Raw genomic sequence first — 66,931 nt, 5'->3', positions numbered from 1 at the left:
GGACCGCTCACAGCAGCCCTGCCGTTTGCAGGGGACAAGCTGAAGACAGGCTCCCTTTCTGCCCGGACCCCGGTCACGGCCTCAGAGGGAACCTCAGTCCCCAGGGCCGCCCCCCACCCTGGCTCCTGGTCCGGGGTGCTGCTGAGGATGGATGGGGTCAAATGTACATGGCAGACATCGTCAATGAATGCTGTTTTCAGAATCTCTCCTCCAGCGAGGGAATAGCACGTTCGTGTCACCATGGCAACGAGCATGTCTGCCTTTTCTGCAGCCTCCGAGAAGAGGCACGAGTCGTCGCCACACACCCTGGAGAAACAAGGCATGCGGCGCTGCGTGAGGCCGCGCGGGGAGAGGCAGCGGTCCCGGGGCCTCCCCCTCCCCACCCCCACAGTGCAGCAGGACATTCGAATGCAGTCGGTCCATCACAGTGAGAGCCCCCCGGAGGAAGATGCGTCGGCATAGCTATCGGCTGGTGCCCTTCAATTAAGCACGTGCCTCTCTATCCATGCTCCCGCCGACTGCAGTTCTGTTAGTTCGAGACACAGGTCTCCAGAGAGATCAGCGTCAGCAGCTAAAGGACGTTCTCCGTCGGCTCTAGAGACGACGCTCAGAACTCATTTGTTCCGGGCAGAGGCGTGTCCAGGGTTTTCCACTGGCCTGTCTGGGGGTGTTTCTGCGCGGCTGCCCGGTGATTTCTGCATCACAGCCGTCCTCCCCGGTGTCAGCCCGGGAGGCCGTGCGGGCGCTGCAGCGCCTGCAGGCCCAGGAGCTGCGTGTGTGCGCGGCGGCGGCGGCGACGGGGTCCAGGACGGTGGGGGACCCTGCGGCGTGGCTCCAGTGGGCGTGTCATGGAATTAAATACTGGAGGCAGTGTCCTGCGTTGTTCTTGTCGTTCTTCTGAGGGAACAAAAGGGAAGACGTGGTTCTTGGTTCCGCGAGCCGGCTTCTCCAGCAGGGGGCCAGGACGCTCTGGCTGCACGCAGCCGACAAGGCCCCGGTGGTTCTGGTTCCAGTTCTGGTTCCGGTTCTGGTTCTGGTTCTGGGCAGCGAGGCCGGGTGGGCCCACAGCCCGCCTTCCCTTCCCTCCGGTTAGGCCTCCATCCGTAGCCCAAGGGGCTCCAGCTCACTGACCAGAGCCGCCCCTGTCCCCCCCCCACCCTCAGGATGCCGAGCTATCGCTGGGGATACAGGGCCCTCGGGCGGGCTCGCCAGCCCTTCCCCGAGTGCGTTTGCAACCCGACTTACGACCTTGACCGCAGCCCTCGCGGCCTGTCTAGGGGACGGCGTGGTCCTGGGATGGGGCTCTGTGCTCCGCGGGAGGAGGGACTCTTGCAGGACACGGCCCAGCCATTTTCATCGTTTCGCTCTTGCACGGACGCAGACATGGCCGTCTGCAGCCTCCCAGTCTGCAGGGAGGGGCGAGTGTGAGAGTCCCTGTGGGCTGTGAGGGGACTTCCATGCGGGACCCGGGGGGGGGCAGGGAGGAGGGGCTCCCACCAGGCTGCGGGGGGGGCAGGTAGGCACCCAGGAACAGGGAGCCGCACACGTGTGTGTATGCGTGTGCATGTGTGTGTGTGCATGGGGGGGCACTGAGACACATCTCCACCCCGTCGTCTTCCCCCCGTCAATGCCCAGGCGTATTCTCCACAAGGGAGAGGGTTTTTTATTTAAAAAAATAAGCAAAAGTGTCAAAGCTGCCCAATTAAGAGTGTTAGCGGTGATTTTGTGGGTGAGGGGGAGTTCCTGCACCCACTGTGCCGTACTGCCTTTGCATAGGTGCCGAGGATCCCCGACCCCCCGGGACCTGGCCACCCCAGCCCCCGGGACAGTACGAGGGAGGTGGCTGTCCCTCCGCCCTCGCTGGGCCCCCTGGCTTCCTCTGGGCTCCTGCCCCTCACTGTCCCCCTTCTTCGCTCCGGCCCTGGCAGACGGCTCCGATGTCTGGTCGGGTTTCCTCGGAGATGAGGGCAGAATAGGAGGGAAACTGCCCTTCTGGGCGGGTGGAGAGAGCTTTCGCCTCCAGTCTCAGCGCTCGTGTCCTCTGGGCGAACCTTCAGACCCGAGGAGCGCCCCTGCCAGGTGGGAACACCCCGGGGCTCCCGCTGCACTGCCGGAATCTGCCGCCCCCTGGGATTATTCCAGAAATGGGTTTCCTCTCGAGTCCCGCTGTCAGCTTCTCCCAGGCACATCAGGCGACTTTGGGCGCCTTCCGTGTGACCCAGAGCTGAAGACACTGGGGAGTTCCTGGCCCCGGGGCCGGGAAGCTCCGCTTCGGCACCCCCTGTACCCCCGCCGGTTTCCCTGACAACCCCTCTCCCCAGGGTGGGGGGACCAGGCGAGGTACATCAGCATCCCCTGCTCCCTGCAGATCACCCCCATCTCCACCCACCAGCCCACAAGCCCGTCTGAGTCCCCAGCTTTGACACCCGCCCCCCACTGTCCTCGGGGTGTCAGGAAGCAGAGGAATCTCTCTCCACTTGAGGGATGTCTCCAGGTCCGCAGGGCATTTCCTTCCACTGCCGGGGGGTCTCTGCGTTCTGGCCCCGGAACCCGGGACATGGGTCCCCACTTCTCTACGAGGCTCCCTCTTCGGATCCTTCTGTAACCAAGGGACACAGTTTCCCGCCCTGTGAGCACCAGAGGAGGCTTTCCTGTCCTGACCTGGCGCGCCCCGGACTTGGGCGACGCCCTTTGCTCGTGGAGAAGGGAAGATAAATGTGCTTTTGTCAAGTGCCCTATGCCTGCCTCCATGTCCAACGTGTCCACGAACGCCTTTGGAGGTGGGGGGACGGGTCCCTCAGCCCCTCTCCCCACTGAGAGGACGCGAGGAGTGAACGGAGCCGCTGCCCTGGCCGTCCCCTCCGATGTGCTTGGACTCTGCCATCTCCGAGGAGAGGAAGGCCCAGCTCACCAGTGCTCCACATACCAGGGGGCCTTCCCTTCCTGGCCATTGGGGTCATGTCGCATGTGTTTCTGTGGCTGTGGCAGGGTCGCAGGGACGGCGGGAAGGGGTGGTGGCAGTGGTTCTCCTCTCCCTGCCCAGCCCGACCCTGCTCTGACCCACCCATGCTGAGTCTGGGAGGTCTGGGACAGTAGGCACGCAGTGGGGACTGTCTCGGGAACACCGTGCGAGTCCCCCGCCGCTCAGGGGTGACCTCGGGCCTCCGGCCCCAGGCCCTGGCTCGCTCCATCCCACCTGCCTGAGTTTGCACAGCCTCGGGAGGTCAAGAGATGCCTCCCTTCAAAACACAGGGCAGGCGTGCCGACTTCCCAGCGTGATGCTCTTCCTCGGGAGAGACGGGCCGCCGTGCCTCCCGCCCGCTGGGAGGGATGCGGGCGCCTGGAGCAGGGTGGTTCTTCTTCTGCAGCAGAGACGACAGCGGGGGCCGGCGTGACCCTGCTCCTCTCGGGCTGCCCTCGGGAACCGGGGCCCAGGTGACCCAGGGACAGAAGTGGGCATCCGGCTGGGGAGGGGGGTTGTACACCATCCTTCAGCTCTGACCCAGGAGCTTGGGGCCCTCCCGGCACCTGCGCCAGGCATACATGTGTTGGGCAAAATCGCAGAAGCCCTTTCATAGTTCCTGACATTAATTTGAGCGGTAATCGTGTTTTATTCCTTCTGCATATTTCTTGTATTTTGGCATCAAGATACAAAGAAACGAAACCCACGAACGCCCCCAAGGGCGGGCCTGTTACTGCTTCCAGGACGGCAGGCCACAGCCGGGGCCACCCCCTGGGGCCACAGCCCGGGCCACCCCCTGGGGCCACAGCTGGGTCCACAGCCTGGGACCACCCCCGTGACAATCAGACGTCAGCAGCACCCTCGTTGGCCGTCTCTCTTATTTCCTCTCCCTTTTGTTCTCTTTTTCCCTCCTCATTTTGTGATGTTTTCCCCTCCTCAGTCTTTAATCTGTGTTCTAGTCCCTTGCAAGGGGTCAAACAAACTTTGTGCACGGTGCTGGCCAAATCCCACAGGCGAGTCTTCAAGAGAAGAGCCTTCCGGGTGCAGGGCCGTGTCCTGGAGATGGCCCTGGGTGGGGGGAGGCTGAGGGGAGGGCGGCACGCACAGGTGTGCAGCCCCTGTGCCGGAGGCAGCAGGCATCTCCGCGCCTGGGCTTGCCCCCTCACTCCCTCAGCAGTCACCCGGGTCCTTGAAATAAATGATGTCACTGCTGCCTGCGAAGGACCCACACTCTAATGACACAGCCATGCGGACCCCAGACCCCATGGCAACCGGACAGGCGCGTTAACAGAGGACGCTGTGGAGGGTCCCTCGGACGCCTGGGTGGGCAGGGTTAGCGCTGCCGGCCGCTGGGGCCTGAGCCGGGTCTGGCCGGGCCGCCGACTGGCCTGGCAGAAGGGGGAGGGGGAGGGGTTTAGACAAAGGAAGGAGGGAGTCCCCACAGTTCCTGCTGAGCCTTCTTCTCACCTACCAGGGTCTGCCTCTATGGTAACCCCCCCCCCACCTCTAGTGGCGGGATCTTGACCGCCCCAGGGTCACAGTGCGTGTCCCTGGGGGGATGTGCAGTGTAACCCCGGGAGAGCCCAGCGACCCACCTCCGCAGTGCGCCCTCCAGGCTGGGCAGCCCGTCTGCCGAAAGGGGGTCCCGTTCGTGTCCTCCGCAGGGAGGTCGCGGGGCTGTGAGCACTCAGCACAGCCCTCGGCCCACGGCAGGCATCCAGATGGCCTGGAAAATCATTCACGCACTTCGGTTCCGCCTCCCTGAGGCGAAACGCGTGGCCTTCTGCCCAGGTGTCCCCAGAGCCCTCTGCCCTGGGTGGGAGGAGGGAGCAGAGGTCAGAGGTGTCTCAGAGCCGTTCAGGGAGGCCGGGGGGACGCTCGGTTTCTGACGTGCGTGGCGGGACTCGGAAGGTAGGGCCTCGCCGGGAGGCGGCATCACCAATCCTTCGTCCCTCCCTCCGTCTGAGCCCTGCCCCGCCCACGCCTCCGTCACAGCCTGCGGAAGGAAGGTGAGGGCGATTCGGGGCCTCCGGGGAGACGAGACGATGCGTGACTGTCACCATTCCTTACGTCCGCGAGAGCCAACAGAGTGGGTTTGACAGCCCTGGCCTTGGGCCTCGGCCGCCCCATCCGGGAGCCCGCGGAAGGCAGCTGTGCGGACCCCCGAGCAGCCCCCCGCCACCCGGTGCTCTTCAAAGAAGCCCACGCAGGAAAACACTGCCTGGAAACGGCCGTGTCTTACCGGGTAGAAAAGTGTCTAATCCCTCGTTAGATACCGGCCTGCATAGCCAATGTCACGGAGGCACAAAGCCGTCCCAGGAGTTTGGAAGGATCACAGAGGATTCTATATAGCGTGTTTTTCGGACAGTCAGACACACTTAGGTTTTACAGGGGGGGAATAGGAAAAAAAATTTTCGAAGCAAAAAATGTGGTAAAATATTTAATAACATAAATAGCATACTATTTCATCAATGCCAACATAAAGCTACATTGGGACTACAAGAGGCACCCCCATTTTCCTCCCAACGCGGGGGGAAATGCATCTTATAGTCGGAAAAACACAGGTAAATCGCAGCGCATTCAGCAGCTGAGCCCACAAACCTGTCTATTGGTTTCCATTTTCAACAAGAAAGTGTGTTGTTTTAACACTAACTTCCTTATTTTGCCTCTGCAGAGCTGGCGCGGGGTTAGAGACGGGAGTTGGGAGTGTGAGTGCCGATTGTCTTTCCCCCGGGGTTGTGGGTTCTCGCGTTCTCCTCGCTCTCGCACGGAGCCCGTTTACTGGTTGCCAACACGGAGACAGTCCCAGGGCTGCCCCAGGGCTGAGCCCCGGAGCCGACCAGCAAAGACCCCGGTAGGGGGCCGCACTGCACCCTCCCGTTTCCCGTGAGAGGACGACTCGGGGCGGCGTCCTCGTCCCAGGGACGAGCAGGTGCTCGCAAGTATGTACGGGAGGCACTTGCTGTGTGTGAGCCTTGAACATTCAGATTTAGTGTCTTTTCTTTCCACGACGGTGTTTGACGTGTTTTCAGGAGCTGAAAAACACCACAAGGCTGACACTGAAGAGTAAGTCTTGCCCTGGCCCGCCCCAACTGGGAACTGAGGCCAGCACCTAGGAGTGGACTCTTCCCGGGCTTCCCAGCCTGCGGGTCTGCCCTGCAGGTCTGGGGCTTGCTGGGCTCTGCCGTTGTGTGGGCCAAGTCCTAAAGTCTCTCTGTCCCTCTCTCTCTCTCTGTATATATGATCTCAAAATAGATATTTATATGTAAACAACTACAGCATCTATCTATAACATCTATGAGCACAAATATATATGTATTTATAAACCTCCCGTTGGGTCAGTTTCCCTGGAAAACACCGACTGTGGAATACACCCCGCACCTGCCCGTTTCTGCCCATTGTATGCATGAGGAAGTTGAGGCTCAGGGCTGCTGAGAACCATGGCCAAGGGTACGACGCTCCTGACAAGGGTGGAGCCCAGAAAGTGCAGGCTTTCCGAGCCACAGCGCAACACAGCTTCTTACGTGTGAGTCCCAGAATGAGACCACGAGGGCCTGCACGGCACGCACCCTGTAGCTACTATGAAGTGTCTCTTCTTTTCAGTGGTTCACACGGGACAGTGGGCTTCCACGGTGCGCGAGAACCGTCAATGCGCAAACACCTCACTGTCCAGGAGAAGCACAAACACGCCCGTTCGTGGAGGAGGCGGGTCCCTGCTTGGCTGAGTTGTCCTTTGGGTTAATCTTCTTTGCAGTTTTAATCCCCAGAAAGATCTTGACGTAACCACACACTTTTCATAAACAGTCGACTGCAAGGTTTTTAGGAACATGAGAGGGAACTAAACAGACAAGAATTTAAAACGAAGCTTTGTTGAAGATAAGATGGCCCCCCTCCCTCCCCAAAAGAAACAGAGACAGAGAGACATAAGCGGTGTGTGTGCATGAAGTCAAAGCCGAGAAAAACAAACAGCGCGTTGCACTCCCTGGGCCTCCCGGTGTCCTCGCCGTGGGCTAAAGTCCCATGTTCAGGTCACGGCTTCCCAAGTGGCCTCACCCTGGCGCCTCTCCATAGGAGAAGGTGGCGGTAAATATTCACCCGGATCAATGGTTTCTGGGCAAGCTGCAGACTGCCCCAGTCGGGGCGAGCAAGCCGGTCACCCCGGAGCAAGAGAGAGCTGCTCTCGGGAGACACGTCGCCCCCAAACGCAAGGAGACGACCTCCCTGGCTCTGAAGGACAGTCCTTTCAGAATGCAGAAGCTGGTGCTGGGGATACTGGCCGTGTTCGTCCTTGGATTGAACGGCGGGCCCTGTGCAGGTGAGGGGCTCAGCTCCCCGGGACCCGAGGTGTGTGTGTCCCGGCCCGGGCACCGGGTCTCACCGTGTCCCGTGTGCTTGCGCCTGCAGGTGTCCCCGTGTACGACTACGACCTGCCCTCCCTGCGGCAGGCCCTGAGCGCCTCGGTGGCAGACGTGAACTCCCGGTCCCTGAGCCCGTTCCTGTTCCGGGCGTTCAGAAGCTCCGTGAAAAGGGTGAGTGGGCAGGCCTGCCCTCCATGCCTCTCTCTGCCGCTTTCCGGCTCCTTGGGTCGGTGGGTTGGGGTGCACTTCGGTTTTATCGGTCCCAGTTTAAAGGGATCATAGCTGATCACCTTTCCGGCCGTTTCCGATTCTATCACAAGGCCCCCGGAGCTCTCCGGAAGCCTGCCTGCGCCCTCCGCTGGGCGCGTCCCTCCCGCTGGCCCGGTTCCCGTCCCGGGCCTTCCCGCCGCGAGGCCCACGCCCCCGGGTTCCTCGTGGGACTCTTTAGGAAGAACTGCTCGTTTATTGGGAACGAGGCTGTCTCGGGTTCAGCAGTTCTGCTTCTCATGTTTGTAGGAAGTAAACTCTGGCTTTCGAGCTAAAGCATCCCCCTTCCTTTGTCAATGCCGTAGTGGTCTGTGTCCTGTTCGCACTGGAAACAGGGAAAGAGGAGTCTCCTGGGTGTCCCGTGATGAAGTCTGTGATGGGCAAAGAGGGAGAAGCAGAAATGCCCTCCCAAGGAAGTGAGAAACGTGGACAGCCAGTCGCCTGCCCCCTCCCTGTCCCCAGGGGAGGTCAGCGCCTAGACAGTCCCTGGGCAAAGGGGGCAGGGATGCTCTCCAGTTAGTTCCCGTGAAGCTGGGAGGTGGGCTGGCTTCTGTCAGTCACAGCCCACGTGGGAAGGAGGGGACGTGCTCGTGTCTGTCGTCCCGGCCGGGGGCCACCTTCACTCGCCCTCAGCCTGCCCCCTCTCCAGCTGGGAGGGGCATGTGGCTCCTGTGTCTCCGAGGACAACACATTCCCCTTGACCCTTCCTCTTCAGAAGGTGGCTCGGTGTCCCATTTCCAGAGTCCCAGGAAATCAGTTGAATTGTCCCAGCCGTCTTTTCTGATGGGCCAGAGGTCACGGAGACGGGGGACTAGGGCTCAGCGGGGTGTCCGGCCTGGAACCAGGCTGTCGTGGCCAGAGCGGCGTAGGGGCGGTGAGAGACGTGTGTGGTCAGCCGCCAGGCCGGAGGGGGATTCATTCCGGAAGGGCACCGGGCCAGATCAAGGACCTCGCTCCCCCCCACCCCCACTCCACTGGCTTCTCTCTCTGGCCCACCATGAAACCCGCTGGCGGTGTGGGGTGTGGGGAAAGCAATGTCCTCTCGCCGGACCTGCTTGCGGTTTAGCTGTGCCCACCACAGAGACAGTGAATACTCAGATGAATTAGAACGTGAGGATGAGCCCCGAGAGAGCCAGTTCCGGGCACCATGGGGCTCTGGCCCGGGGAGATGAGCTGGGGAATGCCTTCGCCAGATTAGACCCCGGGCACAATCCGGCGCGTGGCCCACCCCATATAGACCTGAGCCCAGACACACGCACCTGGGCCAATAAACACACTTCCGTGCGTGTGTGTGTGTGTGATCCTTAATGGTATGTAATGGGGAGATGCCCCTCTGTGTCCCGTGTGCCCCCGTCCTCTCTGGGAACCTGCCTGCTCTTGCCTCCCTCTCTGGCCTTTTCCAAGCACCGACATTTGCCAGTCGGGCAGCATTCGGATGCCCCTTCTGTGGAGTCCTCACGTCCCCGCGGACGACTGCGGGAGGACCCCGAGCACTGAAATGCGGAGCTGCGAGTCAGTGTTAGCGAGCAGGCAAATCTGCGCGTGTGGGACCTGCGAGCAACCAGGAGCAGCTAGCTGCAAAGCTCAGTCCTTAGACGCAGCTTTAAGGCCTTGGGGCTGGGACTCGGAGGAGGTGCCGGTGCCAGCGTCCGCCTAGAGCAGCGAATGCCTCTGCCAAAGCACGTTTCCCTCTGGGGCTCGGAACCGGGGCGTGTGGAGCCAGGGCACTCTGAGATGGCCGATAGCTTTTTATTGGTTCAGTTTTATCGGTGGGGGGAGGGGGTGATTCTGTAACGTTCTCTCGCTGTGCGGGGAGAGACACTTCTTACAGTGTGCATTCGGGAGCACGGGCGGCAAACGGACGCTCCGTGGTCGCGCAGGTCAACATGCTGGATGAGGACAGCCTGAGCATGGACATAGAATTCAGCGTCCGAGAGACCACCTGCCGGAGGGGCTCCGGGGAAGACCCCGCCACCTGTGACTTCCAGAGGGGCCACTACGTGGTAAGTGGGCTGGGAAGGGCCCACCCACCGCCGCCCCAGAGACTGACACGAGGAAGAGCCTGGTCTTCTCCCACGACCTGGAGCTGCGTTGGTGGCCCGCTGGGAGCTGGGCCCCTGCCCCGGGTCCGGCCGCACGGGGAGGGAGGCAGGCGCTGTGGTCCTGGGTGGGGGTGGGGCGGCCCAGTGTTGAGGACGTGAGCTCTGGAGTCCGTGGTCCTGAAGGATCCTGACAGGTTATTTAACCCCCGGCCGCCTCAGTTTCCTGTTCTCTAAAATGGGGATAACGAGGGTTCCCAGCAAAGTGAATACGAAGAGGTCAAAAATAACCACAGGCATTTCAAGTTGGCCCTAAAACGATTTCAAAACGCTGACCGCGGGAATCGCGTTACTTTTCGGTTGACGGTCGGACAATACCTCTCTCCCTGACCAGCTGGGGCTGCGCTGGGAATGGACCGCAGCACCAGGGCGTGTTCGGCTCCGTGCCCCCAGGGCCCAGACCACGGCCCCGCACTTCGGCCTCCACCCCGGGCAGCACCGCCAGCCCAATGTTCACTCTCCAAGGCTTTTGCATGGAGACGTGCGCATTCTCGGGGCTTTGCCGCGTTATCCGCGCGCATCAGGGCCGCGGCGAATGGTGTTGAACTTCTGAACGGGAAGCCTTTAGTGTTTTACCGTTTGCTTCCTGAGACTTTTTCTTTAATTTTTTAAAACATATTCTTCTTCTTCTTTTTAAAGATTTTATTTATTTATTTTTAGAGAGGGAGGGGAGGGAGATAGACAGAGAGAGAGAGAAACATCAATGTGCGGTTGCTGGGGGCCATGGCCTGCAACCCAGGCATGTGCCCTGACTGGGAATCGAACCTGCGACACTTTGGTTTGCAGCCCGCACTCAATCCACTGAGCTACGCCAGCCAGGGCTTCCTGAGACTTTTTGCTGTGACTCTGTTTTACGAAGGACCCACACCCAGGGTCACAAGCGCCCGTTTCTAGTGAAATCTGAGGCCGAAGCAGAGTCTTTGGGTCCCCCCCCACCCCCACTTCTTGCTCCCCAAGTGGGAAAGGATTCAGGGCAGCCCCCTCCGTGCTCACGAGGGGGCGTCTGCTCTCCCGGGACTCGGGATGTGCCAAACGCCTCAGAGATGTTTAAGTGTTTCTCTAGTTTCTCCTCAGGCCTTGAGAAACTTTCCTTTTGGAGGCACGAGGGGCCTCTGTGGGTTTGTCCGTGCTGCCTGCCCCGCTGGGTGTAGCCCCGCAGTGTGGCCTGGCCCCTGGCCCTCCGGGGAGCCACGGCGGACCCTGCTCACCGTCTCGCCCTTTCCAGCCGGCAGCCGCCTGCAGGAGCACCGTGCGGATGTCGGCCGGGCAGGTGCAGGACGTGTGGGTGCGCTGCCGCTGGTCCTCCAGCTCCGAGTCGGACAGCAGCGAGGAGGTATGACGGGGGCTGGGCGGCCTCTCCGGGTCCGCGCGGGCCTGGGGAGCACCGCTGTCCCCCAGGCCTGGGCGGGCACCCCCCCACCCTGCTGTTCCCGTGGGTTTGCTCTTTTTTAGCCTACAAGCTCACTTCCAGTATCCCTTACTTCCCTCAGCCTGTTCTCTGTCTGTCTGTCTGTATGTATGTACCCATCGATCCATCCACCTCTATTTCTCTCTCTCTGTGTTCCCCGAGACTTGTGAGCAGGGAGCTCTGGTCGGCGTGAGCGAGTCTGCACAGTCTTAGGTCCCAGGAGGATGCTCCCCGGTCCGTGGTTCAGTGAAACAAAGGGGAGCGTTTCTGTGGGACCCACGTGCAGACCGTCCGCCAGCTCAGCAGCTAGGTCAGGATATGGACGGAGCCTTCAGGTCTGCAGCTTCTTCCCCTCAAGTGAGGGAATAAATGCCAGGAGTAAAGACCACCCGATAGGCTGTGGGCCGAACCAAGGGGGTCGATGGGCACGGATCTGGCTGGTGCCTGGCCCACAGCAGGTGCGTGGGGGGGGTGGCGGGACACGCTTTTCCTTCATTCACACCGACACTGATGAACAGTGATACTGTGAAATTCATAGTCCGTGCCTTTTAAAGTCCTCACCAGAGGATACTTCTTCACTGCTTCTGGAGAGGAAGGGGGAGAGAGAAGCATCGGGGGTTGCCTCCCTAGGTGCCCACCAGACTGGGGATCATATGGGCCCAGACTGGGGGTCAAACCTGCAGCTCAGGCATGGGCCCTGACCAGGAATCAAACCCACGACCTTTTGGTTATGGGATGACGTTCCAACCAACATTGGCCAAGGGTACATAAATTTCTTTCTTTTTTTAGATTTTATTTATTTATTTTTAGAGAGGGAAGGGATGGAGATAGAAAGAAACATCAATGTGCAGTTGCTGGGGGTCATGGCCTGCAACCCAGGCATGTACCCTGACTGGGAATCAAACCTGCGACACTTTGGTTGGCAGCCCGCGCTCAATCCACTGAGCTACGCCAGCCAGGGCCAAATTTCTGACTTGAAATACATTGCACACTTATTTGTCTGTTCACTGACAGCTTTCCTTACTGGAGTGTCTGTCTCACGAGGTCGGGAATGCTTATTTTTGTCCGCCCAGGGCAATGTTTGATTTAGGGTAAACACTCAGTAAGTACTCGCTGAAGGAATTGTCACAAGCTGAGGGAGAGCCCCGGCCAGCGTGGCTCGGTTGGTTGGGTGTCGTCCTGCAAACCGAAACGTGCATCGTTCAGAGGTCACGGCATGTTCGTAGCTGTGTGCAGCCCTCCCCACTCTCTAAATCCAGAACACACCCATCGTCCCAGAGAGAAACCTCTCGCCCACCAGCCGTCATTCTCTGTCCTCCACCCCTCCCCAGGCGACAGCCACCGACCCCCTTCCTGTGTCTATAGCTCTGCCCCCGCCGCACGCTGCCTGTGGGCGGGGCCCTGGGACACACACCCCCCTGGGACTGCTTCTTTCCCACAGGCTTCCGCCCGGGAGCCCCGTGCCTGGGGCGGCACGCGCCAGAACCTAATTCCCGGACTTCGTTGAGTAGTATCTCACTGCATGGGTGTACTACGTTTGATTTCCCTGTTTATTAGTCGGGCACCACTTGGGTTATTTTCCCTGTTGGGAGACCATCAATAACGACGCGGTGAGCTTCCGTGCACAGCCTTTCTGGCGGACATGTTTTTACATAGACTTCCAGCGGCTCCACGCGGGCTACTGATGCACGCCTCGCCAACCGCGTATGGCGCCTTCACAGAGAGACCGAGCACAGTCTGTGGACCGGTCCGTACAACCGGCCTCCTCCTTCTGGCCCAGACGCTTGGGAGCGATTCTGAGTCTAAGGGAAAGCTCTTTAGTCAATGTAACTGGCTTTTCCCTACGCATTTCCTTAGACATATGTACTGAACACCATATAAGCTTATTTAACATGACGTGTCATCTTATTTAATTGATCGGACTCCTCCGGATAAGATTTGCCTTTTTCGAAGGATGTTTTCTTGATGATGCTGTTACAGTTGTCCCGTTTTCCCTCCCCTCTCCCCCTCCGCCCTGTGTCTCTCCCTTTTCTCTCTTTCACGCGCTGACACGAACCGACGCCTGACCTTATGAAGATGGGTTTCAGGTTTATCGTGGGGTCCTCCAGATGGAGACACAGTGATCTGTTTGGTAAGTGGAGGTCTTTTCTTTCTAATGTTCTTTTTTTTCCTTGAAGCCACCTCATACTAAAGCTTTCTGTGAGTGAGTCATTTAAAACTGGACACATGCACACACCACCTTTGAACAAGTGCAGTCATCACGGAAAAGAAACACTTCTTTTGGTTTCTTTCTTCACTCTCGGCCCTGGTGACACACTGTTCATTTTGGTGTCCCTGTGTTTACACGGAGCTTTTCCGTGCACGACTTCATCTGATGCCCGCCCCCCGCCCCCACCCCGTCTCTGTTCAGTAGCCGGGCAGATGTGGGGTTTCACCTTGAACATGGGTCTGTCTCTAAACCTGAACGTGCTGGCTCACCCTCCTGGGTGCAGGACCTCAGCTGCAGGGCCGGGTCTGCAGGAGCGTGCAGCTGGGGGTGGGGGAGAGTCCGGACTGAACTGGGGCTGCACTGGGTCAGCCTCCAGCCGAGTGACCAGAACTGACCGACCCTTACCTGTCTCGGTTGGCGGGATCAGGGGCGGGGGGTGGGCTCTCCTTTCCTTCCTTCCCGTGTGGCCTCTCATGGGAGTGGGGCGGCTTGGGGGTCTGATGCTGTGGGGCCATTCTCACGTTCCTGAGGCCTTTGCCGGCTGGTGCAGACGGTGGCCAAGCCCTGTGCTGACCTCCCACTTGCCCCATGTTTAAGAGGCCCGTCTAGGGCATCGATAATGAGACCACAGAATATTCTGGAAGCGGCGAGGCCTCACGGTTGCTGTTGTGTTTCAGATCTTGCTCCTGGCGGGCCCACGAGTGAGCAGTTTTTTGGGCGGTCCCTTGGTAAGTGGCCCTGCGTTCCTCCTCAGGTGGGCAGACCGGCTCTCCTCGGGCCAGACCCCGCCGAGGTCATTTCATAGGGGTGGCCCCCTGAGCTACAACTTACTTTAAGTGGAAATGAAAAGACAGCACAGTGCTGCGTGCACTCGCTGTGCCAATCGTTGGAAAGGAAAACTCGGGGCATTAAAGCTCACTCAGACGCCGCCTGGAACCGAAATACCAAACCTGTCTCGGGAAATGAGCATCGTCCCTTGTCCCCGCCCCACTTTGTTTGGGGTGTTTTCTGAGTACCCCAGATTCTCCAGGTCTTCTCTCCAGCCCCCACTCTCAGCCGCACTTTGTGACAAGCAGACGGAAGCACCAGTATTTGTTTCCCCGTTACAGGTCAGTCTCCTGATTCACTGTTTGTGATCGCTCTGCAAACCAGGTTGTTACCTGCTCAGATAGAAGAAATGAGTAATAACATTCGGTGTCAATTGTACACACACGATACTTTGTCCTGACGGCTTAATGCCACTGTCTCCCTCAGCCGTCACGGCCGTCCCGTGAGGCGGCCCCGTGTTCCTTCCCACTCTGTGGATGAGAAAACTGAGGCTGAACGAGTTCCGCAGCTGGCCCCAGGCTCCGCTGGAAATGACCGGCCCTTAGTGTAGCGCACTGACCGTCCCCGTGTGGCCCCAGGCGCCACTGCCCACGGGTGCTTTGACCCAGTTAGGGAGTGGCAGAGATAGGACTCTGATGCAGGTCCGCTGGGCAGGCCCCAGAGCCTCTGCTGTTGTGAAATGAAAGAGTTGTGAAACTCACTCTACGTGCAGAGGTCTCCGCTGCAATGAGTAGAACAGACCCGACTGTCTCACTGAGTTCAATGTCCGATCCTCGCCAGGATCACACTCCAATTTATGGGAAGTGCTACGGCTTACAATCTGAGGCTTGGTTTTTACAAAAACGCAAATCTCAGTTTTGGACCCTCTCCAGATTGTCACACTGAAAGCATGTACAGTTGTTCTACCAGTAGGACTGCTGCTGAGACATTTTCTTTTTTTTTTCTGTTTTTCTTTTTAAATTCCAATTTTTTAAAAAGATTTTATTTATTTATTTTTTTAGAGAGGGAAGGAAGGGAGGGAGAAAAAGAGAGAGAGAGAAACATCAATGTGCGGTTGCTGGGGGCCATGGCCTGCAACCCAGGCATGTGCCCTGACTGGGAATCGAACCTGCGACACTTTGGTTCGCAGCCCGCGTCAGAGACATTTTCTGAATACTTCTTTTAAAATTGCCTCCAGCGTCTCTGGCCCGTTCTTTTGAATCTCTGTAGCGGTAAGGAAACACTTGCCATTAGGGTGGACTTTAGAAGCAGCCAAAAGACATTTAGAAATAAATCTGATTAACCAGATTACTAACCAATTGCTGTGTGTCCAGTTGCTCTAAAACTTAGCAGTTTGAAGCAACCATCGGTTATGATCACAGTTTTCCAGGGTCAGAAGCCCAGAAGCAGCAGCTCAGCGGGGTGTGTCTGGCTCAGCGTCCCTAACAAGGTCGCAGACAGGATGGTGACAGAGGGCTGTCGTGTCATCCAAAAGCTTGCTTGCCTGGGGCCAAGGGATTCCCTCCCAAGTTGCCCACGTGCTTGCTGGCAGGCCTCAGATCCTCATGGGCTGGAGGTCGAGGGCCTCAGTTTCCCCCTATGTGGGCCTCTCCACGGGGCTGTCCGAGTGTCTCCAAAACACGGCAGCCGGCCTCCCCCGAGACAACGAGAGAGAGAGAGGTGAGCAAGCAGCAGAGCACCCAAGACAGAGGCACAGTCTTTTACAACCCCGTTCCGGAAGTGACATGCCATCACCGCTGTGTGTTTGTTAGCCACGCAGACCGGCCCTGGTCCAGTGCGGGAGGGAGATGCCCAAGCCCGCGAGTGACCGGAGGGCCATCTTGGAGGTTGGCTACTGCACTGGGGAAATGCCATTTGGGACGAACATACACACGGACGGAAAGTACTGTGACCGATATTTCTCATACTTCTCAGAAGGTACTTCCAGAGCTGAATTCTAAAGCCATCCTGGGCTTTGGGAGCATCGATGACACAGACGGGCAACCGTCTCAGAGACGGCCTTGAACGTGACGATTTAGTTCAACGCTACAAATCTGTGTGTCAAGCACGGGGCACAGCCGAGGAGGACTCTGCACGAGCGATGTGACCATCTGTGCCCTCGAGGGCTTGCGGCCGGGACGGAGGCAGACCACACGCGGCGGGGAGAGGGAAGCACAGGGTTCGGCTGCGACACCGCCACGCAGGACAGAGCGTGGGAGAGCTGGGTCAGGAAGGCGAAGCTCTCGTGTTCTCGGGTGTCGTCCCAACCGGACGGGCTCTGGCTCTGCTAGTCAGGACCCAGCTGCTTAGTTCATTGCCACGTGGCCCAGGTTGTCTTAGCTCTCGTTGTGAAGGACAGAGCCTGTCTGTCATTCCTTTTCTGTTTTTAGAGACCATGAGGAGGGTCTTTCCCCCCGGAAATAGAAGGTCCCCGGGCCCTTGGCACCGAGCGAGAGTCTACTCGGGCTTTGAGTAGGAGCCTGGAGGTAAGAACGCCCAGGTCAGAGCCTGCATCGTCAGAAGCGGTGGCTCTTGCACTGAGAGCCTTCGGACGGCATCTCCCGCCCTTTCGCATGCCCGTACGTCCCTGTTCCCCTCCGGTCCCCGCGCCCCCACCGCCTCCTCCCCTCCCAGGTACCAACCACCCCTCTGTCGGCTCTCCACTCCCGTGCCGCCCATCTCTTTCCCACTGAAGGGATCAAGTCTTTCCACTTTAAGAGCAAAAAAAAAAAAAAAAACCCAACAACTAAACGAGAGAACAGCCCCTTCCTTGGGCCCAGGGTCCCTCCTGCCTTCCCTGCTAAGCTTCTCGACACAGTTGTGTCGACGGCTCCTGCTCAGCCGCCTCGCCTCCCATTCCCTGTTCTGCTTTTCGCAAACTGGATTTTAATCCTTCACACCCGTGGACGGTGATCTGCCTTCCTTTTCTCCGTGGGTCATTGAAATCCTGGCCACCGTCTGTATTATCTCTGCAACCCAGTTCCTTTCTTCTTTTGTCATCTCTTCCCCTCGCCCAACTCGATCGTCGTTACGCAATTATCCCCGAGCCTGCATCTCCTGCCCGGCTCCATCTGGGATCCAGGCCCACTAGGCGCCGTTGCCATGGATACCCCGCGAGTGAATGAAACTCGACCAGCTTCCTCTCCAGCTCCCCATTCTCAATGAAAGACAGCACCAGCCACCTAATTCTCACAAGTGCCAAGTTTTAGAGCATCCGTGACTCCTCTTTACCCTCCGTCTTCTGCCAACGTGGCGCATTGTTGATTTTGCCCACTCTGCCTCTCTGGCGTTGGCCCAGACCCTGGGCCCAGGACGTCCAGCCTGCATGCTGTCCTCAGGGGTATCCGGAAACCCAGAGGGGACTCTGGTCCTTCTCCACCGAAACCCCCTAATGCCTGCTTCACTTACGGGATTCAGCAGACGGGGTGCAAAAGTCAGACCCTGAGCTGAGAGAAAAGGTGGGGGGCTGGAGTCGGAGCCCCAGTTTTCCAAACCCACCCCGAGCATCGAGTCTCATGGGTTTACAAGTTCCCGGTGACTGGGGATTGGAGCGAAGGCAGCCAGGCATTTGTGAAGCCATTTGGTGAAGGAGCATCGTGAAGGACCCATTTACCAGGACCCTTGGGTGCTGTCACAGGGGTCGGTTCTGTGTGCATTCACTTTTACGTACACACAGGCAAGGTGATAACAAAGGCCGGGCCTTCACGCGCTTACAGCTTACACAGCACTGCACGCCGTCAGGGTAAAGTCCGAACCCCCCAGCACGGCCCAGGAAGGCCTCCGTGGCCTGGCCCCGCCCACTTGTCTAGCCTCCTCCCTCCCAAGGCCACCCAGCCCCGAAGCTCCTGCAGATCTCAGATGCTTCTCCTGCTGCGCCCGCTCCCCGGAACGCCCACCTGGCTGATTCCTCCTCAGCACTCAGGGCTCAGCTCAGGGGCCCCGCCCGAGTCAGAGTGCATGTCTCTGTGGGCCTCGCGAGAGTCCTCATTCCCCGGGCACTGCTGGGCTCCTCTCCGCCCCACCTCCCCCCGCCCCACCCCCCCACCGAGCCCGGAATCCGTGGGCACAGGGTTCAGGGAACTTGGCCATGGTCTCCCAGGCCCCGGGGCAGAGCCTGGCACACAGCAGGCATTCAGGAAGTGTGTTTTTTGAGTGAATGATGGAATTCCTCATTTTGAGTTCTTGAGATTCTTTTACTCTTAAAAAGTAGAGAAGAACCAGCTAAGCATAGTATAATTCATTTTTAGCCACTGGGATTTGAAAGAAGTCAACTGACATTTTATACTAAAATGGAAGAAAAATCTACCAGCGAGGTGGCATTGGGTGAAGGATGCCAACGGTAGGTTTTCTTCCTCGCCCATGCGCGCCCTGAAAATAAGAACCAGCCTTACTTAGACCGAGAGCACGAAGCCACTCATTGTGAGGAAACAGACTCCTCGCACTCCTTTTTCACGAGCCGACATCACTTCTTGGGCTTTACGGAGCGTCCTCTGGGGTCAAAGAATCCCCAGGGAGCTGGCCGTGTTCTATTATTCATAATGTGCTTGTATCGGGCAGGCATACATGTGCATTTCTGCATAAATGCACGACCCGATTTCTGTAAAGGAACCGATCGCTTCAAAAACATCTCTTCAAAGACAGCACAAAGGAAAGGCCAAAGGCGACCGCCCTGGCCTGGACATTGACTGACTCTGACCGACCGGAGTCCTGGCTGTGTCTCATCCTCCCGTGACCTTCCGCAGGGCAGGTGTCTGCCCTGTGTGCCCAGTTCCCTGGAATCCTAAAGTGAGTTCGGGAGGGCTGGTCCAGGGCGCCCAGTGTGCAGGCCGACGCGCCAGGTCTGGGGTCAGCGGGCCTGGCTCCGGCCCGGTCTGCCCTTTCTGAGCGGGTGCCGTGATCCGCCGCCTTAACCTCCGGGACTCAGGTCCTTCAGACATTCATCACGGTTGTCATTTACTTGTTTTTGTCCCTACTGGACCGTGAACTCCTTGGGGGTGCCTTAGCTTGTTCCCCGTATTAACTATTTTAGTTTAACAATCAGAAAAAGATGATCGATGATGTCTATCTTAAATTACTCAGAACAATGCCCTTTGTTTTGTCATGCTAAGAAACAGCGTCTAGAGTAAGGGTTCGATCATGTTGGGAGGAAGGAGTGGATGAATCAAAACCAGGGTGGCTCGTTTTACACGGTGAAGGTCACCTTGCCGGGGGAATTCTTCCCGAAGGCAGAGACTTCGGCTCGTACAGCATGGACGCCCCAGAGCCTGGCTCAGTTTCTGCAACAAACTAGGGGCTGCGCCAGTGTTTTTGTGACGCAATCAACACCGTTCCAGGCTCCTTCTGGGTAGCGACAAAACCGTTTCACGTGTCAGAGTGGCTCTCGAAAGGTGTGATTTCAACGAAGAGCTCTGACCTTTTCCCGAGTTTGCTGTTCTAAAAGGGGCCCCCGATCTCCTGTGGAAAGGACTGGATGTGAGGGTCTCACGCTTCCTTGGTCTTCATAGCTGGGGTGGTTCCAACGTTTGCACTACGCAGAGGCCAGAGACGGGGCGCCACAGCGACCGCACCCCCCACGGCAGCATGGGCGCCATGCACTCGCCTTTACGGTCCATCGGTTCGGAATTCTTCCGCCCCGCGCCACAGGCCGGCGCGGGGGCCGTTCTCCGTGGGGCCCTGCCAGCCGCCTCGCAGTGCCGAGAATCGGTCTCACACTCTCACCAGTTTGTTCAGCCCGAGTCCACCGTGCGCCCACGTCCTGCCTGTCCCCCGCACCAGTGAGCATCCGAACTCCCATGGGTGCCCGGGCGGTGGGTGGACCCTGCACGCCCTTGGCCTCATGGGAAGCCTGCAACGGTCCCAAGGATGTTCTGTCGTTCCTGTCCCCGTCTCGTAGGTGAGGAAACAGAGGCTTTAGAGGCCTCTGCTTTCGGACATGGCAACCCCGTTCTGGCGACCCCGTTCTGGCGACCTCAGAACAACCTCGTTCGGCCTCTGCAGGGGGAAAGACCTGAGATTTCTGTCGCTTGGGGCGTGTCCTGGAATGCGTGGGAGAGCTCTAGAAGCGTGGGCTCGGGGGCTGCCAGAGAATATCAGCGAGTGGCACGTTTCTGGGGATAGTGAGCATCTGCTGCAGAATGGGCCCCACCCCGGTTCACCCCCAGCTTCTCTTCCTTCTCACCTGCCCCTGAAGACCAGCCGTCCACACTCGCTGCCTCCAGCACCTCTCTCCCGCCCCTCTCCGGACACTGCCTGCCCCCCCACCCCATTCTGCATCCACCCCTCTCTGCCTCCTGGGCCCTGTCCATCCCTCTTCCCGCTGAACCTCAGCCGCATTTGATGCTGACGAAAACCCCCTTCCTTCCCCCTTCCTTCTCTGGTCTCTGAGACTGTGCCTCCCCGGTTCTCCTCTCAGCTGAGAGTTCTCTCTCCTCTTCTCGGATCTCTGCTCTTCCTCCTGCTCCCGAAACGGTGACGGCCCCCAGGGCTCCGCACGCACTGTCCTCTCCCCCAGCTGAGCCTGGGCACACCCTGGGAGGCCCACCTGTCCGCGGGTTATTCCGACTTCTGCTTCCATGCTGTCCCCCTGGCTGGACAACAGGTTTGCCTCACAGCACCACGCTGACCCTGCCATCGGGTGGGTACTGCAGCCCGTGCTCAGAACGGACACCTTCCCTTCTGGCCTTCTCGTCCTCCTGGTCGGGCTCACCCTCCTGGTGACTCAGACCCAACACGAATCCATCTTTGACCTTCCCCCCGCCCGCCCACATCCAGCCAGCCACCAAGTCCGTCCTTCCTCTCTGGTGCTCCCCAGCTCTGTCCCGTCCTCCTGTCCGTGTTCTGGCCTTGTCATCACTAGGCTCGTGTGGTGTCATCCTGTTCCTCTCAAAGTCACCTCTGCACTGTCACTGGTGTTACGGTAACACCAGTGCTCCCCTGGAGGGCGGAGCCTAAACTCCCTCACGATGAGGGGCCCGAGGAATCGGGCCCTGCCCCTGGGGCTGCGGCTCCTCTCTGGGTCCCCTGCTTCTCTCTGCTTCTGTTCCACGCGGAAGGGTCACACGGCGGACTATTCCCCCCGGCCCCCAGGCTGGGTCTGGCCTCCGCGCCCGAGCCCCGGCTGCCGGACCACAGCTCCCCCGCCCCCAGCAGATGCTGGGGTCTGGCTGACAAGTCTTCCCCAGGCACCCCTTTCCTGGGGCTTCCCTGCCCACGGGCATCTCTGGAAATGCATTCACTGGGCTGTTCTTGCCCACTGGTAGGCAGTCCCTTCCTCCCTCCCTTCTTCCTTCGTACTGGAGATCAGGTCTGTATCTTACTGATCTTTGTGACCCCCAGCAGATACTCAAAGCATGCGTGTTTGTTGAACGGATGGTGAGTGAGTGCATGAGTGAACGAATGACCTCGCTGCCTCCGGCCGCATGCCCTCGGATGGCTGCCGCGGAGGCCCGCCCCCCCTCTCCTGGCTTCACTGTCTCTTCCCTCCCGCCCCCAGCTCCTCCGCAGGCCGGCCAGGGTCCCAGCATGGGGGGGGGGGCAGACCTTCCTCAGGCCCCTCTGGACTTCCCCTTTTTGAGACTTGAACTTCCTGCCTGGGGCTCTGTCTCCACTGCCCGGACCCGGTACCTCCTCTCCTCCCCGAGGGTGACTTCCACCCTTTTCTTTGTGCAGGCAGCTGGCTGCTTTGTCTCGTTGCTGTGGTCTCTCGTGCTATCTGGGGTCCCTGTTGAACCGGGCCCAGGACTCCAGGCCCGCACCCCTGTTGCATGCATGGGACACCCACACCACAGGGTCTAACCCTCTCGTCCTTCTTTCTTTAACAGCAAAACATGTTGGAAGGAAACGTGCCCATGAAGATGCTTCAGGAAGGGCGTCATTTTCCCTTTGATTGGTTGCGGTCCTTAATAAAGGTCTTACTTTTTTCCTCTTTCATTGTCTGATTTTTAAAAAGAGAAGTAGGAGTCACTGTCAGATTCTTAGATAAGCTAATGCCGTGAGGAGGGGAGCATCAGCTAAGGGTTTTAGGAGTCGAGACTCATCAAGTGGCCGTGCACAGCCCAGTCACGTCGGACATGGGTTCGAGGCCGACATCCCGTGGTCGTGAATTCCTCGTTCTCACAGAGACAAGCAGAGCCGGGCAGCTCAGGGCCAAGGAGTGTCTTTTCTTTGGTGACTAATTCTAATTTTTAAAGAGAAGTCATCTGGTGATTCAGGGACGAGAGGCGATCTCCTCCGCCCCCAAGAGGCCGGCCTAGCTTCTTCTTCTCCTGCAGGCTTCTTAGCCCATGGAATCCACAGCAGAGACGACTTTGGTCAAAGCAGGCGTTGCCAGAAATGTCCCCAAGGACTGTCCCTAAGCCACTTACTCAGAAACCTGCCCCCGTGTGCAGCCAGGTTTCTGCGGCCTGTCTGCTGCGGCCTGTCCGCAGCAGTGAGAGGACCCGAAGATTCGAGAACCCCCAAACTGGAATGTGGCCCATCGCCAGCGAGGCTGAAACCCATGTCATTCCCCATGGCCTTCCGCCAAGATGGCAGGAGGCCCCGGCCATTGCACTGCGGACAGGCAACACACGGGGGCGCTGTCAGGCGTCGGCACCCCGATGTAGACGTGGGGGTTCGTTCCTGTCTGTAGCCAACCACTCCACTTACCACAGCTTTTATTTTTTTTAAAGGTTGTTTATTTATTTATTTATATTTAGAGAGGGAAGGGAGGGAGAAAGAGAGAGAGAGAGAGAAACATCAATGTGCGGTTGCTGGGGGTTATGGCCTGCAACCCAGGCATGTGGCCTGATTGAGAATCGAACCTGCGATGCTTTGGTTCGCAGCCTGCGCTCAATCCACTGAGCTACGCCAGCCAGGCACTTACCACAGCTTTTAAACAACCACTTGACCACCCGGTGTCCGCCTCACCACCCCCGTGTTCTGTCTTTTTCCCCAGAGCCTCCCTGGGCGTTCCCAGGTATTTTCTTTTACTTTGACTTTGAGGTCGGCCTGTCGAGTGACAAACAAAAGTTGTGCTGATGTTTTCAGTCCAATGAATTCCACCAAATGTGCAGACTAAGCTAGGAAACACAGACGCCTTCAGACGTTTGAGTGTTGCTTCATAAGAACAAGATACACATTTCCGTTCACTGAAGCCTTCTTCTCTGCCCCCTTCATCGAGGTGAAGAGCGTGTACGTGCATTTCTTTTATAATTTATGTATTGGTATCATTCCTTCTGTTGTTACTATAAATGAGATCTCTCGTCACCACGTCTTAGGATATAACCCTGAATCGTATATGTCAGGTTTTTGGCCTGTCTTCCTACTGAATTCTCACATTGTTTTTACAGGTTTTCAGTTGATACTCTAGAGGATTCCATGTATACAATAGAACTTCTGCAAATAATATTAGTTTTGCCTCCTCTTCCTCTTTGGAAGGCCACATCTTTCCTTCGCCCGCGTTCTTTGAGTGCACCCCAGCCGGGCCGGCGAGCAGAGTGGCGACAAGCACTCCTGTCTGCGCCCGACGCAGCGCCCGAAGGGGCGCGCTCGGCGCCTCCATTACGCACGACGCTGGTCTCTGGTTTCTGGGTGTTGGTGTGTTTAATCGTAGCGAGGTTGTTTCTCTCCTTTCACCGTTAAGAGTTCAGAACGTAAGTGTACCTTGAACTTGATCGAACACCACTGGAAATCTGTCGTATTTGAATTTCAAATTTGGAATTTGTCTTTCTTCCTTGATAAAAAGAATCTGGTGAATTATGTTAATATGTTGCCGGTATTGAACCGCCTTTGCCTTTCTGGAGCACCCCCACGCGGGGGCAGGGTCCTCTGTTCTTTAAATTTGCTGCCGGATATTTAACCAGGTGCCGCTGTTCCATTCAGGATGCCGGTGCCCACCTGCACAGGCAAGAGCGATCTGCTTTTTGGGCTTCCTTCGTCGTCTGCTTCTCGTATCGGTGTGGTGGAACCCAGGTACCTTTACAGCCTCTGCATAGCACCCTCTGCGCAGCCACCGGCTCCCGCGCCCTGGCTCAGCGAAGGAACGCCTGTGGAGGGCAGGCGTGACCTCTTCAGCGGTCAGGGTAGGGGGGCAACCGCGGGGCAGGCAACGGACACATTTCTGGAGTTTGCTGATCTCTGCATCCACCCGTCTGCATCCCCAAACATTTTTGCCGGCACGTTTCTTCCGCTTCTTTTGGAGGGAAGGATGAGGGACAAACGAACTCTAGGCCTGAAGTGTCAGCCCTTGTTCAGCAACAGTCACCGGTCCCGGGCAGGAGTCCCCTGGGTTGTGGGTCTGCGTAGGGACTGTCTGACGGGCCGTGGGAGCGAGCACGTTGGGACTGTGTGAGCCGTCCCCGCACTGCGCACGCACGGCCACCCGGCTCCAGCACGGCCCGCACCCTCCCAGCACGGCCTTCCCCCGGGCGTTAGCACGTCACACGTCACAGGGAGAGAAAGACTCCGAGTGGGGTCATGGGCTCACGGGCGACGGGCAGCCAGGGAGCCCTCACGAAAGATGCAAACTGAGGGTCCAGGACCCACAGGCTCTGTGTGCTCGGCGGTGCTAGTTTTAAGAGCAAACATGGTCTGGTTCCCTCAGGCCAGAGTTCGGGGGTGGGGGGGCGGGGGCAATTTCCTGTTGAAAAGAGACCTCGTGGCTTTCCTTCGGTCACACACACCTGTCCACCTCCACAGAAATCCTATGCAGGACAAGCGTCGCTCAACCTCCCCATAAACATGTCGCCGTGCCCCTTTGAAATTTGCAGCACAGCAGTCTGGGCCTCTCTCCAGAGGCCGGCGGGACCAGAGTCCCCCTGCCAGAGTGACGTTTTACGCAGGAGACTTTGGCAGCATCGAAAACACAATGGGGGGGTGTGACTGGGCCCGGCCCCTGGGAACCAGCACACGCGTCCACAGATGGCCCACGCCTACCTCCCCTGTCCCTTCGCAGCTTGGATTAAAGATTGCCCAGAGTTCAAATATTTAATGTTCTCCCTCGTTCGCCATTCCTGGAATGTCTCGGCGTGGCGTGGCTCATGGCCCGGTACCTGGGCGAGGTCTCGGCTTTGGGGCGACCTCAGTCCCGGCACCCAGCACCCAGCACCTGCCCATGGCCTGGGCGCACCTGGGGCAGCTGCCCAGGGTGTCCGGTTTGCGTTACTCTGCTGTCTGGGTCTCAGCAGGAGATCTGATTTTGATGGTCAGATGGATTTCCCACACGTTCCACCGCACGAGGTGTGGTTTGTTTCGTGACCGTGGGGCGTCGGCGGGCGGCTCGGCGGCAGTGCGGTGAGAAGCGTCCCACGGGAAGTCCCAGAGCCGGGCCACGCCGCGGCCTTGTCAAAACGAGGTTTGGACGGATCAGCTCGGAGTCGCCGGGTCGCCTCTTCCCTTCTTGCTCCGCTTCCTTCCCGCAACACCCGTCCTCTCCTTCCCGGGGCCCTGATCCGTCCAGCCTGCAGCCACCCAAGGACTCTCCGTCTGGTCCAACCACTCGTGGGAGGAGCGATGTTTCGTGGGAATCGGGCTTGTACCTCAGCTCTCTGAATTCTGCCCGCCTGCCCCTAAGATGAACTTGTAATCATCGAATCTTTAGAAAGGCGACCAACGGGTCTGAAGTTCTCTCAGAGAGGATGGTGGCCAAGCTGTCGGCTCGCTGGGTCCCCCTGGCCGTCCGATGTCGCCATGGCGCCTCTCACAGAGCCACGGTGAATCCCCGTGTCCCACATGCTCTGACACACGGGCACGGAGTGACCCCATCGGCTCGGTTCTCCGGACCTGCCGCAGGGCCGGGGGGGCGGTGTCTCGCCCCGAAGGACCCTGGTAAACACGCTGCTCCCCATCACCCTCCTCTCCCCTAGGCTCCCCGGCTCACGGAACAGGGTGAAAAGCCGGAGCTGCTTCCCGGCTTTCCTGTGCCCGTGACGCTGGCAATCTTGCTTTTCGTACCCAGACAGACACTCCCCAGGCTGCCGCTCAGCAGAAAACTGGCATCCCTGAGAGGCAGGCAAAACTGCCTGCTGAAATGGAGAGAGCAGGTAAGACATCCGAGTCTTTCTTCTCTGAGCTGGGGGTGGGGGTGGGCTGCTGGCCGAGGGGGGGCCGGGGGGAAGAGAGAAGGCTGTGTGGACGCCCCACTGCCTCGGGGCTCGAGCCCGTGGCCCCAGGAGCAGAAGCAGCTCTGGGGGCCGGTGGCCAGGAGGGCAGCCTGGCGCTTTCCATAGGTCCCCGGAACTAGGTCGCGGTGACACTGGGGAACCTGCGTCGCTCCCTGGGCAGAAGCAGCTCCACTGTCGCTGCTGCTGCGGCTGCAGAGGGCACGCTCTGCACGGCTGTGGCAGCGGAGGCCGCCTGCTCCCTCCGCCTTCCCTTCTCCCTCCTTTCCTGCTTCGCCAGGGGGTGTCCCTCCCCTAGGCCTCCTGGATGAGCCAGGCAGGGGGCTCTGAGCATGGGGTCCCATCCCAACCCACGCGTTGGCCTACAGACATTCCATTCCAGCTCTAAACGTTAGCTTTGCACACCCCTAAACAAAGTGCATCGCCTGGTAAAAGAAAGCATTACATTTAAGAGTAAATAAAATTCACCTGAAATCCCACCCCCCACGTTTGCCTCTTGAGTTCTCTTTAAAACCGACCATGGGAATGGGCTTCGGACCAAGAGCGAGCGGCCGGCCGTTCCCACCTTCTTTCCTGATCGCTCTCGGGTAGCGAGGGACTCTCTGGTTACGGTTAACCCTAACACAGGCTCCCGTCTTTCATTAGGACAATTCCATGCTGGAGGGCACGCCCGCACATTACATACTAGCATGTTATACACATGTTAGTGCGTGTCCTATGATACAGCCACAACCCTACGGCGACCATCGCCGTCTTCTCTCCGGCCTCAGTCGCGTCTGGGCTGAGCCTGCGGTTGGGGGTGGGGTGGGCGGGCAGGGCCGGTTCTCAGCCTCAGCCCCGCAACCAGCAAGCCCAGGGGGCTGGGTAGGTTTGCGTCCTGCATCCTGACACAGAGTGAGGCTGGTTCTTCCAGTCTCTGTGGAAGTGTCCCCGGCTCTCTCTGCTGTGGTTCCTCTGGCCCGGGCCCTCAGCGGACACAGCTCCGTGCCACAGGGCCCCTGAGACTCCTCGCCCAGCCCCAGGGCACCCTGCATCACCCCCCACCCGCCCTCTCTGGGTCTTCTCCCCCACTCCACGCAGCCACACGAGGCTGACCGAAGAGGACCCCATGCCACCTGCCCTGGGTTGAATACTGCCCCCCAAATGCACGTCTCCCCAGAATCCCAGAATGTATCCTATTTGGACACATAAGTTCTTTGCCGATGTAATTAGAGAAGATGCTCATACTGGATTCGTGTGGGCCTACTCCGGTGACGAGTGTCCTTACGAGGAAACAGAGACACAGAGACCGGGGGAGTAAGTCCACGCGGTGATGCAGGCAGAGGCTGCAGAAAGGTGTCTCCAAGCCGAGGAGGCCAGGGGTCGAGGCAGCGGACCACAGCCAGGAGCGGGGCCCGCACCGGGGTCTCCGCGGCAGAGCCTCCAGAGCAGCCGGCCCGGCTGACAGACCCAGAAGAGGAGGAGTGTCTGCCACTTCAAGACACCTGGCGTGGGGGCCTCCCCCACAGCAGCCCAAGAAATGAGTGTGCTGGCCCCCTGCACCCACTCCCACCTGCTCCCCGGAGACACCCTCACACCCTTCGCCCTGATAGACCCCGGGTGGCAGCGTGGTCCCCCGAGGACGGTGGCCTCCCAGCCCGCCACCAAAGCCTTTGGTCAGCTCTTGTCCTCTCCAATCCCTGGTGGCAGCCAGACCCCCATCCATGGTTCTGTTCTTCCTTCTCAGGGGTGGGTCGGACCCGGGTCCTTGGTGTCACCCGGTTTCACTGGGACCCCACCCCGAGCTGGGGGCTGAGTACCAGCACCCTCTTCCCTCTCCCCAAGGAGGGGCCTGAACAGCAAGGCGGCCGTTGTCTCCAGAGAGACCCCCCCCGCCCCGTCACCTCCTCCTCAGAGCAGGCCGCTCCTCCTTCGAGCCCCGTGCTCACCGGGCCTTGCGCAGCCGACCCGGGGGTGGGCCGTGGCCCCCCTTCCTTCCCTTGGGAGCTCTGTGCGGGGTCGGGGGTGGTTGCAGAGTCTCTCCCACTCCGTTCGGTCCCCCCGTTCCACCCTAGCACCCTGTTACATGCACTGTGTGTGCAAACACAGTTTTACCTTGCTGAGGGAGGCAGGGGCATGTAAGCGAAGTGGAGGCATGTCTGACCGCCCGCGGTGGGTCGCGTTGTGCCTCTGCCCCCCGAACACAGGTCCTCCCGGAACCCGTGAGGGCGAGCGCGCTTGGAAGAGGGGTCTTTGCTGATGTAACTCATTTAAGGCTCTCGACTTGGGGTCTTCTTGAATTTAGGGCGGGTCCTAAACCCGCTGACAGGCGTTCTGAGACGGGGAGAGGAAGACACTGAGACCCCCAGAGGAAGGGGCCGCGAGGACAGGCCCGGGCGGGACTCCCGTGGTCCCAGGCCGCTGGGCACCTGGAGGCTTCTGCGGCTGCAGGAGGCAAGGTGGGGGGGCGTCCCCCAGAGCCTCAGGTGGGAGCGGCCTGCCCACACCTCGGCAGACACCTGGATTTCAGACTCTAACCCTTCTGAGTGCAAGGAAATGAGATTTTTGTGGTTTGAAGCCACCCCGTTGTAGTAATTTGTTTTGACAGCTCTAGAAAATAACACGCTAAGTATATTACAAGCATTCCCCGTGTTATTAGACATTGCGGTAATTATCTTTAATGATAGGACACTCTTCTGCGGTACGATGAATGCGCTGTTGTAAAACATTTCGTACTGGGAAATCCAGCGGACCGAGCACTGTGGCGTGAGCTGCACTTGGATGTGCGTTCGGGGCACCTGGCCACGCCCCTCGGGAGGCCTCCCGGCGGCAGTGGCAGCACTGCGGGGTCGAAGCCCACCCTCTCGGCTCCGCCTGGGCACCCCCCCCCGCCCCCCTGTGAAGCCTGCTGCCCCAGGCCTGTAATTTCCGTAAATGTTATTTCGTGCTGGTTGGTACAAGACACGTAATAACCCTGTGAGTCATTTCTTCAGCAGTTCTTACAGACGCTGTCCCCGCGAGCATAAAAAGCGACCTTCTGAAAAACAGGCCCCGCCCGGTACTTAGCCCGTCTGGGCCACTCGTCTGGGGTGTTTCAGTCCCGATGAGCTCACGTCCCTCAATGCGGGCGTCTTAAAAATGTGCTCCTTTGTGCCTTTTCTTTTGTTGGTCTCCACTCTAAAAGCAAGCCCGGAGCTGTTGCAGCACACGCCACGAACAAAGGTGGCTCGGGCGGGCCCCTCCCCCACCTCCAGCCCTCAATCACGTAAGTGTCGCAGCGGCTGGAGGTGACGTTGTCCCAGGAGGCCTTCGGGCGTCTGTCCAGAAGAGGTCAGCATGGACCACGTCACCGAAAACCATGTTTATCTGGACGCCAAGGGCCCGGGGCTCTCAGCCTGTGGTTTGCTGACACCTGGTTGTTTTTACCTCGGGGAGGTTGGTGTCCCTTCACCTGGGTGACGGGATCTGGGCAGCGAGAGCAGTGGGCCAAAGGGACCCTGATGTTTCTGAGATGCTCTCCCCTTGTTCGTGTTTCCCACGGCCCCGGCGCGTTCAGGTCTGCGTGTCGGGCAGACGTGTCCGCACCACATCAGCCTCCCCGTGGGCACCCTGCGAACATGGTGCCTGAACTGAACCCCGGGCCAGAAGAGCAATCGCAACATTCTGACCCCGTTAAAGCAACGCCATCGCACGGGGAGCTGCCACCCGTGCGCGGTTGGGTAGGACAGTTGATGGTGCGCGAACTGCCACCCGGAGGGGCAGGGCTGGAGTTCGAGATGATGAACTAAACCACGGAATCACACTCAGCTGGCTGCTGTGTCTCGTGTGTGTGCTGATAAGAGACCCTGACCTGCCCTCGGCATGTCTGTGCCCCGTCCCCAGAACTCCGGCCGGGAATCTAAAGATGACTGACAGTTTGGTCTAGGAGGAAGCTGGCTTGTGCAGTCCAGCAGGAGACTCCGTGTAGTCTGGCCAGCAGCTGTTGGGTAGCACTGCTCCTTGATCCTAAGAGAGAAACACAGAACCATGCACACGTGTGTGTACACGCAATGCCTAAGCACACGCAGGCACACATGTACACACAGTAACCAGCATGTGTATGCACACACAGTTATTAGCACACACGTGCGCACACAGTAACTAGCACGTGTGTCTACGCACAACTAGCACACATGCACATGCACAGTAATGAGCACACATGCACACACAGTAACTAGCACACATGTTCACACACAGCAACTAGCACACATGTGCACACACAGTAATGAGCACACACGTGCAGACACAGTAACTAGCACACATGTACACATGCAGTAACCAGCACACGTGTGCACACGCAGTAACTAGCACACAGCAGGCCTGGAGGGGCGCCTCCACCTGCCTCTGCTCAGCCCCTTCCCGCCTCTCCTCTCGGGTGGGAGGGGCTGACACGGCCAGACGTCACGGGCGAGGCCTGTGGCAGCAAGGCTGTCACAAAGGACGGCGGCGTCTCCACACGGCGCCCTTCTGAAGCTGACGAGGACCCGTCGGCGCTGGTCCTCAAGTTGTACACGGTGTGCGCCCGAGACCCGGGAACAGCTGAGTTAAACTGTAAGGAAGCATTTGTCTTTCCCATTATGTCACTCTGTTGGTTTCCTTACTTTCCCTAGGTTTTGATTTACTTTTGGTATTTCCTAGAGCTCGGTGAGCCTGCAGAGCCCGCTGAGCCTGCAGAGCCCGGGGGTGGAGCTTTGGAGAACACGAGTGCAGAGGCAGGGACATCTCTCTCCGGATGCCCGGGTCAGAGCCCCCTGCGCCGGCCCTGACAGCACCTCGGGGCGGCTGGTCCAGAAACGGGCGTGGGAGCCCACGCAGGCCACGCCAGAGGCCGTGGGCCACGTTTTCTCTTCTTACAGGTCTTTCCTGTGCAGGCGTGAGGCTGGCACGCCACCGAGGGCAGAGCTGAGGCACTCTGAGACACGGGGCAGAACCTGGGTTCAGTGAATCCCCAACCCAGTCCCCCCCCCCACCCCGGTCCTCCAGAGCGGACCCACTGTTTACTGACGGAGCCTGCGGGGGCGGGCCGTGAACCAGGGCCGCACGGGAGGTTCCGGCGTGCTCTTGGGGTCCCCTCATCTCGTTTTTACGAAACCAGGGCCCATGGGGCACGGCTGCAGGGCTCACCCAAGGTCACCAGCCACGCACAGAAGGACCGGAAGGCAGGGCCCAGCTGCAGGCGGTGTCAGAGGACAGGAACGCAGTGTACCCACTAAGCCAGCCCCCAGATGCGGAGCCGATTCTGGGCTCGGTGCTTGTTCCCCGGCTCCTCAGTCCACCCCAAAGGAGTGACCCTCTCCATGTCTCTTCCCCTCGTCCCTAATTCTCTTCTATAACCACCCCCTTCCTTCTGCCCCACCGGGCAGCTCCCCAGACGGAGGCCGTCCCCACCCTGAAATGCCCGTGTTTGCTGGCATCGCCCAGGCTGCCTCCCTTAGTCACCCTTCGACGGGATGGCTCGGACTGAAGCTTCCTCAGACAGAGCATGGGGGTGTCGCATTTCCAGGGGGAGCAGGGCGTGCCATCCCAAAATACACTCTAGTTAATCTAGTTTTCCCCCAGTTAATCCGTCTTTTATTACAGGGGTCTCAGCTGAGAACTCAGAGGGGTAGAGGAAGAGTTATTTTTCTTCCTCACAACTTCCTAAGTTTATTTCACCAGGCTTTGTCTCCCGCCCTTCACCCCTCCCTCTATTTTGGTTGGGAAGCGTCCCAAGGGGTGCTTTGGAAAGAGCGAACTGGAGACATACTTTACTAAGTAAAATTGAAACCCACTACCGATGTCTGCCTCTCGGGCTCAGAGAAGAGATGTTCTTGGCATTGCAACTCGGAATTCAGAGTTCACTTTCCATAAGACGATGTGGGTGTAGGCGGGTAAGACGAGTTTTGCGGACTAGTCTGGAGCCCCAGCCGCCAGAGACACGGCGGTCACACGGGGAGAATCCACGGGGGTGGCAGGAAGATCAGAAACGCGCGTGGGGAACTCAGCCCAGGCTTGACCGGGGCACTGCCCTGGGTGGAATTCTCAAAGCAAGGCTTTCGTTGGGCTTGAAACGCGCACCCACGTTTTGAATGACGGACCCCACCGTGAATGGCTCCTGCTGATGCCAACTTCGTGGGCCTGAACATTGTGAGATGTTCTTTCACGTCAAATCTTTTTAAGAATTAAAGAAAAAAAAACCCCTGAGTAAATGTCTTACAGTGATAACCAACTTGAATTACTTGTTGCGATGAAGTTTTGCTTGGTTATACATTCTTCATCTGTTGCTCCTGTTTTAAAAAAAAATTCGACTGAGTAAATTTTAAAGATCTGATTGGCTCTGTTCAATGGTTCATGAATCAGGCAGCATCCCACCTGGCAGATGGGCAGGAGGGGGCGGGGCAGGGAGTTATGAGCAGAGGGTGGGTTAGTTTGGGTAAGGTCACCTTCTTCTGGGGGGCCTCAGGGGTCTGTCGGGCAGCTGACCTCACTAGGGCTGCCCAGACCGACTGGGCTACGATTGCAGTCCTGGGAGAGGTCACGGCTGTAATGAAGCTAGGCACGAAGTCCAGGTTTGGTGATGTGGGGCTTGGCACGAGTGACTCCATTTTGGGCCTGTCGTCTCTTTGTAGCACTCCTAATTCAGCTCACGTTTCAACAGCCGAGCAAATCACTCTGACTGTAATGACAGACAACACGTGAAATCTGTGACAGTTTTAGCCTTCCCCGTGGCAACGCCTACCCACGGAGCGCCCAGGAAAGAAAAACACACACACACACACACACACACACACACACACACACACACACGGGAGATGTTCCGTAAGAGCGCCGACGCAGACCTTCAGGAAGAAAGATTGGGAAGGTCTCCTTTTGTCAGGACGGAGGTTTCATACCAACAGCTTGAGCATGAGAGAAGCCATTTGTCAAAAGGCTCCTTTTACAACATGTAAAACTCAAGCTGGTGGTTGGGAAGCAGGCTCCCCCATCAGAAATCTTACACCGCCTTCCTTTTCCAGAATAAAACAAGTTCGATATTTGTCAGAATGATTTTGATGATCTGATTCTATAGTTGGCAGGGCAAGATAGCAATCGAGGCTATAGCAGGCCAGAGACATTTAACATAATTTTTTTGAAAAAAGAAGATGCTGTATTAAATAGGAGTAAAATCGAGCTGCAACCGTGTGTGGTGGGCCTTGTTCTGAAAACTTAAATCTGTGACAGCCAAGAATTCGCCTTTCTAAGTTCCTCAGACGGCTGGTTTCCTCCGCCAGCAGAAACTCGAGGTGGAAGTCGAAGCATTTAGAGTCGCCAGGGCAACCTTTTTGAGGTTTGATTCAATATGGCGGCTTCGTAATTTATCAACCTGGCCATGCTGAGCTGTGTTTCCCAGAATTCCCTCTCCTGCATGTTTCTGGTTAGGGTGGGTCTCAAGAGACATTCTGGAGGGGTCTTGAGGGTAGGAAGGATGCGGCTGCCATCCTGTGGGTCTTGCACATCACCGTCGAGCTGGGGACTCACCCCCTGCCTTGTTGGCAGAGCAAACAGCTGGGCCTGCAACCAGTGCGCCCCCTCTGGAACCCCCTGGAAACACATGACACCCCAAGAAGTGACTGACCACGCGCACAATCACTTGGACGTGCGTCCCAGCCTCCTGGTCTCCGCCTGAGCACAGCTCACCTTTGCTGTCACGTGGACTCTCCCTTGGCCTCGTGGTGAATTGTCTCCTGTGCCAGTCAACAGCCTGGAGGCCCCAGCCCGTGCTGGGGCAGGGCCAGCCCTGGCGCAGGCCCGGGCCAGGGACACCCCTGCTAGCACACTCCCTGAGGATGTCACCCCACAACCGAGCGTCGCAGGGGGGACGCAAGCTCTTTCTCACCCTGCGTGAGCTCAGGGAGTCCTCCTGCCTGCTGCTTTCTGGCGACTCTTGTCCTGGACTCGGACAGTTTCTCTCAAATATTCCTGAGTCAGCACTCAGCCGGAGACTGGAGGGCTCCTCTCTGGCGGTCTCCACAATCTCACTCTCTCTTTGTGGCTCTTCCTCTTCCCGCATTTCCCCTGCACATCCTAGCCACGTTGGCCTCCCCAAACTCCGACCTCTTTTTTGTCGACCCTGGGAGACCCCTGGGCTCTGTGTGGGTCCCCCTCTCAGACCTGCAGCCTGGCAGCTGCTTCTGGTCCGTGAGCCGGGGTGGTCTGGGGGCTCCCCCCGTTGGCTTCCCTCCTCTTGGGGGTCCTGTGCCCTCCGTCACGCACTTCCTGCAAAACACGTTCCACGCGACGTGACCGTCCTGTAGGTGTGTGAATGGGGAGGGTCCTTGTGAATCCCTCTTGTCCAGAAACATGCAGTCCTTTGTTATGGATACTATGCAATATGTTCAGGAAATGATCTGTGAATTTTTTTAAACATTTGACTCATAGAAAGAAGGAAGGAGACACGGTTGCAAGCACAGAGGCGATCTCGGGTTCTAGCTGGCGTCTCTAACTTGAACACACAGCAGCTGAAACATGAAGTTCTCATGGGGCAATTAAGCTAATAGCCCATCACCTTTCCTCAGTTTCAGAGGCCAAGGTTTGCCCAGCGACGACAATGAGGCCTTCAGGCTCCGTGAGTTTGGTTATCATTTCTGCTGGGCAGGAGCCCGTGTCCAGCCACTGAGCCTCTGGCCTTTGTTCCCCCCGGGGCTCTGAGAAGATACTTTTAGGCAACTCAGAACTGGAAACGAGCGCTCTGCTCTCACTGCAGTGACCGGCTAGGCCGACCCAAACTCTAACTGCTCAGACAACCCAGCAGCTTTATTCTGGAGACCACAGAACGAAGAGCCGAGATTGCTCAGATGGACAACCGCAGAGAAGCGATCTGAGAGTCCCGGGTGTGTTGAGTTTCTGGGACTGGACTGGGCAGGTGTTCCCGTCACATTCGGCAAGGCCCTGGGTCTGGAACTCCAGGGCCTGCGCCACAGGGGGGCAGGGCGGGGCCCAGCAGGAGGGACACCGTCCTGACGCTCGAGCTGTCCGCCGGGTCACTCAGAACCAGAGAAGGGCACGCGGTGGCCACGGCGACGAGGTGGAGGTTTCCCAGGTGCGGTCGGCGGCAGGGGCAGAGAGGGGGGTGTCACTGCGCCAGAGGGTCTCCTGGCAAGACGCCCAGGCCCTGCCGGGGGAGAAGCGTGAGAGCTCAGATGGTGAAGGTTACACCTGCCAATCACGCCACAGGGAGTCAGACTGGCAGCTCCCAAGCTGTCCCCGGGGCCGCAGGGATGGAGGCCGGGGCTCATGTCGACAGTGACAGAGACTTGTCTTTGCCCTCACTGGTGGAAGGCATCTCCAGGTAGCAACAAATCGGTTCCTGAGTACCGTGTGCAGCATAAAAAAATAAATAAATAGTGGCCCAGAAATGAAATTCGAATAGACTTGGGAAGTCATTTGCGAACAAATCTTTCTGCTACTCGGGATGCAAATGGCGTCCCTGGGAGAGGTCGTCTGGGTCTCTGGTGCCTTTTCTAATTACCGATGCTAATTACCTGCATCATCGTTTGCATACCATTATGAGACAGAAGCTACAGAGGGCGGGGGCTCGTGAGTATTTCTTTTCTCCTGCTCATTCAGGATGAGGGGACTTGCACCTGGATGCACTGGTCAACAGGGTGAGTGAAGCAGGACCCTCCCCTTGTCTGTCCTCAGGACGGTGGCAGCTTCCGGCTCTCAGGTCTGAAGACGCATGCAGCTTTATCTGTCTCCATGCCTACACCTGCGCCAGGGCCTGAGCCTCTATCTGTACCTGTACCTGTACCTGTACCTGTGTCTAATCTATGTCTATGTCTGTCTGTGTCGTCTATTTACATCTACCTGTTACCATAGACAGTTAACTAATTGCTAATAAAGGGGGAAAAGGGGGTTAGACATTAGGAGCATAAGCCCGTTTGCTTCACTAGGAAGCTATAGCTTCACACGCCCGGGGACCACAGCCCTGCTCCACCAAGGGGAGTAACTGTCCGTCCTTCCCCCTCTGGTACCGGATAGTTGGGGGGTACAGGGAGCACTGACCACAGAGGCCTGTCGGTCTAACGTGGGGGTGGACCCATCAAAAAGCCCGTGAAAGCTTGGCAAGGTCACTGGTTATTTTGAAAAAGCACCTGGTCCATCCCAAACCCACGCCATCTAATCCCGGGAGAACAAAGAAGCTCTCTCCCTCTCTTTCTCTCTCTCATTCATGTCCTGCCCTTGACCCGGGTGTCCGTGAGCTCTCGTACCTGGAGGCACCGGCCATGCAGGTCGAGCAGCTACCAGGGCCCGCGGCAGGCTGTGCGGGCTCTGAAGGACTCAGCTTTACCGGGAAGCAGGAACTCCGGACACCGGCTTTGCTTTGGCCTTGCTGAGGGACAAGGTTGGACTTTTCCCATGGCGGGATGGAGGGAGATGGGACATCGGAAACCCAGGGGTGGATTCCCACCTGAACAAACCATCTCGGCTCATCACAATCTCCTTGGAGTGTTTTCCTTGCGATCCCGGGGAAGAACCTGTTTTCCACCGACAGCGCATCTCTATCTATCTATCTACCTACCTATCTATCTAGGCCCATTCCAATTTGCAGAATTTTATAGGCACTCCCAATTCTGCTAGGGGTCTGGGGTTAAAAAAAATAGTACTTTTCACCCTGGCTGGCATAGCACAGTGGATTGAACGTGGGCTGCGAACCAAAGTGTCACAGGTTCGATTCCCAGTCAGGGTACACGCCTGGGTTGCAGGCCATGATCCCCAGCAACCTCACATTGATGTTTCTCTCTCTCTCTCTCTTTCTCCCTCCCTTCCCTCTCTAAACATAAATAAAATCTTTAAAAAAAATAGTACCTTTCCTCCCACCTTCGAAGTTCTTCTGGCTGGGTGAATAACCAAATTACCAGAGACAGATCAACAGGAGAGAATCAAATTGTTAATGTGTGTACAGGGAATTCACATAAGAGTGAAAATCAGAAAGACAGCGAGGCAAAATTGGGTAGACGTGTCACTCTGGGCGAAGGAGGAATAGGGGGTACGCGTCTGAGACGTCAAAGGAAGGAGGCAGCTCCCAGGCAGCTGAGGGAGAGCGGAACACACGCGGCAGGTACGTTTCTGCTAGAAAGCCCAGAGAACCCAGCGAACAGGAGGGCACGGGGGGTGGGGGGAGTGCTGACCCGGTGGTAGGGGCCTGCGCGGCACCTGCCTGCCCGCCCACCACACTTCATTCAGATTCACCAGGCTGAGGTGAGTAGCCAAGATTCCTTCCTGATGTAGGTCTTTCTATCTGCAACTCTTGGCAGGAAAAGGGGGCATCAACCCTTCGTTATGAGTCTTTTGTTGCTTAATAACCAGCTTACAGTCAATATTCTAAAGGGCAAAACTTTGGGCCCCTTCAGAGGCCCTGTGGTCCAGGGGTCAGGAGCCCAGGCCGTGGAGTTAGACCGGACCTCAGCCAGCCGAGGGAATGTGGTCACCGCTCATTCAGGCTAACGGTGACACAGGAGGGACCAGAATTCTGCCACCTTAAAGCTGCCTTTTGGGATACTGAGGTTCAGATGTTTGTAAAGAGGCCAAGGACGCAGAACCTTTGACCCTCCCCCTTTCCTGCCCAGGAGACTCAGAGGAACCTGCTCCAGGACGGAGGCTGTGGGCCGCCGGAGCCTGCTGGGAGTGCCGTGTGGGGAACCGGGGGCGCCAGGCGGGGAGGGGCCTGGGAGCTAGAAACCCCGCGCCCCCTGGACTCGAGTGGCCTGGCAGGGTTTGCCTGCCACGGGTGTCCACTCTCCCCCGACGACCTGTGCACCGTCCACCCCCAATGCCGAGATCTAATAGCCTGTCCCTGCTCCCTCTCTCCTCTGTCCTGAGTGTCTTACCTACCCAATGCTGCCTCACTGATTTTGAAATTTTAATTTTCAAATTTATGTGAGTTCCCCAGGCGCATGAATTAAACTCGGATTCTCTCCTGGTCATCTGTGTCTGTTCACCTGGCTGGAAGCCCAGCCCGGAGGACTTAGAAGGTGGGGGAAAAAGTACTAATCTTTTTAGCCCCCACACCGCTCTGTTAGTTGCCGCGCTTTTCCCAACGAGACTATGGAGGGGGCGGGCCGGCGGGTTGTGAAGGGCGTGGTTGTGTGGCTGGTGTAGTGGGTGTCAGGCTGCAGGAAACTAAAGAATCACTTTTTTTTTTTAATTCAGAAGATAGAATGTGCATTTTTTTCTTTTTTTTTAAGATTTTATTTATTTATTTTTTAGAGAGGGAAGGGAGGGAGAAAGAGAGAGAGAGAGAAACATCAATGTGCGGTTGCTGGGGGCCGTGGCCTGCAACCCAGGCATGTGCCCTGACTGGGAATCGAACCTGCGATGCTTTAGTTCGCAGCCCTTGCTCAATCCACTGAGCTACGCCAGCCAGGGCAGAATGTGCATTTCTTAATCCATTTACATATGGCAGAAAGTTCACCTTGAAATCGACCTCTAGCTTTTGCTCTCCGTATTTGATGATCTTTATATGGGCTTTTAAAATGAGAACTAGGATACAGCCTTTACAACCAGTCGACCTTTGTCCTTCTAACCTTGAGGTTTAAGTGTCACTTCTTTAAAATAAATAAAGTGACAGACTTCTTACGGCTCAAACACAGAGCCACTCGAATCGTACTATAGATAATAGAGAGCAATTATTTGAGATGTGAATGGTGGCATTTTATTAACAAATCAGAGGATCAGAGAATGTCTCTGTCGCCTGCCGAGTCAGGGTTTGTCCCGGGCGAATGCGCAGGAAATGACGGGGGTGGCGCCGGGCGAAGGGCCCCCACCGGATTCCGCTGCGTGTGATTCATGTTGTTTAGGGAACCCCTCACGGCCCACTCCCCCCAGCCCCCTCGCTCCTTCCCCGCAGGTACCATAACAGCGCCCGCATTTCTGAAACGAGTCTCAGCCTAAGTAAACGTCAGTCAAATTCACCATGAATTTGTGAATCACAAGTTCAGTGCGTCACTCCACGTCGCCCTGTATTAGGTGCCTCTTGCTGTCTCTGAACTCATCACAAACGTAGCGGCTTAAAGCAACGCACACTGACCATCTCGTGGTTTCCGTGGGTCAGGGGTCTGGACGTGGCTGGGCTGGGCCCCCCTCGCAGGGCCCCGCACGGCTGCACCCCAGGCGTCGGTGGGGCTGCGTCCCCGCCTGGAGGCCTGACTGGGGAGCGTCAGCTGCCAAGCGCCCTCCGCGGAGCTGGCGGGGCTGACGCTGTGACCGGAGCACCGGGCGGGCTGCTGCTTTCCTGCGTCCTGGGCCGGCATGCGTGTCCTCCCAGAGGGCGTCTCCTCTGCGGGAGTGGTGCGTGCGGCCGTGATTCGGTGCCAGAGGCGGCTCACCTGAGCGGTGGCTGAGTTCCGGGGGTCCGTCCCCCGCATCCAGCGGGTCCTTCGTGGGCTGAGGCTGGGCAGCATCCCCCGGATGGAGCGCAGGTTTCCCAGCACAGCTGATACATGTGCCAGGAGTCAGGCCCGGCCCGGCCCCAGCCTCTCCCTCCACAGACGCCTGTTTCTGGGAACTCTGGGGTAAAGCGACAGGTTAAAGAGGTACAGACCAGGGCCGCGGCTAAGCTGTAGGGTTCCAGCATGTGGAGTTGCCCAAAGACTGCAACGAGGAGTCCCGGCGTTGGGGAGTTTGAGCGGAGGCCGGATCTGGGTTCTTTAGACCGGGGGTGGGGGGTGGGGGGGGTACTACAGTGCGACACCGTCCACGGGGTCTCCTGGGCCTCCGTTCCAGGGGTCCCCCGCCCTTCGCGACGGGAGAGGCGCAGCCCCTCCTCTCGGCACTAGATGGCGACCAGGCACCAGCACAGCTGAACAAGGAGACCAGGGGCCTCCGGCTCTGGGCTTGGCTGGTCCGCCCCCACCCCAGGGACCCCGAGAGGCGGCACCGTCATCCTGAGGGCTGCATGTGGGCAGGAGACCTGAGGATCACACTCCTTGCTCCGGCCGCAGCTGAGGCTGTGGGGAGCCGGTGGCCAGGGAGGCGGGAGCAGGAGTGGGCAGGGGTGCTGAGCGCAGCCGGCGAGGAGCATGCTGTCCGGGTCGCCCTGGCTCGCCCAGGCGGCTCGTCAGGGTGCTTAACGGGGACACCACCCATTCAGCTGCTTTAAACACCTTCCGTATATTGACCTGTGTAATCCTCCCGCTGACACCGCGGGCTAGGGCTGTCATCCCCGTCATTTTACAGATGGGGAAACTGAGGCAGGTTGGGGGTCCCACGGCGGGATGAGGGGGTCCCGTGGCGGGGTGAGGGGTCCGTGGAGGGATGAGGGGGTCCCACAGCAAGATGAGGGGGTCCCGTGGAGGGATGAGGAGGAACGTACGGTTTTGGTTCTCCAGAATCAGTGTTTCCTGCACAAGAGTCTCGACCCTCCCGGTCCCGGCCTCAGGGGCAGGAGCCTCCCGCAGTTGGGCCCCTCTGTGCCTCGGGGGCCGATGCCGGGCTCCGGTCTGCTCTGAGGGAGCCCCGGAGACTTGAAACCGTGCCCCGGAGTGGGCCGTCTTCAGGGCCAACTCTGCGCCGTCGTGGAGTAACTTCTGACAGCCAGGAGAGACCCCGCGGCACCTGGTTGATTCACACAGTGGCCTGCTCCGTGGCTCCCGCTGCCCAGATCGAACTTCTAGAACGTCCTTCCGTGAACAGGGCTGACGACGGTCGTCTTTTAATTTCCCACCAGTGACTCGGGGGTAACTCGGATTATTGGACTAGGTCGGGGCTACGGAACTCACTCGAGACTGGAAGCATTTCCTCGGGAGCTCTGGAGATCACGTTTCAAAAGGCCAGAAATAACCGTGACCGTGGCCCATTTCCGTGGAGTCAACCATCGTGGAAGAGATCACACAGCCAGTGTTTACCTGCCGGGCAGCAGAACAGCGACCCTGCAATTAATTATTTAAGCGATAGCATCGCTGAGAGTTGCTTAAGTGGTGTGTACGGTGCTTTGCCATGGCAACCACTCTTGTTCTGAATATCATTAAGACTCTATCACACCGCAGGCGTGGACTTGTGGTCTGTAGCTGTGCCGGGCCAGCAGCCTCTGAGACAGCGTCCCCCGACCTGCTGCTAGGATTCCCGTGGGCGCTGAGGGAGCTGTGAGTGCGGCCATGTGGGCACGGCCGTGTGGGCGGGGCAGTGTGGCTGGGGCTGGCTGGAGGCGGCACCCATGGGCGGAGCGATCCTGCCACCATGAGGGCCAGCTGTGTGTGTCCAGGGACGGATAAGACGCTGTTTCTTACACAGGGTATGAGTGTCCGGCGGCTGCTGTAACAGATTACCCAAACGGAGCGGCTTCAAACAGCGGGAATGTGTAGGGTTGTGGCTCTGGGGGGCGGAAGTCTGAACACTAGGCCTGTACACCTGGCTCCTTCCGGAGTCCAGAGGCACGCCTGTGCATCCTCCTTCTCCGGCTGGGACCCTCCTGTCTCCCTCTTATAAGGACTCCTGTGCTTCCACTGGCCCACCCTAATAATCCACGTGAATCTCTCCAACTCAAAACCCTTCACCACAGTCTCATCGGCAAAGACCCCTTTTGCCATTTAGGGTTCCATACTCACAGCTCTTGGGGATTAGGATGTGGGCATCTCTGGCTTGGGGCACTGATCAGCCTGCAAATGATAGCTTCACATCTCCTGCTCTGGGACCGGGGCTCTGTGGGGTGCAGCCCGGCAGGGGGCACTAACGGCCCCCCTGCAACCGGTCCAGTCCCCTGCCTCTGGGTTCTTCCTCCTCCTCCCACACCCCTGACGCTGTCTTGAGCTCCCCGACCTGCCTGGTGCTTCTATATCCTTGTAGACGCTGTCCCCACGCCCCTTCCACACTGGGGGACGCACACTGCATCCCAGAATCCTCTGGCTCTGCGCCCCAGCCCCGCCCAAGCCCTGCCCCATGGGGACCCAATGTCATGGCAAAAAAAGAGGAGTCCACGTGTCTTCTCGGGCTAATGAATCACGCCTCTGTCCCTCCAAAGTCGCACGTAAAAGATGTGTAACTGTCCCATGCTAAATAGGACACTCTCCGTGACTTCTCGGGAGTCACTTCGGCCTCTGCTATCTTATTTTGATTTCAAAGGCATAATCGATTTCATCGAGAGCTCGAGGGACCGCCTGCCGCCGGGGCACAGACGCCTGCAGGTGACATGCGAACAGTGACCCTCCGAGGCCTCCTTGCTGATTACCAAAGCGTTTCCAAATGGCCTCGCCCCTCAGGGGTCCTCGGAGGACGCTGGGTTGCAAAAGGGCAAAGCTCTCGGGCTCCAGGGGTCTGGCTTCGGGCTGTGATACGGCGCGAGCTTCTGCGCAGGACACCCGAGGGGGACGCAGCGACGGAGCCGGGCGCGGGCCAGCAGCCCCAGTGGTCATAGGGCTGACTTCTCCATTGGGCACAAGGGGTCCCACGGTTCTTTGAGGGGCTCACTCCCATTGCTTTTCAACTCAGAAGAACAAAACAGGCTTCCTCACACCAGGGATAAATGAAAAACTTCAGGGCCTGCATTCGTTTGCGGGGGATGTCGTACTCCAATACCGCCGTCCGGGTGGCTCCAACAACGGAAGTGTACTTTCTCACCGTCCGCCAGGCTGGGAGTCCGAGATCAAGGTGCTGGCGGGGCCGGCTGTCTCGGGGGCCTCTCCCCTTGGCTTGGGGCTGGCTGTCTTCTTGCTGGCACTTCACGTGACGCTCACTCTGTCCGTGCACCTTGGGGTCCCTTGCCGCGTCCCACTTCCTTCCTGTAAAGACGCCCCTGAGATTGGATTAGGGACGCCCTCAAGGCCTCAGTGTAACTGAATTGTCTTCCTAACGGCCCTGCCTCCAAATACGGGGGCACATTCCAGGGATCGGGGGCTTGGGACTTCAACACATGAACTTTGGGGGTCGCAGTTCAGCCATGACGGAGCCCACAAGAACCTAGTAGGGTGAGAGAGACCTAAAAGGCAAAGAGGCCCACGGCAGCCACGGCAGCAGGCTGACTGGACCCCCCCCCCACCGAGGCGGGGAAGGGGGAGGCACTCCAGAACGATCCCGCGGACCTGCAGCTGTGGTCCCGACGCCTCCGCCCCCGGAGCTGCTCCTTCAGCTGAGGCTTCAAGGCAGAATGCACAGAGCATGTCACAACACTTCTTATCTAACTTTCTTTTTAAGAGAGCTTCCTGTCTGCCAGGTCTTCGATAAAGAGAATTTTTATGCCCTGGATTCTTTTCTACAAAACTATAAAGAGCTGTGCTCGACCCTTTGCTGAACTTACCAGAAAACGGTCCCTGTGCTTTCCCTGGCCTGTGGCTCAGGGACTCCGGGGCCGGGGGTGGGGGGGGCCAGGCCCCAAAACTGACTCACCAGGGACGGGGAGACCACATCCTGTCTCCGATTTCTGTTTCTCATTTACGGGCGGCTGTGCGTGTCACAGAGCTGTGCAAACATCAATCACGCCGGCCAACACCCAGGGAGACTTTCTAACGTGGAGGAGCGCGGGCCGTTCCCCAGGTCGGCGAAGGCCATCCAGAAGGTCAATGTCAGAGGAAGACCCGACCACTCTGCCTGGAGGAGGAACCTACTGCGTGGCCCCGGCGTTCATGTGGGGGCTCAGGGGAGTCCCTTGTCCCCACCTTCCGGGCAGGGTGTGCGGGGAGTGTCCTCGCCGATCCCAGCAGGGCCGAGATGCTTCTCAGGACTGTCGGGGGCAAGAGAGGAGCCTTGGGAGAAAATTCTGTCGCTACACGCCAAGTGTCCTACTTGTGACTTGTTATGCCACCTTTTCACGTCCTAACGTGTTTCCTCCGTTCAGGTGCTGGCCCTGCTGCCGGGAATGGGCGGGGTCTGGCTGGACGTCTCGGGGTCCCACCAGGCTCTGCGGTCCCCGTGGCTGGGCGGGACCGGGCATCCTTCTGCGGCCCAGTGACCACACAGACCCCGAGAAGCCGCAGGCCATGGGCCAGCATCGCTGAGGCGTTCGAGGTTCCTTCTTCCCAGGTCAGCTCTGTGGGAAAAAGCAGCTTAACCCGGACCCGGGGGGGGGCCCCCTGGTTGGCCGTGACCTCTAACAAACAAGCCGTTACAGAGAAACCTCTTGAGACTAGTAAATAATTAACACAGGTTCTCGGAGCTGCTCGGCAAAGCACTTGCAGAGCATCTAACTGCTAACGGTAAATGTTAATCACCACCTTTTGATTACAGACTCAGATAATGAGATCAAAGAGGCAGGAAGTCCTAATTCACACTCTTGCTTTCCCAGAGAGTGGGGTTGGAAGGGAGTCGTCGTGCCCTTCCCTCGCGGGCTCCCCCGTGTGTCCGCCGTGACGTGCAGGGAGAGTCCGGCGACGACGCAGTGCCCAGCGTGCGGGCACAGGTCGGCCCTCCACGCCCAGACCTGGGAGGTTATGTGGGGTGAACGTGTGTTTAGAATAAGCCTGGTTACTCTCTCTCTCTCTCTCTCTCTCTCTCTGGAAGCTGAAGTTCAGCGCCGCTGCCAGATTAATCATTACACTTGGCATTTCTGAGTCTGACTCAGTTCTGAGTTTGGGTGCGCTAACAGGAAGCTGTTAAGGGAGAGCCCGATACGGAGTCCAACCTCGGCACTGCAGCCAGGCCCAGCTCCTTTGAAGTGGCCGGTAACGGGGTTCGGGGGCCCCGTCGTCTGCTTCCCACGCTCTCGGGCCCCCCCTTGTTCTCTCGTCTGGTTCCTGGAGCAGCCTCACCGACTCCTCGCAAGGGCAAGTTCATGAGGAGAAAGAGAGGAGAGCGTGTTTCCTCTGGGGGGGCGGGGCGGAGGTGGGTAGGTCAGGCCGAGATTCCAGTCCCCCAAGCTCCGGGCCTCCCGTGCAACACCCACCTGCTTCCGGACAGTCTGTGTAGATGGGGCCATGCGGCAGGTGGCCTTTTAGGTCTGGCTTCCTTTGCTTAGCTTGACGTTTTCGAGTTCATCTCCATGGTAACATTATCAGGCCTTGGTCGGCTGCCTTGGCCGTGATCTACCCTGTTCCTCACCACAACAAACAGGTGCCACCAAGGACCCCTGCCCCTGTCCCCCCGCCCCCGCCCCGCTGGGGGTTTGTAAATGCTTTCATAGGCCTGCACAAGCTCCCATAGTTTCTTGCTGCGGTCACACTTCTGTGACAATTAGTGCCCAGGGCTGTAGACAGATGGCTGGGTCCACTGTCCTCTGTGCGCTCTTTGATGGCCGTCAGGGGTGATCGGGGCTCCCACCAGTTTTCTGGTCGGGGGTCAGACTCTGCCCAGAGCCGGCCCGGTCGGAGGGAGCCTGCTCTGCGCGTGTGCGGTGGCTGTGGCCCCAGGGAGTGTGGATTCTCCCCACTGGTGGGCGGCGGCGCCTTCCCTAAGCTCAGGCCTGCAGCCCCCTCCCTGACCCGCCTTCTGAAGACTGTTGACAAGACGAGACTGATTCGTCCTGGATTTGTACTCCTGGCGGGGGGGGGGGGGGGTCTGTGCCATGCCAGGACCCATGCTTGACCTTGAAAGATTTAGACATTTTGTGGTTTCAATTGCCCCGAGACAGATGAGACCCTGGGGGACCGATTTATGCTAACCGCATTCACGAGAGATGGATTTACAACCTGGGTCGAAATCTGGTTCACTTACGCTGGGGTTTGTATCGGACAGGGCGGGCTGGCTGGGCTGCCACGATCACCCCAAAACTCGGGCTCAGCCACAGAGCTTTCGTTCCCGCGGGAGCCGAGGCCACTTGGGGCCCCAGCCACGTCCAGGGCTGCTGGCCTCCCCGCAGCGACCCGGTGCGGCACCTCCCTGTAGCCACACCCGTGGGCCGGGAAAAGGCGCTCTGGGGGGTCTCCCTGCTGCCGTTTCTGCGCTTCCCCGAAGCAACACACGCCACCTCCACGCACAGCTCGTTGGCTGAGAAAGTCGCGCCACCGTGTCCCGTCTCCAGGGGAGGGGAAGACAGTTCCGGGAGGGCCGGGAAGGACGAGAACGGGACTGTCGGAGAGGACCACGGGTGCCCACAGAGGGGCCCGCCTTTTCTAGCGACGAGCACCCCCGCGTCGATTCCCTCTCGGCGCTAATGCCCCTGAGAGATCTGAACGTGCAGCTGTTGTTGGGACAGTAACTAAAATCCAGTAATGCCCCTAATGGCATTTGCCTACTTTATACATGATGTTGCGTAGCGCGGACCGTTTGAATGAGACCAGTGAGCCCTCTTTGCGCCTGTGCTGACTTGGTTGGAAGGTCAGATTCTCTGTGGCCGTCGGAAACGGGTCTCCTTCGGCCTTTCGTTTCTGGGCGCCTCACTGCGCGGGGTGCTTCCTAGCGAGCACTTGGTAATGGATTTAATTGTTACTGTATCTGTCTGTCGTGCACATGGATGGATAAATAAACGGATAGATTGATACAGATATAGATATAGATACAGCTTATGTGTGTATGTGGGTATGTATATGTGCGTATTATATTTGTAAGTATCTACAATCATCAATGATTAATTCCACAGTCAGTTTCAGCGAGGTTTCTTCTTATTTTTCCTGTGACATTTTGGAAGCATGCTGGTTCCCCTGATTGCACTTGAGAGACGCACTAGTGTCACCAGGAAGACACTTGTCCCAGCTCACCCCCGGATTCTGGAGGAAACCCAGCGGTGGCGACACTTGCACGGGTCACAGCCGCGAGTACCGAAGGTCTCACATGCCTGAATGACGGCGTCATCCCAGGACTTCCTGTGGCTCCGTCTGGGGGGGGGTCTCCCTCTAACTACAGAACACAGCAGTTTTGATGTCTTTATCTAGTTTATTCATAACTATCTCAACAGATGGTACTCAGGAAACTTTCTTCATTGATAATTTTGTGGCTAAACGCAGAGAGTCAAGTCCCTTTTAGGTAGCTTACATTACCATATATTTTCCCTAATTGTATTTCATTAATCTCTTTTATGCCTGATTGCGCCACAGCGGGCTACTCCCCCTCACTTTGATATGTAAACATTTCAAAAGTTTTTGATGTTCGTTGACTCTGCCCGGGGCCTTCCCTTTGCCACACGGAGCACCATTAAGGGTAAGTTAACGCGCACACACTCAGGAGACACGAGCAACCCCAGATGCCCACCTTTTCCTTGAACTGATGGTAGATGAAAGGTTCCTGCAAATAAGCGACCGTTTTCTTTACAGCCTGTGCTCCGGCCTCAGCCTTTACCGGGAATCCAAAGGCTGGCTGAAGTTCAACCCTTGGTCGCTGGTCGGAACTTTCACCCCAAAAGTCTGGAGCTTCACACTCGACAGATTTCCTTGGCAAACTGCTCGTTTTTCTTCAGGGTGAGAATTATAACGCGAGAACACTTCTCGCTTCCCCCAGGTGCCCGGGGGTGGGTTTCGGTGGGGCAGTGGGAGACGCCCCCTCCCCCCCACTGGCTCCGCCCCCTTCTCCCAGGGGTGGTTTCCTGGGGCCGTGGCCGGTGACAGCGGCTTCTCTCAACATCCCTTGCTGTCATCGCCTGTCACGGCAGCGCGCTCACGGTGCAGGCGATAGAGCCGACTTTCCGTCAGTCTGTGGCGAGTCCTCCCGGCAACCGCACCTGTGGCTGTGGCGCCCCCAGGTGTCCGGGGCAGGTGGCGTCCTCAGTGGTTCTGGGAGGTGCAGGTGCTCCTGGCAACGCAAAGAGAAGCTTTCCGCCTGCGAGACATCCTTCTCCTAATGAAGGTTACATCCCCCTAATGTGGACACGTGGACGGGCTTAAAAATAGCACCGGCAGAGCCTCCCACCTTCGTCTTGTCCGCTCTCGCACCCTGAATGAGAGCCGCTGCACTCGGAACTGACAGGCAGAGGAGGTGTCCTTTCAGAAACAATGGGCCCCATGGGCCCTGTGACAAACGGTGGTGGCTTCACTTTCCGCGGCCCTGTCATCCGAACTGTTCCCAATCGTCGTCGGGAGGAGCCGTGGACGCCCTTGTTTCCAATCTCTGGATCCGATCGCAAGGCAAAGCCTCCAGGGAAGGAGTGTCCTAGAAACAGCGGAGCTCCGCCTTCCGGGGCGAGACTGCGGGAGGGAGCCGGCGGTTTGAACAGTCTCGCTGTGCAGAGATCACCTGCCACTGACCGTTGTCCCAAAGGTGGGAAGACGCCCCACACCCCCATGGAGTGGGAGAGGGGGGCCCTCATGTCGAAGGGCAGCAGCCGGCTCCTTCCCCTGACTCAGCGTGGGGACACCGGCCCCTTGGAGCCCGTACCCTTGACCCCCCCCCGACCCCCACTGACCCTCACCGTAGAAACACGCGTGTGCCACACCTACCTGGTGTTGCTCTACCTTCAGCAAGAAAGAAGAAGGCTCCCTTTTAGTAGAACGCTACGAATGTTTCAGTTAAAACAGGGAGCAAGCATAGGCAATGAATGCCCCCCATCCCCCGTTTTAAATCAGGAAAGGAATCCCAAAGCGAGGAAAAAGCTTCAGCCCCGAAAACCAGGACGGGGGCACTTGACCAGCGCGCCGCGAACAGACCCCTCGCCGAGTGTCGCGCACGGGAAATCCGATGGAGGGTGTGGGGCGCGGCGCCTGACCTGTGGGCATCACTCTTCCTGGGAAGCCGGCTCGGGGCCCATCTGCAGGTGGCCCGGGCTGAAGAGAGGAGAGATGGTGGGGCGGGAGGAAGGGTGCGAACTGGTGGGAAGCCTCCCTCCCTCCTAGCGCGCTCCCTGGAGCGGGCCGGCAGAGCACAGGGCCCCTGGAGGCCCTCGTCACCACAGCGTCTCCGTGTGCAGGCAGGGACACCGGACACCGTGGCCCTGTCCCCTCCAGGTGCCGACAACAGGCTCCACAGCGGCTGGAGAGGTGGCCAGTGACGTGGCCTTCCTCAGCAAAGACACTCTTGGGTGCGGCCCCTCGACCCCTCGCAGAGACGTGACCTCTGACCTTCCCCTCCTCTGGGCTCAGGCCCTGTCAGCGACTCCCCCATCTCTTCTGGAAGCCAGCTCCACTGCCAGCGGGACCCGTCTGCGTCTGTGTGCGAAGGAAACTGAGAAAAACAATGGGACGTTCGAAGAGGGAGGGTGGTCCCAAGCGGGATCCATCCAGGGCCTCAGAGCCAGCACCATCCTCACTGGGACCCCTCACTCCTGGTGGGCACGAGCAAGGCCCCTGGACCCCCAGAGAGCGCTCCGGCGCTGCCCCGGCCGGTACCCCCCGCGGGCGCCGGACCCGTGCGCACAGGATGACGCAGGGCAGGGAGCTGCGGTTCCGGGCGAAGAGAGCCGCCGCTGATGAGGAGGAGAAAGAGTCAGCCGAAGCAGACACTTTAGACCGGACGCTCCAAAATTCTCGGAGGGCAAGCGCACCGAGATGCACGAGAAAAGCAACGTTCACTGGAAAAATAACCGAGAGGGACATGTGCGGGGATCCGTCGGGGAAAGGGAGGACAGGCCCAGGGGCTCCGTCACGCCCGTCGCCGGAGCGCACACAACCGCAGAGGCCAGGGTCGTAACAGGGTTGTCCGTAATAGGAGACACCTCACGCTTTCACACTTTCAGAGTCTTTGTCGCTAATGCGGTTCTGAATCCTCTTTCGTTCATTATGGTCTTTCTCTTTTTATTGAATCTACTGGGGCGACGTGGGTTAATAAAACGATACAGGGTTCAAGTGTGCAGTTCCGTGACACACCATCCGTGACACACCATCCGTGCACTGTGCTGTGTGCTCGCCTTGCCACCCCCGGTCACGTCTCCTCCCGTCACCGCTTACCCCCACCCCCCTCCCTCGGGTGGCCACCACACTGCTGACCGTGTCTATGAGGGGTTTTGGTCTCTGTGTTTTGCTGAATCCCTCCACCTGTAGTTTGTCCTCCTCGCCTCTCCTTTTTTTTGTTTGATCAGCCTGGTCAAAGACGGGCTCTCGCAGGCTTTCCTGAAGTTGCCCGTCACGCCCACCCCCTGGAACGTTCGCCAGGAACACAGACCCCAGGGCCTGTCCTTAAATGTTCCGGGTCTGAGTCTGGGGAGGTTGGGCACCTGGACATTTAATTTTACCAGGCACCAGAGGTGCTCTCAGGGCTGTGTGAGTTTAGGGGACTGGCATATTGCTACGGCCTTTTCAAATCATTAATGTTTGGACTTATTTAACACTTCGTGTTTTGAAATTCATAAATGTCTAGTTTTGCCTTTATTATTTCTCCTCGGTGTTTTGCTTCTTTTCCCTTTATCCAGAGTCTTAAGATAAATTCTTACTTTATTCATATTTTTCTCTTTTCTTTGCCATGTGGTAAACACTTTTTAAAACACAGACTTCAATTCCATGATTTTTGATAAACAGTATTTGAATAGGTATTATTCCCTAAGCAGATTATAAGGCAAGTTGATTCCTTTTATTAATGAAAACATTATTTAATTTTTTTCACTTAGTTTTTGTTTATCTTCTAAAATTAAAAAAATATATTTCAGTGATACTAAAGACCTTCAGGGCTATAACCAATTAGAGAAAAAATACAATCAATCTTGACATCTGATCAAAACTGTGAAGTTATTGATGTGAGTGTACAAATATGGATTTAGACCAGGGCTTCTCACCCTGGACACCCCTGACAGTTCAGACGAGACAGTTCTCTGCAGCGACACCTGCCCTGTGGGTTGTAGGGTGGTTGACCCCCTCCCTGGCCTCTACCCGGGTGCCAGTGTAAATATCACCGACCCCCAACTTGCCCAAGACCGTCTCCTGGGAGATAACATCATCCCGGTTGGAAACCACGGCGCTAGAGAAAGGGACTGCTCCCCTGGCTCAAGGGTGAGCTTAAAACCTGCAGGTTGTACACGCACCTTCACCCGTTTCAATATGCTCTCCCGGCCAGGGTCACTCCCCTGGGCTTTGGAAGGGGGAGGGAGGAGGCTGCTGCGAAAAGCACACGGTCACGTCCTTTCATCGGTTCCTCGGTCCCCTTCCTCCGTCCGGCGGGGCTCACAGCCCCTGTTCCTCGAGTCTGTAGGACAATGTTGTTAAAACGCCAGCAAAAGCAGCTGGAACGGTGGCTGTCAGGTATGCAGCAGGGCCTTAGTGCATCTTAGTATTTATTGTACGCCACCGAGTGGCGGGCATTTTAATCTCCCTTTGCAGTCAATAAATTGAGGCCACAGAGGTTAAGGAGATGGCCCGTCATTGGAGATGTACTGAAGACCTGGTGGCGTGGAAACAGGACCCTGGGGACCTGGTTCTCACGTGACCGACCGCTCTGGGTTCTTACTTAGGGTGGGGGCCGGGTAGCTGTCTGATGTGCCCTCTCCCCAGCTCCCATAAAATTGTCCACAAAATTTGTAGGACTTCCCTGCTCTGTGTAATAAGAATATCAACGAATAAATTGTCAATGAGAAATTTCTCCAGATGCCGTTTTTTCCTCCTTGTCATTTTTCATTTAATTTCATGCTGTCTACGTGTTGTTGTGTGAAAGATAAGAAAGCAAGGTGAATGAGAAAATCTTCATGCTACTTGATCCACTAATTTTTTTCAGATAACAAGCTATTCTGATGAAATGCAAGGGCAGCCATTTTGCAATAAAATGTTTATTGCGGTGTTCTGTGTAACAGCAAAACCTTTAGGAAATACGAATCTCCAAGATAAGGTAGTGGGTTACTAATTATAATTCAGCCACACAATGAATTATTATAAACTGTATTTAGCCCCGGCAGGGTAGCTCGGTCAGAGCAGCATGCCGACACACCAGGGCTGCAGTTTGGTCCGCGGTTGGGGAACGTGTAAGAAGCGACTGGTGCATGCACAAATAAGTGGAACACCACACTGATGCTTCTCTCTCTCTCTAAACATCAGTGAATTTAAAAAAAAACTCTAAAAGCTGTTTGGAATTATGCTTCTAAAGCTATTTTACTAGCTTTTAAAGATGTATGTCAGTTGTAAACATACAACCACCGTACTAAATATGAACAAATGTGAAAACAAGAATCCAGTGACTATTCCAGAAAGAACGGCCAGCACCCCCGTCAACAGTGGATTTAATTGGTTGTTGTCCACCGCAGACAGCCTGGTAGCCAGTGAGTGTCTGGCTTCTTCAGCGGCTTTTCTTTGATTGTGAATGAAGTCGAACCACTTCCGATGGCCCGTTTGTGGTGATTCTGTTGTGAAGTGACTTCTTAAGTCATTTAAGCAATTTGTATTGTGAGTCTTCTTTGCATATTAACCCATCACCTGCCGGGTCGGTTGCAAACATTTTATTCCTTTTTGTCGTTTTTTCTTTCAGCTCTGACTCATGATCTCTTACCCTTGACCTTAGCCAAAAGGCCAAGAAACGACAACTCCTGGTTTCTTTCTTTTTAAATTATGTTATTGCTGTTCAATTACAGTTGTCTGCATTTTCCTCCCACCCAGCCAAACCCCCTCCCTCCCTTGCTTCCACCCTCCCCCTTGGTTTTGTTCATGTGTCCTTTACAGTAGTCCCTGAAAACCCTTCCCCCCACTGTCCCCTCCCCCGTCCCCTCTGATTATTGTTAGATTGTCCTTAATTTCAATGTCTCTGGTTCTATTTTGTTGGCCTTTTTCTTCTGTTGATTAGGTTCCAGTTAAAGGTGAGATCGTATGGTATTTGTCCCTTACCTCCTGGTTTATTTCACTTAGCACAGTGCTCTCCAGGTCCAATGTTTATATACTCAAATTTCATTTTTATGCAAAAGTTTTGCTCTTATGACATGCTTAGAAAGTGAAAAAATTTAGGAAAATTCAAAATTATAAATATTTATCTAAAGCTGTATGCCAGTGCTTTTATATTTGTATTTCTTAATACTTAAATTTTTATGGTCTAGGATTCATTTTGGAATAAGGAGAGAATTCTAGTGATGGAATTTTCTTTTCTTCTCCAGCTGCTTAATCAATGGTCTCAACTCCACTGATGAGGCCACTTCTCTTGATCCCTGTTCATTTATAAGCGTCTGACACTTCTGACGACGTGGGGACGAACTCAGCGCAACGCCGTCTAGAAAGAGCTCAGTTACACAACATTGGGACAGATAGAACAAGCCCTCCGCCTCAAGCCAACGCATTCACAGAACAACTTTGGAAAGAATTGTGTAGTGCTGTTTTTCTGGAGAGTGTTTTACATCCCAATACTCCGGTGTGTTCTCTCCGTTTCCTGCAGTGTGCCATGTTATTTTACAATCAGCACAAAACATGCGTCCCTTTAAACTGCTGAGCTCGCGCACAAGGGAAGGAGGGAGCCCAGCAGGGGCCGCCGGCTTTCCTCGTGGAGTCACCGTCCTTGCCTCGGCCGGGCCGTTCGAACTTCTGCGACGTCTGCTGGCACAACTGATTTTCTGCCCTGCCGTGCCTCCGCAGCTCCAGCGCAGCCCCCCATAAGCTTCCCCAGCAGTGAGGATACATGCGGGTTTTCCTGAGTGAAGAATTACGGTGCGTTTCTAGTGAAACGGCGAACTATTCGAAACGCCACGGAGTCTCGCAGAGCGAGATGAGCAGGGAGCCTGTGGGGCCCGGTCCTCCCTCGCTCGCCCGCCGTTAACGCTCTTCTCCTTCCTCCCGCTTCCAGTTCCCAGGGATGTTGGAAATACCGCACCTTTTCACTTTGTGAATGCCTTGAGGAGTCACGCCACTTCCCTGGCGGGGCCTCAGGGTGCGTTCCCGTGTTTGCAGTTCCCCGCGAGATGCTGGGCAGCCGTGAGAGCAGAGTGGCCGGAGCTGCCCTCACCGCCACGCCCCTGTGAGCGCTCCCGCCTACGACCGTACGCCTATGATGGCTTCGTGACTACAATTTACACAAGCATACACAACAACAGTGCATGCAGAAAGGCAGCACATTAGTAGTGCATCTAGTGTCCCAGATATTGCTTGTGTTACCGTATCACTTCGTTTAAGCCTGAAAGCACGCAGAGCAGGGGCCTGTACGGCTCAGGCGCGACGTGGGAGCGATGCCAAGACGCACGCGAGGAGGGTCAGGCCCGTCCGTCCACCCCGGCCAGCTCTGAGGGTGTGGGGCCCACAGGGATGTGGGAAACCAGGACGGCCTTGACTCTGCATCAGAGCTGAACCTGCCCGGGAAGAGGGAGAGGAAGAGGAGGAGACGGAGGTGACCCAAGGTTGGGGGGATGGTGGAGCCACCCCCCAGGTGCAGCAGGTCGGAGAAGGCGGGGTCTCCGCTCTGGTCTTTTCCTGCCACTCTGCACCCAGCAGGGCTGATGCCTGGGGTTGTTTCAGCTGGGCTCCCTCGTCCCGTGGCCTCTGCGGGAACTTGGCCTTGGGCTGCACCAGCCACGACGAGAGGGTGGGGGCAGGGGACAGAGATGTTCTCCGCTCCCTGCAGGCTGACTCTGCTGGGGGCCCTTTCCTGGCGCGCTATCGGGCGCCCGGTTTACCCCTTGCCCCCCGCCCGCCCCACCCCCGGTCCGGCAGAGTAACGACCATGCTGCTGCCCACGCGGGGAGGGGACACCACCTCGCCTTTTGGTTTTCTCCAACCAAGCCCACGTCTTGAAAATGGCTCCTTTATCGAACGACTGTCCTCCGTGACGCTTGGGGAAGGAGTCACCTGCTTCCCGCAGATATTCTGGGTCACAGAAAGAGAACGACAGATGTGTTTGTTCCCTACGGCTGCTGTCACAAATGACCCATGACCTCGCTGACTGTAGCTCGCAGGTCAGCTTCTTTTTCCAGAAATGAATAAACGTGATATTTCAGGACACCTTCTCTGTGTTTAATTGCATGTGTTTGTCCTTGGGTACACACTGGAAAGAACTGAGCTATGCTACGTACAACTTCAACTTTCTCAATGTCGCGTGCCAACTGTGTCTCGGTAAAGCTGAAATCACGCAGGGCGTCCATGTTAGGAAAGACTGAAAGAACATGCTTCAGAATGCTGACGACTTCTGGTTGGCAAAATTAGGAATAAGTCGTAATTCTGGTACTTTTCTCTATTTTCTACAATAACCATGCATTTTAAAAAAAAAACAAAACGGAAAGCATTGTTGAAACATCAAACCCAAGGAAAAAACAGGGGAGAAAAAAAGATTTCTTTCTCCTCGACCACGGAAGGCAAATTCCGGCTTCCCTTTCAAGGGGCTGACGGGGCTCACTCGTGTACCCCCAAACCACTGGGGAGCAGAGGCCTGTGTCTTCCTGGTTCCGGAGCCACTCGCTGCAGCATGGAGGCTGGGACACGGCTGGCTGGACCTGGGACAGGCACCATCAGGGGGAGGGGACGAGTGTTTGAGAGGCAGTGTAATCATGTCCCCTCTCGAGTCCTCCTTCAGCCGCTAGGTGCTGGGTTGTACAGTGTCCCTGCCTCCCCCTGCCCTTGGAGGTCGGTAGATGTAATCAAGTTAAAATGAGATGATACTGCATTAGGGTGGGTCCTTCTCCAAGCGCTGGTGTCCTTATCAGGAGGAAATTGGGAGACAGACCCACAGGGAGAGCCGGAGGCAGAGACGGAGGTGATGCGGCCACGAGCCAAGGGCTGCCGGCAGCCGCTCGGTGCAGAATGGGCTCTTCCTCGGCGCCTGCAGACCTGTAGGCGCAGGTGCTCACCTGATGTTCGGGGCACCCAGGCCGTGGCACCCCGTCACGGCAACCGCAGGCAGCCGGCACGCGGCACAGTGCGGAGAGGAGCTCGGTGCCCTGTGCGGCCCTCCGGGGTCTACACGCAGAGGCGCCGACCTCGGTCGTCAGCGAGAACGCGGATGTCTCCCCTTCACCGTGCTGCTGGTCGCGGTAGCTTGGGGAGGGGCGGCAGAGCTGGGCGGCCGGTGGCTGGAGGAAGGGCACGAGGGAGATGCGCCGAGAGAGAGAGGGAGAGGGAAGGAATGGAGGACACTTTCTCGAAGCACAGATTCACTCAGGGGTCGTGCAAGCGGCTGTGGGTACTGTCCCGAGCCGTGTGATCAGCCCTTTGCCGCGTGACACAGAATACAGGTGTCAGCGCCTCTTCTCACACAAGCCTAATTTATGTCGAGAGCCACTATATACAGACACTCTTGCACCATGTTCTCCTTTAGCTATGGCTAGCAAAGTCATTCTCTTCTTGGAGTTTTTGACAAATGGAGCACTTGAGCTCTAAGCCGATAATGAAGTTTGTCAACCGATCAGAGGAATTCACAGCGGCAGGATGGAGATTCCAGAAGTATCTTACAAGAAGGAGCCTTTTTCGACGGATTTTCACTGGACGGCAAACACCAGTTTCAACGTGGCTGCAGCTAGATTTACATATAATTTCACTCTGACGGCAAATCAAGGAGCCTAGAAACTTCCCGATGGTCATACACGGTGTGTGTGTGTGGGGGGGGGGGAGTTATGACAAATGGTTGCTCCAGAGGAAAGACCGTGGTCTGTTGAGTGCGGGTCTCTGCTGCCCATGAACCGCGGCAGCTATTCTGGAAAGACACATGCATTGCCGGAGAAGAGGCAAAAATAGATCCGTTGTTATATATAGAAAACTAATAATTAGTTGGGCAGAAGAATTCTAGCCAGTTCTTCTAGTATGCTCTACTTACGAAGGCCTGGGCAGGTCATGTCAAGAAAAATTATTCGTGACGTTTGTTAAAGAAGAGTTGGCGAACTTTATGCAGGAGACAAGGAGAAGGTGGGTCAATGCATGAAAACCTACCGAAAGGAAGGGGACGGTGGGGGGATGAGGGGCATGGCCAAATGGTTTGTTTGGGCAGGAACATGCCCCTGGGTTTCCAGAGTCCCAGCTCCCTCCATGACCCCATGGAAAACGTCCAACCGTGGCCTCAGCGAGGCCACAACAGCAGCCAGTGTCCACGGTCTCTGCTTCGTACTGAAGCCGAGTCCCTCGGAGCCCACGCAGTCTGCCGTGGGCCCTGGTAGCTGCTGGGCCCACACGGGAGCGTGCTCCTGGGGGGGGAGAGAGAATGCCGAACGAGTGAGGTGAGTGCATTGGCAGGTGGGCAAGAGAGCTTCTTTGTTCCCCCGGAATGAGATTAGCCTGCGTTTAGAAGGGACCAGGTGCCTTTTCAAAGAACCAGTCAACCCCCCAGGCTTTCGTGGGCTTTTATAAAGGAGGTTTAGACCCCTGCCTTAGACTCACAGGCCTCGCTGGTCCAGCGCCTCCCCGAGCAACGCCCCCAACAGTCTGGTACAGGAGTGGGGAGGGGAGGGGTATCCATTCCCTCGGAGGAGCAGCACCGTGGTCCCCGGGGTGCGAAGCTGTAGTGTTCTGGTGAGGCCGACAGGCTCCCGCTCCCCAGTTTGTTAAGCTCCATCTCTCATTCCCTTTGCTCTCTGTCCTTGATTAACGTCTAGCCACCTGCCTACGGCAACACTGTCACCCATTTACTGGAAAGGAGGCAACTTAGGAGCCGCCAAGAGGAAGGAGTGCAGAGCACTGGGTGTGGGGAAGGGACTGGGAGCTTCCACGCCACCTCCAGGGGCACCGCCCTCCCGGCGCCTCTGTGTCAGCACCCACCACCCAGAAGTCCTCCCAACCCCATCACAGAAGGCTTCTATGGGGCTTCATTACCTAGGCGTGGTGGATTGAAACACTGGCCATTCGTGATTAACTCGACCTCCAGCCCCTGACTTCCTCGGAGGGTGGGGACAGCGGAAAGTTCCAACCCTCTAACCACGTGGTTGGTTCCCCTGGCAACCAGTCCTCAGCTCGAGGCTGTCCAGGAGCCCCCGGTCATCTTGTGAGCACACAGAAAGACATGCATCCCTTCAGATGGGCTCCGAGAATTTTAGGAACCGTGTGCCAGGAAATAGGGAGAGAGACACAATATGTATTTTTCTTTTTTTTTTTTTTTAAGATTTTACTTATTTATTTTTAGAGAGAGAAGGGAGAAAGAGAGAGAGAGAGAGAGAGAAACATCAATGTGCGGTTGCTGGGGGTCGTGGCCTGCAACCCAGGCATGTGCCCTGACTGGGTATCGAACCTGCGACATTTTGGTTCGCAGCCTGCATTCAATCCACTGAGCTACGCCAGCCAGGGCTTATGAGTTTTGTTTCCACTGGCAAGAATCAGAATGCGTTTCACATTGTCCTTATCACGTTGTCTCGCCACCGTTGTTTGCGCTCCGACGCAGTTCTGTGTGTGAGGGAAAGAGGTGGACTCGGGGTTGTCCCCAGGCACCCGGGGGAGGTTCTGTGCCCGCCCGCCCACGGAAGTCCCGTGCAAAATGATCAGGCTGAGACCCACGGCTCGGAGGTCCCGTCGCTGCTCGTGGAACGGGACACTGGGCGTGCAGTTTCTATTCGGAACAGAAACGCGGAGGTCACGACACGGGTTCCTCTGAACAGAAGCCTCACGGGGGTGGCGGGGGTGGGGTGGCGGGCAGGGGGACGGGATGGTGTGTGTGAACCGGGACGAATTACTCTCTCGGCTCCGAGGCTTTTTTCCAGGAAACTCACCACCACGGCTCCTCTCGGCGGCACGTCCGACGCTCCGTTTGTTCAAAGGTATTGATGATGATAAACTGACCTCGGACGAAAGGTTTATGGCCGGGGTAAATCTATTGATCCTGGTCTGGCCGGCCTCTTGAAAGCACGACGTTATTTTCAGTGAATTGATTGTGTCTGGTTTGGGAAGGCTTTGTGCAGTATTCGCCTTGGAGTATATTTGAATAATCGATCGCAATCTGTATTTGTTAATGACCTTTAACTGAACTGTCACTGACCTGGGTTGAGCCGCAGAGATCAATTCTGTGGACGGCCCATTCGTCTTTGTGCCTTTTCTAAAATGCTTGGTGTTTTTCTCCATTCGGATCCTCCGTGAGGTGTCTGACTCAGAAGCCAAGGATCCCGGCTCGCCTTCTGTGCGTTAAAGTGGAGTTTTGATGGGTAGGGTGGGTGCCTCACAGCCCTGGAAATCCCACATGTGGGCATGACATGCTCCCCGGGGGGTGTCGGGCATTGGAACTGGAGGCCAGGGAGCACCAGGTACCCCGAAGGTGGCCTACCCCCTTACCCCTCAAATCCGGTCCACTGATTTCAGTACGAACACCTGTTACTGCTGTTTCCCGCATCACCTGCACAGGCAGCCCAGGTGCGGGGAGGCACGGCCACGGTGCTGATAGGCCTCTGTCTGAAGCTGGCGACTGCAGAGGGCCTGGTGCAGGGGCTTCCAGCTCCAGAGATGCCCGTGACCGAGGCGGCAAGGGCTGTGGTTACAGTGGGGGCCGGGGCAGGGGGGGCCTGCTCCAGCCCTCCGGGAGGCATGGATGGAGACATTCAGGCAGAGGGTCCTACCACCCCAGCAACCTCTACATCCAGAATGAGCCTGGGGTGGGGTGGTTGGACTCAGTGCCCGCAGCACCGCCGCCGCCCCCACCCCCGCAGCAGACGCACACCAGAGCTCCCGTCGTGCCCTGTCTCCCAGGAAACATGGCTGCAGCCTCTGAAACAACAGCAAAAATGAAGGCCTCACGCCCCCCCTTGTCTTCTCGTTCTCCTCCGAACCCACCCTTAACGTGCTCACTTGTGCAGAAAAGATCCCACTTCTCAGTATGGTCGCATCCTGAGGTCCCGGGAGTTGGTGGGGAGAGGGTCATTGTTTTGTGGTGGTGAGAGGGTTGCACAATTCAACCCACGACGAGGGACAGATTGAAGAGAATCCTCCAGGGGGGTGGAGGCCCAGGGGCGGGGGCTCCGGGGGAATGGCCAGAGAATGCTTGGCAACAGCGAAGTCCGACAGCACCTTTGAAGGCCTCCTTAGGTCTACTCCACAGTCACTTTTGTTTCCACTACACGCTCCACAAGCGACCGTGCCCCACAGCCGGGAACCGGTGCAGCCCGGGCACCGGCAGGGGTGTAGCCGTCTGGGCTGTGGGCGCTGTGAGAGCAGCTGCCCTACCGCAGCCCGAGCGGCCGGCCAAACGTCCAGGCCTCTCCCTGCGTCACAGTGAGCCCTGTCCTCAGAGCAGGGCTCTGCCTTGTCATCATGAGGATGAACACCTGTTTGTCGCGTCCAGGGAGAACAAGGTCTAGTGGAGAGTTAAGTGCGAAAAGAAAAGAGAAGAGAAGAGAAGAGAAGAGAAGAGAAGAGAAGAGAAAAGAAAAGAAAAGAAAAGAAAAGAAAAGAAAAGAAAAGAAAAGAAAAGAAAAGAAAAGAAAAAAAGAAAAGAGCTTGTGAAATGCATGGGCCCAGTTAAGAGTTTAAGAACTTCACATCGTCATGAGTAGAGCCCACACGATTACGGTCTTCTGAGAACCTGTCAGAGTCACTGATTTTTCTGCCCACGGTCCCTGTGTGTGTCACAGGCACCAAAACACACCATTCCGCCCTACTGCGTCCTCACTGCCTCCTGGGCACTGAACTACGTGCCAGCGAGTCCTTCTGAATGACCCCGGGCCCCGGCCCCAGCCCACGTATCTGAGGGTACCGGTGTCTTCATACTCGACTGGCTACATTTGCAGGGGGAGGGGGTCCAGATCGCATCATCTTCGTAACCAGAGCGGCATCCTCAATGAATTTATCTAAAATCCTTGGAACTCAGAACCATATGCTGAAACCCTTGATGGAATATTAATGAACATTTTTTTTTTTCCCTAGGCTCTGGAGCGCTGATGGAAATGCATCTGCGCGAGCAGCCTTTTTAGGAAAATTACACGTCTCACCATGAAACTAGCAATCACGCCTTCCCCGCCCCTGCACAATGGAAACGCAGAGCTGACAGCTTTTCCAGATGAAAAACAGGATGGTTTTTCTGCTAATGAGAACACAGGGCCCGACCGCCGGTAGGCAAGCGTGCGGAGTGATGGAGGCTTTCTCTTTTCTGTCTTGGTGAATAAGTCACATGCAAGCACCCGAAAGCCTTCCTGCTGCCTCGCGAGCGCAAGCAATGGCGGCTGATGTGTTCGCCTGTGACCGTGGGTCCATCTGAGAAAGGACGCCCGTTCTCAGGGGCAGTGGGGACACGAAACCCGAGAGTCGGGAGGACGGCAGCACGCGGCTGCCATCGGGGATGGTCCAGGCCCAGACCCTCCAGGACGGACGCCCCCTCGCGGTGGAGCCGCGGAGCTGCACGGAGCCGAGAACGTGAAGGGCGGCAGAAGACGCGAACTCCGGGATCTCGGCTCCTCCCACTCAGCTTCAGAAAGAACCCAGCGGAGTCGCACTGAGGCCTTTTCTCGGCCTTCGTCTGGGCATGCGCCCCCTGGAGCAGGGCAGCTGCAGGGGGTGGCGTGGGGCTTCCCCTGCTCCCCTAGGGGGCTAGGGCGGAGCCACTCGAGAACAGGTGTGCACACGGTCTACTCCTCACCAAACGGGAGCTCTTTCCTTTCCTTGTCACTAGGGAGCCCGTTCAGCTCTGTCCAAAGATTCTAAAGTACCACCCTCCATCTCCGTAATGAGGTCCCCTCCTCGGCCGGGGGAGAGGGTCGGGGGTCGGGGAGAATCTCGTATGTACACCCCACGCAGTGTTCCAGCCTCCGGAAGACGTGCGGGCCGGAGCCCAGCAGGAGCCCAGCGCGGCAGCCCAGGGAGAGGACCCCGAGTGCCCCGAACACGCTCAGGGGCCCAGAACCGGGGAGCGGGAGTTCGGGTGCGGAGCTGCAATACAAAGTATCCACTAGGAAGACGAGGGCAGGAACGGAAGGTGAGGATAAGCCCAGAGGCCTAGTGGCCTGGGGCAGGAGTGGCTTCCCGGGCAGCTCTGCTCTGCTGAAAGCCTCCCCGCAGGTGGGAGGGTGGGTTCCACTGACCGGCCGGGGGGGCGGACAGCACCGCCTCCTGCGGGTCTCCCCCCCACCCCCCGACTCCCAGGCTGTGGAGCAAGTGAGGGGAAACGACACTAACATTCCTACTCCAACCTATGTCTTAAGAGGCCCAAGATGGTCTTACCTGCCCCTTGTGCCAGGAGGAGGACCTACCTTACTCAGCCTGGGGGGGCTGAGGAGGACGAGAGAGACCCGTGGAACGGAGCCAGACCCTTACTTAGTGTAGCTTACGGCTGCCTGACCAAGCTCAGCCCCGCTCAGCGGAGCCGGACCGTTGCCCCTGTGAGGCAGCCAGACCGCAGACGTCTGCAGGATCCAGGCCAAGAGCCCGCACCCCGCTCCCCCCATCGCCAGGTGGCTCATCCTTCGCCTCGCTCAGGCAGGTGTCCAGCACCACCGCACGGGGGCGCGTTCATGTCCTCACCTCCACCGCTGTTTATTTCCGCGGGACCGCGTGCTCGCTCAAGGCAGAAGCTGCTAAGGGAGGCTGGCACACTCCCTGAAAAAGACACCGGCAGCCTTTGGCGCGCGCCCCCTGCGCCCCGAGCGTGTGAGCGCTGCTAACAGACACTGCCCGCCAGGTTTTCTTTGCCCGTAGACATTGTTTCCACCAGAGGAAGCAACTAAGCTGGATATTGACGCTTGCGCGCCAGGAGCTCATCATTCGGACTTTGAAGTTCTAGAAACAACCCTTTGTGATAGTATCCAAGTGAGTTACTTTCAGGCAAATGGCACCGCGGGTCCCTTTCTTCGGCCCTTTTCAGAAATGGCCCGATCTGCTAAGGCACGATCATGACTTCACCACCGGGTCGTTCAAAGGCACAAAATCAAGGTCAGCAAATACACATGGGTCATTCATTCTTATTTTTATAGATACAGTTACATCATTGTTTTGCTGTGCATGTCTTTGATGAGTGTATACATTATGTAAAATATAAAACTTGTATCTTTCAACTTCAAACATTCCTAAGGTAGACTCATCAGCGACATGTGTGAACAGATACTTTGCCTCTCGGATGCGGTGAGATCTGACACCTGAGGCGGAGCTGGCGGGGACGCAGGGGAGAAAGGGGCGCCCCGGCCTCACATGCCGCGTGGCGGGGGGCCGCTTTCAGAGACCATCGGAGGGCGGTTTTGCTCGCTCTACAAAACCACTTTGAAACATGTAACATTTGGACAATTTTACTTCTGAGAACTGGCTGTAAGGGAGGCGCGTGGTCGCGCAGGAACCTGGAGCAGGGTCGCGCCCAACAGTGAAAGACTAAACACACAGAACACTGCACAGGCGGAGCGTCAGGTTAGGATATAGTAATCCACGGCACGGAACCAGGGGTCAATAAAAAATAGTTTAAGATATATAACGTCATGAACATTTTCGTGAACATTCAGCGGAGAAGTAAGTTCCAAGCCCCGTGATCTTGCTCTTGAGACAGTCATGAAAGCCTGTAGGATTCTAAAAGAGTTTGATGACTGACACTGGTTTTTCTGAGTTTTCTGAAAAAAAAAAAAAAAAAAGGTATTATTTATGCAATTGAAACAAATCTCAGTTGAATGATTGAATCAAAAATATGCACTCACAATGGAAGTGGTGGGCGTGGGAAAGACGGCGGAGCAGGTCCAGCGGTCAGTGGGGAATGACCCTCAAACAAGAACGGCGACAGAAGACCGTCTCCCGATGCTTTAGACCTTGAACCTGTCCCTGTGGTTCTGTCGGTCTCTCTCTCGGAGCTTAAAAGTTTCCACTGAAAAGTACCTGATGTTTGGAGTGTGTGTGTGTGTGTGTGTGTGTGTGTGTGTGTGAATGCGCTTGCCCCAGAGCTGCCATTAATATTTTAATTGCGTAAGGCATTAAATTATTTTAACTGCATTTTCTTCCCTGGGCATGTGTGTGCTGGCTAAGGGGCAGGTAATTCATATTGGAAGACAGCAAGCCTCCTGGGGGCGGGGGCAGGGGGGGCAGGGCATGCCCGCATCTTCAAAGGTGTGAACTTCCAACGTAGGAAACAAAGGCCCTAGGCCATTGGGAGGTCAAAGGCTTCGATGGTTTAGAGTTCATCCGAAAGTATTTGATTTGCATTTCAGTTTAACTAAGAGATCCCTACGTCTTTCTCCACTCCCATTTTTTTCTATTGATGGCCAAGGACAAGAACTTCCCCTAACACCCCCCCAACCCCCGCCAATATTCCAAAGACAGAGAGAAAAGAGAGAAATTTATTTGCCACGAATCTTTCAAACGCAGAGGAAAAGGGGGCTAGGCTGTGTTTGGAGACATAACAAGAGCAGAGATGCCCACACATGGATGGAGGGTCTCAGGCAAGTCACAGGGACACAGGACATGTGCATTGCACCTGCTCAACCTCCTGCTGCCCTCACAGGGCCACGCCCACCGCAGCCCCAGACTCTGCAGTAGCTGGGCGTACCTGCCAGGGACCTGCTGGGGCAGCACCTGGGATGCAGTGGAACGGAGGGCGGAGGCAGGGCGCACGGGGCAGCTTTGCAGCAAAAACAAGGCCCCCCACCGCCGAGGGGAGAGGGGGGAACCCCTGCTGGCGGAAGCGTCACTCCAGCCACCTGGTGAAGAATTGTTCTTGCTGCTACAAAAGATATGCAGAAGTAATATTTTGGTACAGTGTTGTTAAGTTACCCTGTAGACAGTTGCAGCCAGTTATCGTGTGAATTTGTGTTCCTCCGCTGTGACCCAAGGCAAGCCCAGGGCGTACGCTGAGGACACCTTTGCGCGCAGGGGATTTGCTCCCACTGGGAGCCGGCCATGACCACCCTGGACGCCCCCCCACTCCCACCCACGCCCCGGCCCCCTGCAGCCGCCTCCCAGTCGGGCTCCCCACCCCTCACCCGGCAGAGCGATTTCCCTGACGAGAAGCTGAGACCATGGAAAAAGGGCCAGCTGCTCTGGAAGGAACTGCCCCCTGAGTGTTCCGTGGTTTTGAGTGGGTGTTCCAAGGCCCTGCTGAGTTTGGCGGTCAGAGGACTCCGAGTCCTGGCAAAGGCAGCCCGAGGAGAGAGCTGCTGGCTTCCCGAGAAAGCCGCACTCTCGGATGAGGCCGGGAGAGAGCAGGGCGGGGGGGAGGGGACGCCAGATGTGGGGGAACCGCGCACACAGAAGCATTCTCCGCAGATGACGACGTGGGGATGGGGCGACTCACGGCTGCTCCTCTTCCCGCGGGGCGGCCGGCAGCAGCCCGGATCCAGGGGAAAGTCTCAAGCGTTGCACGTGCTGATGTGCAGGGAAGATGCTAAACTTTACATCATCTGAGCTCTCAAGGGGACCTCAGAGACGCCTTATAAATCCGTCTCATCCGGGAGGCAGCCCCGGGACGGCCAGCGCGTCTTCCAGTCCCATCGCGGCGGCGGCGCCGACAACGGGACCAGAGATGCGAGGACCGGACGCCGTCGCTGCGGAGGCCAGGTAGCTCGATCCGAAGGAACGTTTTTTTTCTATCTGAATAATGAAAACAGGAGAGGTGAGAAATGTTAACAACGACCTCAGTTTAGTTGTTGCTAACATCAAGCGTGTGATTTTTTTCAACGAGTCCCGTCTAGGACATGCTACTGGCAAAATGAAATCCTCGTGGGCTGATTGAAACCCCAGTTCCGATCTCACTCCGCCGCCTTGGACTTCTCGTGGGGCTTTGGGAAGTGACCTCTGCTCCCTGGGTCCCGGTTTACTCAGACGGGAAGAGTTTCTCTCCAGGGCTGTGCCCAGACCTAGAATGGCAAGAGTTTTATAACATATATACTCTGATTGTTGCAGTATAAGGAGAAGTAATGATGGGTCCAAAACTTTTCATGTTAGACCTGATGAGATCCAGGCTTTGAAAGGTGTGGCGAGTGACTTGCTTAAAGTTATCCAGGTCGTTGTTAACCAAGTAGCTTTGTTAAAACCTTTTTCAACAATAAAGGTTGAAATCATTTTGCTAGGAAGGAAGGAAGGTAGAGAAGGAAGGAAGGTAGGAAGGAAGGAAGGAAGGAAGGAAGGGAGGGAGGGGAGAGATAAAGAAAGAGGGAGAGAGCTCTAACCTTACGAAGCTGACTTTCAAACAGCAATAGAGTGGGAGAGAAAGAACCTTAACCCCAATTGGTAGCTATTAATACACATTATAAATATGCAATACTTCTCAACCTTCAGGTCTATCTTGGGCCTATAATACAAATTCCAATGTCTACAAAAACACAGTTAAAAAAACTCTGTAAGGTCCTATGGAAGGGTGAGGGGTACAATGCTCTCACAGACCACTGGTTTTAAACTATTTTAAATGCCTAGATAAGGGGATACAATTTTCCAGAATATTCTGATGAACTTTGCTCTAGAGAAAACGAGAGAAAACGTGCGGTGGAGGAAGGGTTTCACAGAAGCAAACCCGCCCTGAGCAGGGAGAATGCGTGGTAGCCGGGAGCAGGGTCGTGGGGACCGCACACGGGCGACCTCTGTCCTGCGGTGCACGGTTCTTTCCCATTAGGCCTTCACACACCCCACTACCCGTTTCTACAACAATTCCTCTATTTTCCAGAAGTCTCCTCCTGCCTCCAAAAAGTCTTGATCTTTGATGTCCTCCAAGCTGGCTCTTTCCTCCTAATGACGGCCGTATTGTTCGATCAATCATCCAAAACATCTACAGAGACTTTACGTTTCGTTCTATTGAACTAGCTTTGGAAAAGAAAACGAGTTGGGGCTTTTTACACAGCACGTTCTGTGCGTTGCAGACCCACGGGTGGCGTCTGCCTGTCTGCCGTGCATCCCCCTGCTCTGCCACCCCGACAGACTCTGGTCCGAGGCCAAAGGGCTTGCTCACCTTCTCGGCTTCCTTTGCAGCTAAGGGTGTCCAGGTGACACGGCTCAGGCCGTGCAGTAGAAGCAGGAGCCCCTGGGGAGAGAGGGCTCCCTTTGTGTGCTAAGCAAAGCTTTGTGAGATGGGTTCCTTTGTCTTCAACCTGCCCGTCATCTTGCCTGGAATGAACCATGACTGGGGAGTCACAGCAGCCACTTTGTGATGGTGAGACTGGAAGGCATAAGCCAACACTGAGAAAGATGACAAAGCAGGACAATAAGAGTGGCCTGCATCCCTC

General features: G+C 57.0%; 1 protein-coding gene and 2 long non-coding RNA genes across 5 annotated transcripts; all 3 read left to right on the top strand.

Annotated features, from left to right (window-relative positions):
- Positions 1-7,069: 7,069 nt before the first annotated feature.
- SPP2 (secreted phosphoprotein 2) lies at positions 7,070-22,034 on the top strand. The gene is made up of 8 exons (XM_045845711.1): positions 7,070-7,277; positions 7,367-7,491; positions 9,468-9,590; positions 10,912-11,019; positions 13,171-13,225; positions 13,981-14,031; positions 16,501-16,596; positions 21,931-22,034. The coding sequence occupies exons 1-7, from the start codon at positions 7,211-7,213 to the stop codon at positions 16,584-16,586; spliced, it is 615 nt and encodes a 204-aa protein (XP_045701667.1). The 5' UTR covers positions 7,070-7,210; the 3' UTR covers positions 16,587-16,596; positions 21,931-22,034.
- Positions 22,035-25,129: 3,095 nt separating this feature from the next.
- On the top strand, positions 25,130-26,680 carry LOC123823261. Of its 2 annotated transcripts, none has more exons than XR_006786509.1 (3): positions 25,130-25,800; positions 26,046-26,130; positions 26,317-26,680. It is a non-coding gene; the product is annotated as an uncharacterized LOC123823261 (long non-coding RNA). The 2 variants fall into 2 exon arrangements; XR_006786508.1 differs by having other exon boundaries at positions 25,130-25,915.
- Positions 26,681-43,595: 16,915 nt separating this feature from the next.
- On the top strand, positions 43,596-54,860 carry LOC123823262. 2 transcript variants are annotated; one of them, XR_006786511.1, is made up of 6 exons: positions 43,659-43,732; positions 44,012-44,196; positions 46,688-46,871; positions 47,142-47,244; positions 47,358-47,501; positions 53,033-54,860. It is a non-coding gene; the product is annotated as an uncharacterized LOC123823262 (long non-coding RNA). The 2 variants fall into 2 exon arrangements; XR_006786510.1 differs by having other exon boundaries at positions 43,596-44,196.
- The last annotated feature ends 12,071 nt before the right edge of the window (positions 54,861-66,931 follow it).

This window comes from Phyllostomus hastatus, unplaced genomic scaffold, assembly GCF_019186645.2.
Source record: "Phyllostomus hastatus isolate PE091 unplaced genomic scaffold, TTU_PhHast_1.1 phas_contig_477, whole genome shotgun sequence".
Taxonomy (NCBI): Eukaryota; Metazoa; Chordata; class Mammalia; order Chiroptera; family Phyllostomidae; genus Phyllostomus; species Phyllostomus hastatus.
Note: the sequence above shows the minus strand (reverse complement) of the source record. Positions and strands in the feature narration are given on the sequence as shown.

Excerpts from the sequence above, each read along its gene's own strand:
- SPP2 (XM_045845711.1), top strand. The coding sequence starts at position 7,211 with ATGCAGAAGCTGGTGCTGGGGATACTGGCCGTGTTCGTCCTTGGATTG. Across the intron at positions 9,591-10,911 it reads TCCAGAGGGGCCACTACGTG|CCGGCAGCCGCCTGCAGGAG; the intron begins GTAAGTGGGCTG and ends CGCCCTTTCCAG. Across the intron at positions 13,226-13,980 it reads GAGACACAGTGATCTGTTTG|ATCTTGCTCCTGGCGGGCCC; the intron begins GTAAGTGGAGGT and ends GTTGTGTTTCAG.